We start from the raw sequence: 68,642 nt of genomic DNA, 5'->3' as shown, positions 1-68,642 counted from the left end.
ACAGAAGTGGTTTAGAAGAGCAGGGATTTACAAGTAGGGAAGTCGTGAGCGTCTGTGGGACTGGTGGAGTCCGATGGAGTTCTTGACCCCTGCCCCCTGGACCCTGTTCACTGAGCCGCGGGGCACTCATGGACCCACTCGCAGAAAGCCCCAGGGCTCGCTGAGCACCCAGCAGCTGCCTGCCTTCATTGCGAGCTGCTGTGTTGTGCAATAATGTGGGATCGAGCTGTTCTGGGAAGGGAATGTTGCATAAATGGTGCCTGTAAAGGGGCCATTTACACAGCATTACAGGAGTGAATGGAGCATTCACAACTAGGGATGTCAGAGAATTCCGCCCGGATTTTAAATGGGCTCGAATTCTGACAAATCTGGTCCATGGAATCCTCCTCAGAATGGGGCGGCCCAGTCAACCCAGACCGGAGCTCACGCAGACCCAATTTGTTTTTCTCCGCCAAAGGGCGGATTTTTCTAAAATAATTACGAAAATAAAAACGTAAATCTAGGGATGTACAAAATGTACTTACCGTTCCGATCCGGGGCGTCCGCAGTGGAGGTGAGGCGCTCCATCCCTTCCCCCCGGAATCCTCCCCGGCTGGCTCCGCTCCATGGCAACTCCGTGGAGCCGACAGCCACAGCCACCCACAGCTGGACTCCAGCTGCTGCTGGGCTGCTGCGGACACAAATGGCAGCTGCTACGCCAGACGCTACGTAAGTATTTACATAGCCTATCATGGCAAAAGGCAGCCACGCAAAAGGCAGCCTCAGCAGCCTGGCAGTGGCCGGAAGACAAGCCAGAGCCGCCTCCGCTGCATTCAGCGCCGCATCCGCCGCCACCACATCTGCTGCCGCTGCATCTGCCACCAGGTAGGTCTGTCCCAGGAGGGGCTTTCAGGGTGGGGTGGGGAGGCCGTTCCGCCACAGACTCCGGGGGGCCAGATTCCAAAGAATCCGGCCTCACTGGAGTCCGTGGCGAATTTCTCCAACATCCCTATGTAAATTGGAAATGGAGGAAGAAAGACCATGAGTGGCTTTACCCTTTTTAAGAGGCATTTTCCGGAGGCTTTCTTTCACTGGGGCTGAGTCGTCCACGGAAATCCTCCATCTTTTCTGTTTATTATCTGTGGAAGTGAGATGAGATGAGGTCAAGTCAGGTCTGGTGAGGTCAGGACAGCTCCAATGAGGTCAGGTGACTGGAAGTTATGCGGGGAATCCCCGCTAAGGGCTTTACTCTTACGGAGACTGAGGGCGCGCGGAAAGGATTTTTTGGCAGGAATTACGAAAGTTTTTAAGTAAGTTCCGGAGCTGGGGGGGGTAAACGGGGGGGGGAATCCGGGGCAGGCAGATGGCAGAACAGGGTGGCCCTTGGCTCTGCGGCATCCTCGCAGACCAGAGCTGCTCTGCGAGGATTCCAGGGGGGAGGAACAGATCGCCTCCCCCCCTTGCAGATTCCCCACTGGATTCCCCATCGCTGGCTGAAGGGGACATGACTGACTGCGGATGCAAATGGTGTCCTGGACACCATTTGCAGCCGTAAAGGCCTTAGTTTAAGCTAAATGCAGCCATTTACGGCTGCATTTACCTTAAACTAAGGCCCTTATGGCCGCAAATGGTGTCCTGGCCATTTGCATCCGCAGTCAGTCAAGTCTCCTTCAGCCAGCGATACAGCATGGCAGCCATATTGCTGTCTCTTCGGAGCTGGCCAGTGGCTCTGCGGAATTGCTGCGGAGTGGAGCCGGCCGAAGAGGATTCCAGGTGGAGGAATGGATCGCTTCCCCCCCCCCCCCGTGGGTGGATTCCCCACGGACCAGAAGGTAGGGAATTTTGTGCATCCTTTACACGATGCCGTCACCCTCCAAGGCCCGTCCCATGTTTTCTGGCCATTATAGCGGCGTTATTCTCAACAGGAAAAAAATGGTAAGACATGCTGCTTTGACATTTCCAGTGAATCTCCAGAATCCCACTATAACACCGCACCATCTACTGGCTGTATAATGAAACATATAGAATGTTCCCAGAAAGAAAATCCCCAGAAAAAACACATGTAAAGGAGGCAATCTGAATCCCCCAAGGAATTTGGAAGCAGAAGCCATTGTAAGGGTGCTGCATTTTAGCCTCGTGTGGAAAAGCTCTTAATATGGGCACTGACCTCATGATTCCCCAAATGCAGAAGCTGGCACCTCTTGTCTGGATTCCTTACTTTTCAGTAAGGAGTACCAATGAGCCAATCTTCAATTAATAATTGCCTGTTACTTCTGTCTCCGATCTGGGAAGCCTCAAATATAAACGGAATGTAACTACTCTCATGCCAAATATGAAAGAGTAGTCTAATTTGCCACCGCTAAGGGCCAAGGGTTATTTATAGGGATGTCAGAGAAATTCACCACGAATCTCGGGGCAGCTGAATGCCAGCACATTCGGCCCCCCCGAAATCGGTGGTGAAATGGTCTGCCACCCCCCCCCCGGGATGGGACTTACCTTTGGCGAATCTCCCTGGCGGCGGCAGCTCCGGCAGCGGTGCGGCAGTGGCGGCGGCCGGTCTTCCGACCAGCTGCCACTGCCACCATTTCCAGTAAAAAAACAAAAAAACCCCAAAAAACCGTGATAGGCTACGTAAAGATTTACGTAGCCTATCACGGCTAGATTTTAAAAAAATACCGTGATAGGCTATGTAAATGTTTACGTAGCCTATCACGGCTGAGTAAAACAAAACCCAAAAAACCCGTGCGTACGCAAATGGCGTTGCCCATAGGCCCCGCCATTTGCGTTCCTTATTTTGGCACGACTAGTCTACGTAAACATTTACGTAGACTACGGCGAAAATAAGGGGAACACAAATAGCGCAGCATCTACGCTATTTGCGTTCCCCTTATTTTCGCCGTCTTAGTCTACGTAAATGTTGACGTAGACTAAGACGTGCCAAAATAAGGAACACAAATGGCGGCGGCCGTGGCCACCGCCATTTGCGTACGCGCGTTGTTGTTGTTGTTGTTGTTTAAAGTCAGACGTGATAGGCTACGTAAAGATTTACGTAGCCTATCAGGTTTTTTTTTTAAAACCTAGCTGTGATAGGCTACGTAAATCTTTACATAGCCTATCACGTCTTTTTTTTTTTTTTTACTGGAAATGGCGGTGGGAGCAGCCGGTCGGAATACCGGCCGCCGCCGCCACGCCGCCACCGGAGCCGCTGCCGCCAGGAAGATCCGCCCCAGGTAAGTCTCGTCCCGGGGGGGGTGGGGGGGCAGACCGTTCCGCCACCAATACCGGGGGGGCCAAATGCTCTGGCATTTGGCCTCCCCGAGATCCGTGGCGGAATTCTCTGACATCCCTAGTTAGAACCACAGCTCTACACAAAACATACAGGGATCGACCAGAAGAAGCTAAATACAGTGATAGTTTGTTAACTTAAGAATAATACAACTAGGGATGTCAGAGAATTCTGACATGGATCTCGGTGGGGCCGAATGCCAGGGCATTTGGCCCCCCGAAATCTGTGGCGGAACAAAGCCCCCTGCCCCCCCACCCTGCGAAAGGCGCGCAAAACAGAGCACTTGCCTGCTACTGTTCGTGCTGCTTTGCGAATGGCGGCCACAAATGCGGCCGCCATTCGCTTCTTCATTATAGCCGTGATAGGCTACGTAAATAATTACGTAGCCTATCATGGCTAACACAGGGACGCCATTTGCATCCCTGAGGAGGCCGTGATAGGCTACGTAAATATTTACGTAGCCTATAACGGCAAAAAAAAAAGGAACGCAAATGGCGGCTGCCAGCCAGGGCTGCCCGCAGCCGGACATCTGGCCGCTGGGCTGCAAAGGGATGCAAATGGCAGCTGCCATAGCAGCCACCATTTGCGTCTCTATATTTTGCTGTGATAGGCTACGTATATATTTACATAGCCTATCACAGCAAAAAAAAAAAAGGGAACGCAAATGGCAGCAGCTATGTAGCGGCCGCCATTTGTGCCCCTGGCTTTTGCCGTAATAGGCTACATAAATATTTACGTAGCCTATTACGGCAAAAAACAGGAACGCAAATGGTGGCTGCTGTAGCCGCCGCCATTTGCGTTCCCTTTTTTTTTTGCTGTGATATGCTACATAAATATATACATAGCCTATCACGGCAAAATACAGGGACGCAAATGGCGGAGGCTACAGCAGCTGCTATTTGCGTCCCTGTGCAGCCCAGCGGCCGGATGTCCAGCTGCGGGCGGCCCCGGCCGGCGGCTCCACGGAGTCGCTGTGGAATGGACCTGGTCGGGGAGAATTTTGGGAGAAGGGACGGAGCGCCTCCCCTCCACCGCGAATGTCACCCTTCGAAAAGGTAAGTGACTTTCGTACATCCCTAATTAGGGATGTCAGAGAGGACTGTAATGAATCTCGGTGAGGCCAAATGCCAGTGCATTTGGCCCCCTGAAAACCGTCGCGGAAAGAAATACCTGCTGCCCCCACCCCATGAAAGGCGTGCGAAACGGAGCACTTACCTGCTCCCATCAGCGCTGATGTGCGTATGGTGGTCATCCTGTGGCCACCATTCGCGTCTTCCTCTTCAGCCGTGATAGGCTACGTAAATACTTACGTAGCCTATCACGGCTAATGCAGGGACGCCATTTGTGTCCCTGCGGAGGCCGTGATAGGCTACGCAAGTATTTATGTAGCCTATCATGGCGGGGGGGGGAACCCCAGCGTACGCAAATGGCAGCAGCTACCGCCATTTGCGTACGCTGTGGTTTTCCCCCTGCTGTGATAGGCTACATAAATATTTTTATTTATGTAGGTTCACTACAGGGACGCAAATGGCGGCAGCTACGACAGCCGCCATTTGCGTCCCTGCAGGGCTGCCCAGTGGCCGGATGTCCGGCTGTGGGCGGCTGGGCAGGATTCCGGGGGGAAGCACGGAGCTCCTCCCCCCCGTCGAGGATTCCAGGGGGAGGGACGGAGCACCTCCCCCCACCTGCGGAAACTAGCGGAGCCAGGTAAGCAGGGTTTTGTACACCCCTAGTACTAGTTCCCCTGTACTCAGCACTGCTTAGGTCTCATCTTGAGTACTGTGTCCAGTTCTGGGCGCCACACTTTAGGAAGGATGCAGACGAGCTGGAGAGGGTTCAGAGGAGGGCAGCAAAGATGATCAGGGGACTGGAAACAAAGCCCTATGAAGAGAGACTGAAAGCACTGGGCATGTTTAGCCTTGAGAAGAGAAGACTGGGGAGATATGATAGCGCTCTTCAAGTACTTGAAAGGCTGTTGGACTCGACGGTCTTATAGGTCCCTTCCAACCCTACTATTCTATGATTCTATGATTCTAGCTAGTGCTGATATAAGGCACTCTCAGACCCAGCATTCACCTCCTGATAAACAGTCCACTATATCCATCTATGTCTTGTTTGGGCTGAGCTTCAGTTTATTCTCCCTCATCCAATTGTTCATTGATCTGAAGTACTTATTCATGGAATCCCCTGCTGCACCTGGATCAGGTGGAAAGGAGAAATAGAGCTGTGTGTCATCAGCAGACTTAGGATATCACACCCCAAAGCCCGCTGGGTGAGTACACCGACTGGGTTCATGTAGATACTAATCAACAGGACAGACAAAACTGAACCTTGTGGAATATGACAGAAGAAGTCTGAAGGAGCAGAAACAATGTTCTTCCAGAGCCACATTCTGGCACCTACCCATAGGAAGGGAACCCTTTAGAAGGTGGTCTATAAACAAATGAACAAACACAAAAACCACTTTATTTAAGAGTCACCAATCCGCAGACTACACAGGCAGTCCAGAAGGATATCTTGTTTAATAGTATTGAAGACCACCAAAAGGCCTAAGAGAATTAGCATGGCTCCATTCCTTTACCCTTCTCCCAACAGTACTAATCTAATACAGAATCCAAGCAGTTTCAGTCCCCATCTGGTCCAGAAACCAGATAGATAGATAAATAGATAGATTAGATAGATAGATAGATAGATAGATAGATAGATAGATAGATAGATAGATTCACGATAACCTATGGGATAGTCCTATGCCATCCAAAAATACCTATAGCTGGCCCACTGCTACACATTTGACCACTATAACCAAAGAAGTTAGATCAGATTAGTTTATGATCTATAACTTCAAAGGCAAGATGGATGTAGTTTAATGACATAATTACAGCCTCTTTCAAATGGGCGCGAAAAGCCCCACCCCGCAGTGAAGTTGTAATCACAGTTGTGATTGCTGATCCTCAGCTGAACTTCATGCATGTTCCGATTCTTATGATTGCGCCCTGCTTCCTCTGGAACTCAGCTGAGCTCATTGGAAGCAGTGGTAACTTTATGCCTTAGTTTTTAATTAGAGTTTCATCATGTAATCATTTCTATGCTACAGAGCCAACTTATAGTTTCCATTCACATAGAGCACATGTAGATTTCCCTGTTGTTGCTTATTAGATTCTAAGGATGAGATCAGAAACCAAATGACTAATCAAGCTTGGAGTGAGTTATTTTTCTCCGTCTCCCTCTGTCTTTAAATCCACTACAGGTGTTTTGCTCTGGGCTGCATGTACATTCATCAAGTCTATCCATCACCACCACCATCTCCTCAGTTCCAGTCCTTTCAAAAATTAAGTTCTGAAAACAACAAGAAGAAGCAGCAAATTATTATGCATCTGGGACAAGTTAGTGAACACTTTTTAAAAATGTGGGGTAGTTTCATAGCTTATTCCAACTGGGAAATGGGATTTCTAGGAGAAGAAATTGGACCACCATTCATAATGCCCCAAAAATCTCTAATCCTTTACTGTTCGCTTTTGCCTGACCAGTTTGTGACCCACAACTCTTCCTCCTTAATGGGCAGCACATCCTTACCCACTTTCAAGGAGCCAGAGAACCCTCCCTTAACCTCAATCCTAACAAGGTATGAATAGCAAAATGGCAACATCTGCATGGAGAACAAGCATGAAAATATAATGAAAATATATATATATATATATTTGAAAACAAAGGATTTACATTTAACAACGCTGATTCAGAAAAGTTTAGCCATGCCTAAATTGAACTGAAATGCATGCAAATTCATATTGTTGCAACTACCCTTCTCTGGAATTGGGACCTTAACATGTTACAATATCATATTGCAGGAAGTCAGAGCACAAATACTATATTATAGTAAAAACTGAGGTTAAATCAAATTATTTGCTTCCCTCACTTCACAGATGTGCCTTCCTGAACCTTTATTTGGTATTGGTAGGGATGGACGAAAGTCCCTTACCTGATCCCGAAGCTTGCTTCGCGGTGGGGGGGAGGTGCTCCGTCCCTCCCCCCGAAATTCTGGCCGGGGGGGAGGCGCCCCGTCCCTCCGGCTGCGAAACCTCCTCTCCTGCCGGGACGCAAATGGTGGCGGCCATAGCCACCGCCGTTTGCGTCCCTGCAGTCAGCCATGATAGGCTACGTAAATGTTTATGTAGCCCATCATGGCTGACTTTAAAAAAAAAAAAGCGCGTACGCAAATGGCGGCACCCATGGGTGCCGCCATTTGCATTCCTTATTTTGGCACGTGTAGTCTACGTAAACATTTACGTTGACTACGGCGAAAATAAGGGGAACGCAAATAGCGTTCCCCTTATTTTCGCCGTAGTCTACGTAAATGTTTACGTAGACTACATGTGCCAAAATAGGGAATGCAAATGGCGGCGCCCATGGGCGCCGCCATTTGCATATGCACTTTTTTTTTTCAAAGTCAGCCGTGATAGGCTACGTAAATCTTTATGTAGCCTATCACTTTTGTTTGTTTGTTTGTTTTACTTGGAAATGGCGGCAGCGGCAGCCAGTCGGAAGACCGGCCGCTGCCGCCGCCGAACTGCCGCCAGAGCCGCCACCACAAGGGACATTCGAACAAGGTAAGTCCCTCCCGGGGGGGGCGGGGGGGCAGACTATTTCTCCACCAATTTCGGGGGCCGAATGCGCTGGCATTTGGCCTCCCCGAGATTCGTGGAGAAATTCTCTGACATCCCTAGGTATTGGTTCGAAGGCCATGTACCCCTGTTTCTGGGAAATCCATCATCATCTCCCTGGTACACACATACATTCACACTCACCACCATAACTGTGATCACTTCCCATCCACAACTAGTGGAATTAGAGTTAGCTTGGAGCATTTATGGGCAAAGCCTAATGTGCAACGTAAATGAAGAACCAACCCATTTTTTGACGGTGTGACTGGCACTTTCCAGGATGGTCTCTGCCGGGAGCTTTTCTCAACCTCGCTCCTTCAAGCTGTGTTGGACTACAGCTTCCTTAATCCCTAGCCAGTATGGCCACCAACAAATCTAAGGGCACCAGGTTGGAGTAGGCTAGGCTATGCACATCCGCTTGCAAATTTCCTTGGACAGCTGAGAGTGCAGACAGGCAAAAGAGAATAGTCCCAGGAAATAAAAGACATAGGATTCACACATCCATGATGCCACCAACCTAGAAGATTTAGGAGAAATCATAGAGAATATGTCTACCAATGGCTATTTATACTACTCCCTGCATCAGAAACAGCTTGCTTCTGAAAACCTGTTGCTAGAGAGCTGACTGTAGCAGAAGAGGGCTGTTAACTTACTGTCCAGGTTGTGGGCCTCTAAGAGGCATCTGGTTGGCTGCTGTTGGAAACAGGATGCTGAACTGCCTAGGCCTTTTGTCTGATCCAGCAGGGCTTTTCCTATGTTCGTATATATTTCATAGGAGAAGGGGACGGCAGAGGATGAGATGGCTAGATAGCATCACGGATGCAATGAATATGAACTTGAGCACACTCCGGGAGAGAGCGCAGGACAGGAAGGCCTGGCGTGCTATGGTCCATGGGGTCACGAAGAGTCGGACACGACTGAACGACTGAACAACAACAAATATATTTCATGAACATACGATACACTGCTTTTTTCCTATATTTGTGGCCAGAAATCAATCCCATGTTAGCTTTGACCTGGATTATACTGGCATCTCTTATTAAACTCTCCTCCTTCCAATCATTAGAGTGACACATTTCAGAATCAGCTACTGTGACACATGCCTGGAGAACCACATTCCAAGGCTACTTGGATATGATGTCAGACTTGTTGCATATTTGTTTCTTGTAATTGGAGAATATAAATAGATGTGAATAGGGAAAAGGAGAAAGAGAAGTGGCAACGTCTCTGAGGAAAGCAAAAGGCTATCATAGAAGGCGGATTCAACATACCCAGACATATTAGAAGAATAAAAGTGAATGAGAAGGCAGGAGAATGATGGAAATAAGGGCATTTTTGATTGTTATACTGGTGGCTCTTCTGATTCTGCGCTTCCTGAAACAATTCTGGCCTGGCAGACGCTACCCTCCGGGGCCTCTTCCACTCCCTGTCATAGGAAGCATATGGCGGATTGGAATTAGATTTTATGAAGGTATTCTCACTAAGGTACTTCTTTCTAAATAATTAACCAATACCTCATTAAGCTGAGTATGAGGTTTTGTGAAGAGAATTTTGAATTCTTTTTTTTCCCCCCTATGGTAACTGTGGACAAAAGAGTTGTGTTAATAAAATGCCTGGAACAAATGTGATATGGAAAAATATTTTAGTATTCTTCTTAATTCAGGCCTATTTGTACACTACTTTTTGGCCCAAAGGTTCTCAAAGTGATGAACAGCATATTAAGGTACAAAAATAAGAAAATGTATTTAAATATAGGAGATTTTAGGATTGTGATTATCAGAAACTCTTTTAATAATATTCTTTCTCATCTAAACCACTGTTCATTTTATAGATATTATGCTATGTATGTATCCTATGGTATATGTATATACGTGTACACACAATTATCAGATGAGTGGGGATTTTCAGTTCTTATGATTCCACTGAATATATACAGACCCCTCTTCCATTTGGTTTCATTTCCAACAATGCTCAATTCTTCCCCTATATACTAATAACACTCTCAATTCTCTGAGAGCCAGTTCTTGTGCAGCCAAAACAGCCCCATCCATGAATAGGAGGGCGGTATAAGCAGGCATGGGGGAGCTCCAACGTTTGCAGAAGGACAAAAAATGTTTAGCAACAAAGAAAAAGGGGACACAACAAAACAGCCCAATGATGACTGAGTGTTCTCACTGGCCATGGAATGCTTACTGAGTATTATGGGAGAAATGGAAAACTGAATAGGAGGGGGAATGGGATGGATGATCCTAAATAGGAGTACTCCCCACTGCCATATTTTGTTGCAGGTCCTATTTTAATTATAGAATAGGAAAATGGCTGCTTGTATAACTAGCTGTATGTACAGTTTCATGTAAAATAGAATGCTCCCCACTGTGTGAGAGAAAGAAATACCAGGACTTCAGTTGGTAACATCATTAAGGTAGGACTAAAAGCAGCCCTTTCTGGGTCAGGTGAGTTACTTGTGACTGAGCATGTTTCAGTCATCTTGCTATACTTGCCCATCACACCGTTGGAGCAGGTGCAGGGCGTTCCTCCGAGTCCCACACTCAACTGCAACAGTGGCCAGGAGTGCCTTTTTTCAGTTGCAGCCGATACACCAGCTGTGCCCCCTCCTCGAGAGCCAGGATCTTGCTACATTTCTCTTTGCCTTTGTAACCTGAAAGATAGATGCAATGTGCTCCAGATGGCGCTGCTCCTGGAAATGTTTCAAAAGCTGCAGCACATCTTTTCATGGGAGTGAAAAACTGGCACAATCTCATTCAAGCAGACTGACAGCTGGCTTCTGGGCCTGTTTCAGGGCCCTGGTTTTGACCCTATAAAATCTTTCATGGCCTGGGTCCTCTATAGATAGGTTTATGTCTCTTTATGATGAAATATTTCCATATAACATTAAACCTGTTGTCCTAGTTGTTTCATTCCTGTGCCCTCCAGAATATCTTTTAAACCTTTGGGTCTACAGAAAGGGTGGCATTATATCCTCACTATCATAAGTATTTATATTGGCCTGCATGGACTGAGATTTATGTCTGTATGTATGTCTGCACATATCTCTGTATGTATTTATGTATTTATTGCATTTCTATACTGCCCAATAGCTGAAGCTCTCTGGGTAGTTAAAAAAAAAAAAAAACTCTCTGGGAGATTCACAAAAAATATGGAAGCTGCATAAATACTGCGATATTTGAGTGGCTTTCTTCCCCCACTGCCCCACACACTTAAGAGGGCCCAATATATTAAACTGAATTCAGCATATCCATCACCAGATATACTCAGCAGTGCAATCCTGTGCATGTCTACTCAGAAATTGCCCACACTGTGTTCAATGGGGCTTATTCCCACTGAAGTGTTTCAAGGATTGAAGCTTCAGAAATCGACTATTTAACAAAAGGCAATTGTTGTTTGTACAAAACATAGTAAAAGCAATAATAAAGTTAACCATCAGTGCATTAGCTCATTAAACATAGAGTCATATCCTGCAATTAGAAATTGATTTAAACTCTCTTAGTATGGTGGTAAAAAATAATAAAAATTCTAGTAGTTAAATGATCAATTGTGTGTGTGTGTGTGTGTGTGTGAGAATACGCACGCACGCACATATATATATATATATAGAATCATAGAATAGTAGGGTTGGAAGGGGCCTACAAGGCCATCGAGTCCAACCCCCTGCTCAATGCAGGAATCCAAATCAGAGCATCCCTGACAAATGGCTGTCCAGCCTCGTCTTGAAGGCCTCCAGTGTGGGAGAGCCCACCACCTCCCCAGGTAATTGGTTCCATTGCCGTATTGCTCTGACACTCAGGAAGTTTTTCCTGATGTTCAGTCGGAATCTGGCTTCCTGTAACTTGAGCCCATTATTCCGTGTCCTGCACTCTGGGATGATCAAGAAGAGATCCTGGCCTTCTTCTCTGTGACAACCTTTCAAGTACTTGAAGAGTGCTATCATATCTCCCCTCAGTCTTCTCTTCTCAAGGCTAAACATGCCCAGTTCTTTCAGTCTCTCTTCATAGGGCTTTGTTTCCAGTCCCCTGATCATCTTTGTTGCCCTCCTTTGAACCCTCTCCAGCTTGTCTGCATCCTTCTTAAAGTGTGGTGCCCAGAACTGGACACAGTACTCCAGATGAGGCCTAACCAGTGCTGAGTAGAGGGGAACTAGTACTTCCCGGGATTTGGAAGCGATGCTTCTATGAATGCAGCCCAAAATAGCATTTGCCTTTTTTGCAGCCACATCACATTGTTGGCTCATATTCAGCTTGTGATCGACGACAATTCCAAGATCCTTCTCGCTCGTAGTGTGGTTGAGCCACGTATCCCCCATCTTGTAACTGTGCATTTGGTTTCTTTTTCCTAGGTGCAGAACTTGGCATTTGTCCCTATTAAATGCCATTCTGTTGTTTTCTGCCCAGCGCTCCAGTCTATCCAGATCACTTTGAATTTTGTTTCTGTCTTCCAAAGTATTAGCTATCCCTCCCAATTTTGTGTCATCTGCAAATTTGATCAGCATTCCCTGCAGCTCCTCCTCCAAGTCATTAATAAAAATGTTGAAGAGCACTGGGCCCAGGACTGAGCCCTGCGGTACCCCACTCGTTACCTCTCCCCAGCTTGAGAAGGTCCCATTGATAAGCACTCTTTGAGTCCGATTCTGTAGCCAACTGTGGATCCACCGGATCGTTGTTTCATCTAGCCCACTTCGAGCAAGTTTGCTCATCAGGATATCATGGGGCACTTTGTCGAAAGCTTTGCTGAAGTCGAGGTATATGATGTCTACAGCATTCCCATGGTCTACAAGGGAGGTGACTTGATCAAAAAATGAGATCAGATTTGTCTGGCAGGACTTGTTTTTGACAAATCCATGTTGGCTTCGAGTAATCATGGCATTGTTGTCAAGGTGCTTCCAGATGGATTGCTTTATGATCTGCTCCAGAATTTTCCCAGGGATTGATGTCAGACTGACTGGTCTGTAGTTCCCAGGTTCCTCCTTTTTACCCTTTTTGAAGATAGGGACAACGTTAGCCCTCCTCCAGTCATCTGGCACTTCCCCGGTCCTCCATGATTTCTCAAAGAGAATAGACAGCGGTTCTGAGAGTTCTTCTGCCAGTTCCTTTATGACTCTAGGATGCAGTTCATCTGGCCCTGGAGATTTGAACTCATTCAAAGTAATGAGGTGTTCCTTGACCATATGCCTGTCGATCTCAAGCTGCAATCCTGCCCCTTCAGCCTGTACTTCGCCTTTGCCAGGGGGGTCATAGACCCTCTTTTGGGAGAAGACTGAGCCAAAGTAGGAATTGAGCACCTCTGCCTTTTCTTTGTCCTCTGTTATCATTTTGCCATCCTTATTTAATAGCTGAACAACCATTTCTTTCCTCTGCCTTTTACTATGCACGTAGCTGAAGAAAGCCTTTTTGTTGTTTTTAGCATCCCTCGCTAACCTCACCTCGTTCTCCGCTTTAGCCTTCCTGACGCCATCCCTGCAATTCTGTGCTACCTGCCTGTACTCTTCCTTTGTTACTTGGCCTTCTTTCCACTTCCTATATGTGTCCTTTTTTGTTTTCAGGTCATCCCTAAGCTTTTTGTGAAGCCACATTGGCTTCTTCTGTTGTCTTCCACCTTTTCTTCTTGTTGGAATTGTTTGTGATTGTGCCTTGAGAATTTCCTTTTTTAAAAGTTCCCACCCATCTTGGACTCCTTTTCTCACTAGCATTGCTTGCCATGGGACCTTACTGATCATTGTTCTGAGTTTATTAAAATCAGCTTTCCTAAAATCCAGGGTACGCGTTTGAGTACACTCGGCTTTTGCTTCCCTTAGAACCAAGAACTCAAGTACAACATGGTCGCTTTCCCCCAGAGTTCCTGTAACTGCGACTTTATCCACTAAGTCATCTCTGTTGGTTAGGATCAAGTCAAGGATAGCCGATCCTCTAGTTCCTTCCTCTACTTTCTGTAGGAGGAAGTTATCCGCCACACAAGTCAGGAATTTCCTGGAGGGGCCATGTTTTGCAGAATTTGTCTCCCAACAAATATCGGGGAAATTGAAGTCCCCCATTACTACTACATCATGCTTCCTTAAAACATTGGCTATTTGCTTTTCAAAAGTTTCATCCTTGTCTTCTCCTTGATTGGGTGGCCGGTAGTAGACTCCGACCACCAGGTTCCTTTTATTCTTTGCTCCATTTATTTCAACCCAGATGCTCTCGATGGGGCTACCAAGCTCCTCCTCCTGTATTTCTGTGCAGAGATATGTATTTTTCACATACAGTGCAACCCCGCCTCCCTTTCTGTTCCTCCTGTTCTTTTTGAACAAGTTATATCCTTCAACTGCTGTATTCCAGTCATGAGAGTCATCCCACCAAGTCTCAGTTATACCTATCAAGTCATAATTTCCCTCCTGTATTAAGAGTTCAAGTTCGTTCTGTTTGTTTCCCATACTCTGGGCATTAGTATATAGACATCGAAGACCATGTGCTTCATAGTCTGGCTTTCTTCCTACCTGTGTCTGAAGACTATTATTGGGCGCTATCAGCGCTGTTCTCTCCGTTGCAGTGCATGCGCCTACGTCCATTGTTACCCCCAACATTACATCTCCCTTCCCCGTAGGATTCAGTTTAAAGCCCTCCTGATGAAGTTCTTCATGCTGTGGCCAAACACATTCTTCCCAGCCTTTGTGAGGTGCAACCCATCCCTAGCCAACAGCCCATCTTCCAGGATGGAAGATTATATATATATGTTATATATATATATATATATAACATTAATATTATGTTATATTATGTGGGACTAAAACAATTCAGATTCAAACGTACCAAAAGTAGGTACTGGCTTCCTCAATAGGTAAAAAAATGTTGATAATACAAAATTTTATACAAAAAATTGTTAAGCTGTTCCTCCGTGGGCTTAGCTTTTGGAACCATATGCTTGTGTATGAAAGAAGGAAGAAAGAAATGTAACTACTTGTTTAAATGCTAGACAAACTGAGAACAGCGCTTTCCCCAGAGAAGGGCTCTGAAAAACGTGGTTGACCATCTGAATAGGAACTACTGGGAAGAAAAGTACAAATAAAAAACACATCACCTATTGAAATTAGCCCAAATCTTTTATCCAGCTGTACTGCTGAATAAGATCCGATTTTATTTATTTATTTTTTATTAAATTTCTTAATCGCCCATCTGGCTGGTCACCCAGCCACTCTGGGCGATGTACAATGGTACAATTTAAAACAGTAAAATTATACATTAAAACATTATTTAAAAATACCCTAACCCACCCTAAATGCCTGCCTGAATAACCAAGTTTTCAGTGCATGGCGGAAGCTCATTAAAGAGGGGGCATGGCAGAGTTCCCTAGGGAGCGAGTTCCACAGAGTGGGGGCCACCACAGAGAAGGCCCTCTCCCTCGTCCTCACCAGCCTAGCTGTCCTGGCTAATGGGATAGAGAGAAGGCCATCCAAGGCTGATCTTGTTGAGCGGCCTATCTGGTGTTGCTGGAGGTGCTCCCTGAGATAGGCTGGGCCGGAACCGCGTAAGATTTTAAAGGTCAAAACCAACACCTTGAATTTGGCCTGGAAAACAACTGGTAACCAGTGAAACTCCTTCACTGGAGTGATGTGATCACGCTGGCGGCTGCCTTTAATCAGGCGAGCCGCCACGTTTTGCACCAGCTGCAGCTTCCGAACCATCTTCAAGGGTAACCCCACATAGAGCGCATTACAGTAGTCTAGATGAGAGGAGACCTGGGCATACACTACTGATGGGAGCAGGTGGTTGGGAAGGTAGGGGTGCAGCCACCATATCAGATGGAGTTGGTCCAACACTGTCCGGCTCACGGCTGACTCCTGAGCCTCCATAGACACCTGGGAGTCTAAAATGACCCCCAGGCTGCAGACCTGGCCTATCAAGGGTAGCCATACCCCATTCAGCACCAGGTAAATGTCCCCCAATCTACTCTTGTCTCCCACCAAAAGTACCTGGGTCTTGTCAGGGTTCAGTTTCAGCTTATTCCTCCCCAACCAGCCACTCATAATCTCCAGACATTTAGACAGGGATTCCATGGCCAACCCTGCTGAAGATTTGAATGAGAGGTAGAGCTGCGTGTCATCCGCATACTGATGACACTGCACCCCAAACCTCCTGATGATAGCCCCCAGCAGCTTCACATAGATTTTAAATAGCATCGGGGAGAGGATGGAACCCTGTGGCACCCCACAAGTGAGCGGCCATGGGTCCGAGACCTCCTCTCCCAGTGCTACCCTCTGGTACCTGCCGGAGAGGAAGGACTGGAACCACCATAATACTGTGTATCTAATTCCCAACCCCTCCAGGTGTTCCAGGGGATACCGTGGTCAATGGTATCAAAAGCCGCTGAGAGGTCGAGGAGAACAAGGAAGAAGCATTCACCCCTATCCAAAGCCTTCCTCATATCATCCACCAAAGTGACCAAGGCCATTTCTGTCCCATGCCCAGGCCTGAAGCCCGACTGAAATGGATCTAGATAATCGGCTTCTTCCAAGTGTGCCTTTGAACTGCACCACCACCACTCGCTCAATGATCTTGCTAGGGATGTCAGAGAATTCCACGACGGATGTCGGTGAGGCCGAATGCCAGTGCGTTCGGCTCCCCGAAATCCATCGCGGAACGAAGCCCCTGCCCCCCGCAACCCACGAAAGGCACGTGGGACGAAGTCCCTGCCACCCCCACCCCACAAAAGGCATGCAAAACGGAGCACGTACCTGCTCCCATCCGCGCTGCTTTGCGAATGGCGGCCGTCCTGCTTTGCGAATGGCCGCCATTCGCTTCCTCCTCTTCAGCCGTGATAGGCTACGTAAATACTTACGTAGCCTATCATGGCTAACGCAGGGATGCCATTTGCGTCCGGACAGCCAGCCGCTGGGCAGCCCTGCAGGGACGCAAATGGTGGCTGTTGTAGCCGCCACCATTTGCATCCCTGTATTGAGCCATGATAGGCTACGTAAATATTTACGTAGCCTATCATGGCAGGGGGGAAAAAACCACAGCGTACGCAAATGGCGATGCTACGCTATTTGTGTTCCCCTTATTTTCGCCGTCTTAGTCTATGTAAATGTTTACGTAGACTAAGATGTGCCAAAATAAGGAACGCAAATGGCGGCGCCCATGGGCGCCGCCATTTGCGTACGCGCGTTTTTTAAAAAAAATCGGCCATGATAGGCTACGTAAACATTTACGTAGCCTATCACGGCTGACTGCAGGGACGCAAACGGCGGCGGCTACGGCCACCGCCATTTGCGTCCCTGCTAGCCAGTGGCCGGATGTCCAGCCACTGGCAGAGCCAGACGGTGGCTCCACAGAATCCCTGCGGAGTGGAGGCGGCCGGCCAGGATTCAGGGGGGAGGGACGGAGTCCCTCCCCCCCCGGCCAGAATTTCGGGGGGAGTGACAGAGCGCCTCCCCCCCACCGCGAATGTCACCCTTCGAAAAGGTAAGTGACTTTCGTACATCCCTACATGAGCCAAATGCCTGGCCCTCACCAATATGCGGAGAACTATTCTGCAGAAGTTTCAAAACTGTCTTCAAAGTAGGGATATCAGAGAATTCTGCGACGGATCTCGGTGAGGCCGAATGCCAGTGCATTCGGTCCCCCGAAATCCATCACGGAATGAAGCCCCCGCCCCCCCAACCCACAAAAGGTGTGCGGGATGAAGTCCCCGCCGCCCGCACCCCATGAAAGGTGCGCGAAATGGAGCACTTACCTGCTCCCGTCCACACTGCTTTGTGAATGGCGGCCGTCCTGCGGCCGCCATTCGCTTCCTCCTCTTCCGCCATGATAGGCTATGTAAATACTTACATAGTAACGCAGGGACGCCATTTGCATCCCTGAGGAGGCCATGATAGGCTACGTAAGTATTTACGTAGCCTATCACGGCGGGGGGGGGGGAAACCCAGCGTACGCAAATGGCGGCGGCTACCGCCATTTGCGTACGCTGGATTTTTTCCCCCCCTGCCGTGATAGGCTATGTAAATATTTACATACATATATACATAGCCTATCATGGCTCAATACAGGGATGCAAATGGTGGCGGCTACGACAGCCACCATTTGCGTCCCTGCAGGGTTGCCCAGCAGCCAGATGTACGGCTGCGGGCGGCCGGAGCTGGCTGGCGGCTCCGCGGCTTGGCTGCAGAGCGGAGACAGCCGGGCAGGATTCTGGGAGGAGGGACGGAGTGCCTCCCCCCCCCCCGTCGAGGATTCCGGGGGGAAGGACAGAGCGCTGCCTGCCCCCCACCTGCGGAACCCGGCGGAGCCAGGTAAGCGGGCTTTCATACACCCCTACTTCAAAGGCATCCCCACAGACAGTGCATTACAGCAGTCCAGCCTGGATTCTCCAGAGGATGAATAACTGAGGAAAGCCTTTTCTTCTCCAGACAGGGTTTCAACTGGCATACTAGCCATAACTGGTAAAAGGCACTCCTGGCTACTGCCACCACCTGAGCAGTTAGCAGCAAGTCCAGGAGCACAATCAATTTGCTCTCTTCACCCTTCATGGGAGTGGAACCCCATCCAGGACTAGGTGTCATCCCCTATCTAGATTAGGGGGATCTCCCTACCCACAATACTTTTGTTTTTTCAGTAGATCTTATTGTTCTGCATATAATTCAAGAAAATTTCCCAGTATTAATTGGGATTTATTGTCTTTTACTAATTTGGTGGAACATACCGTTTTAAGGATAATGTCATATCTTTTCTCCATAACATCCAGCAAGATAACTTAATAAATCAATAAACGAACCAGTAATCTCTCTTGAAATGTTACTGCTTCAGAATATCCTATGCAGTTTTTAAGGGATGGGCCAAAGACACAAGGCATCTAATAGCAGTGCCCTTATCAAACATACTCCCCTCAGGTATGTCTTACATGTATTTGGCTGGAGAAGGAAAAAATAAAACCGGTTTCTCCGCATGCCCCCTTTCGCTCTGCGTGCACCACACCATAAGCTGGTATATGTTGCACCATGGCCTAGAGCATTGCAGGGGGGGGGGAGAAATCTGGCCCTCAGGCCCCCCAATCTGGAACTCCAGGGTTCCACAGAAGACCATGCCCTCTTTCCCCCAAATACCAGTTCTTCGGGGGTTTCCCAGCTTTTGTCCAGTTTTTTCCCTCATTCTAAAAGGTTGATAAAATAGGCTGATATTTCTTGTTTTTGTGCCCCTTCCCCTTTGGGTTTTGGCAACCCCCCACCACTGGAATGTGGACTCTGAGAAGTAGAATTCAGCTCTCAGGCTAAAAGAGGTTCTGCAGACCTGGCCTAGGTGATGCTCATTATGATCTCTGATGTAGGGATGGGTGAACTCGCCAGACTAGGACCAGTTATGTACAGCGAGTTGCTGGGCAGTCCGCGAGCGCCTGGCTAGTGCTGTGCCGCCACCCAATCCCTTGCCAAGCCATCATTTTTCATAAAATTGCAGCTAGGCCTGTTTGTAAAGGCCGATTTTATGCACTGCAAAGCAGCCATTTTTACAATATTATATTTATGTAAGATTACAGGTGTAATCTTACATCAATATATGGGCAAGCGTGGGTGGGATTCTACTTCAAATACATGGGCAAGCATGGGATTCTACAGACTGGCATCCGGAGGCCGAGCTAGCTAGCAATTTTTTGCCAGGCCTCGAGCCCCAGCCAGCCATCTGCAATATCCCAGTTCCGATCTATTCTGACCTTCATCTTCCCTTGCAGCAGCACCTCTGACAACAAGTGCTTTTAGCAGTGAAACACTCCTCACAACCCATTAACTCACTCCAGTCCAGTAGTCTTCATCCTTTTCAGACTAGGGACTCTCCTTGAGCCCGAACATGCATTTGAAATCTACTTCTTTTCTTTTTTACCATATATTTTGTACAGTGGTACTGCTGCTTTTGAGATCTACCTTAGGTCAGGCTGTAACCCAGTAGTGGGTCCTGACCAACCAATTGGAGACCCTTGCACCTGGTGCTCTCCAGATGTTTTGGATTTCAGTTCCCATCAGTCCCAGCCTGCAAAGCTAATGACGAGGTATCCTAGGAGTTGTAGTCCAAAACACCTGGGGGCATGAGGTTGCAGAAGGTTGCTCCAATGGCCAAAACTTTAACTGTGTGTGTCTATCTGTTATGTCTCATTTTCATTTTTACTCAAGAGTAAGTGCGGGGGCCACCTGATTCAGATCTTAAAATCCCCCCTACACCACCTGGACTTAGCTGCTCGACACGCATTTAAAGGAATGTCTGCTTTGGCCCTCAGCCATCAAAACTGTAATGTGCTAAAGGTTTTGGAGCCGGTGCAGGCTCCTGTGGGACTGAGCACTTTCCTGCCTGTCGCAGGGGGGCTGGGTAGGCAGAAGGCCTCCCTGATGCCCTCATCCTAGGCAGGTGCAATGTAGGCAGGAGGAGGGAGGAGAATGAAGGAAAGGCGAGAAAGGACGATCTGGCAAGCATCTGAGGGAGAAAGGAAAAGTGGGAGAGAGGGCAGAGAGGAGAGGTGCACATGGCCAGAAACTGCAGAGGTGAGGAACTGAGGAAGGCTGATGTTCATGTGTTAACTTGAAGTAATCTGCTTTGTTTGATTGCAACATTTCTGTTCTCTACTTCGACCCAAATGGCAGCTGGCAAAGCAATATGGAAATATTTACACCATGTGGCTAGGATCTCAACCTGTGATAGTTCTGTGTGGATTCCAAGCCGTGAAAGAAGGGCTGATCAACCATGCAGAAGAATTCTCTGAGCGACCACTGACTCCTTTCCTAAAAGCTATAGCAAGAGGAAGGGGTAAGTTGTGAAGAGTAAGAACTTGTACAGCTCTTTTTTCTAGAGAAAATATAAGACAACAAAGGATCTCTCTATGAAAGTTTCAGTCAGCTGGAGAGATCATTAGCAGCTGAACTCTGGAAATAGCAATTGCACTGTGTTTACCAGCTTTTAATGGGATTGCCACCAAATCTGTAAAACAGAGCATCACCCTCACTTGGAAGACAACAAAGGTGACATGAACTGATTGTGATCAAGGTTTTCAAGGGCTTGAAAGGTATACATGGAAAAGCCAATGCTGGGAGTTGTAGGACTTATGTCTGTCTAAGCATGCATAAGATTGCAACCTAAAACAACTTAAAACATAAATAATCTAATACAATAGCATAGGTAAAAGGAACAGCAGTTAACATTATACACCAAGAACTTTTCAGTTGGAAAGTATTCTTTGAAAACAACCTGAGAGGGAGCCAAATATCATACATCTGTTGTGCAGGGAGTTCTTCAGGGATTAGGTCATCACTGAAAAGGCCCTGTGTCTTGGCCTGCTGCCTTGATGGAACTTATTGGCAGGCCTATGAGCAGGACCTGTGTGGCTGATTTGGGGGCCCAGGCAGGTTTAGATAGGTTTCGGTGGTTCTTTTCATGATAGAAAAGAACCACCCAGAGAAAAGAACTACAGTGGTGTCTAAAGATATGAAAATACACATCTGTGATGTCCACAAGTTAAATCTTTGTTGCAGGAATTGCCAGTATTTTCCCCCATAGGAATCATAATCTGTGGAGCTGCCGATAGAAAGCTCTTTGGGGTAACAATGTAAATTGCAGGAATTTCTGAGATCTAGTTCCTGTCTTCCATTAGCCAGCCAATTGGGATGGCCAACACTGCTTATTGGGCATAAAACACTGCGAGTACAAACCATGAGTGTTTCACTGCTCACAGATGGAAAAGAAGGAGGTCTTCTGAGGCAGTTTCTGAAGCTGTGAAGAAACACTGCATTTTTATTCCTTTGTATCCTGTAGTTTTTGAATGCTACGAGCGACCTCTGAGTTGGGTCATAGTGTAACCGAGTAGGCCAGCAGCCTGGCTTCGCTATGGTGTCTTGGGCATAAGACAGTTGTGCTTGCCTTGGTTACAGCTGCTGTGGCGGGCTGGCTTCAAGCTGACAGTTTGAATATTACCTGGAGCAGCGGCATCTGTTAGTATAAGTACCAGACTGATAGTAAATGCACCATTTCAATTGGCCAGGGCAACAAACAATTGTATTGGTGGTGGGAAGGCCCATAAAGAATGTTATTGGCCTGAGGTTCCGGGCAAGGCTTTGAAAAATAAACGGAGGTTGGCTGTTGGTGGCTAGTAGGTGGAGAGGCAGTCGGGAGAGGGCTGAAGGAAGCAGAGCTCAGACCTGGGGGAGACACAAGCCTTCCAGTTGGGGGGGCCCTGTGGAAGAAGCTTTTCAGGGCAGAGACGGTGTCTCAGGAGAGCAGGAAGCAGTGAGGCTGTGGCGAAGCTTCGAGCAGGCAGCAGAGCCCGGCACCAGAAGGCTTTAAGCTAGGGATGTACGAAAGATTATGTTTATGGTTGGGGGGGAGGCGCTCCGTTCCTCCCCCCCGGAATCCTGGCCAGCCGGCTGTGCTCCGCAGGGATTCTGCTGGCATTCGGCCTCCCCGAGATCCGTGGAGGAATTTTCGTACATCCCTACTTTAAGCAGAGGCCTGAGCAGAAGGAATTTCGGGGAAGGTCCTTGAACCGTCGTAGACGACAGAAACAGCAGGAACAGCTGGAGGCAGAAGAAGACTGCTGCACAGCCTCGATTCCCGGCTGTGTGATGTTGGCTAGGGTGGAGTTGAGGCTAGTGTGGTCTTGGGAGAAAGCTGCTGAGAGCTCATTTAGCTGGGAAAGACTGTCTTATGTATTAGAAACTGTAACCAAGCATAGTTGTGCAATCTTAACCTATTATTCATAAAGTGACATATTCCCCAATGTAAATAATTCCTTTATTTCAGTTAATACATTTCTTAATTTTCTTACGTTTTTAAAGTTTCTGTCTTGTGGTAGTGTCAATCACATGTCTACACCATAGAAACTAGGCTACTGAGTGTCTATAAGCTAAAGAGGGTTTATTTTGGTAGCAGGGGTTAAACGTTTTATATTCAACATTCCCTTACTGTGAGATCTACTCTGGATCCCCATGCTGTTCTGCTGTAGAAACATGCAGTGGCAGAAGTGGGATCAGTAACTGCACTAGATGGAGACTGATTCTGCCTCAGCCATACAGTCCTTAGTATCTGAAAGACTGGGTAGCTCTTGATTCATGGGCTTGATCTCCGGTAGATGCTGACTTTGCTAGGCTGACAACCTAACAATTTTAACATGAATTTGAGAGTAACAATATCTCCATGATGGCTTCAGGTATTGTAATCTCAAACGGTCACACCTGGAAGCAGCAGAGACGGTTTGGTCTAGTTGCTCTGCGGAAACTAGGACTGGGGAAGAAAGGGCTGGAGCACCAAATAAAAGAGGAGGCCCATCAGCTGGTGGAGACTTTTGCACGTGCAAAAGGTATGTAATACGAGGAGATGATACAGGCACATGTCCCAGTCTGCAGAAATCTTGGTGTACTCTGTACATTGTGGAGTGCAATTTCATTTATGGTGATTTCTAACACAAAGATAAATTGCCAAAGATCCCAAGTGTTTCTCATGCATCACCATGAAATCCCACTCTGGGTATTAACAGGAGATGTTGGATTAATATTAATATACCTTAATTTTCAGGGCAGCCATTTGACCCTTCCTCGCCCATCACCAATTCAGTCTCCAATGTGATCTGTGCTGTGGCATTTGGACACCGATTTTCTCTTGAGGATGAAAAATTCCAGAAACTGATGGAAGCTGTTGATGTTATCTTAAAATTTTTATGCAGCTTCTTTCATATGGTGAGTAACATTTTTCTTCCTTATTGATTCAGACAGGTCTCTGTCTTAGATCTATTTCCCCTCTCAGCATTATGAAAACCTTTGTGACAGTGGTTATACTGTTAGACTTGGACAAGTGAGACCAGGGCCTTCAAATCCACCCTCACATTTTGTCCAGTTCCTGTCTCAAAACTCACCTATTTCTCACAATTATTGTAAAGATAAAAAGGAGTGAGGAGACCACATATGTCACACTGAACTATTTAGAGTTACAGTTTTATCCCAACTTTTCTCCAATTATTCACATTAATATGGAATCCTTAATTTTTAATATTGGCGTGTATCTAACAGTCTGTTAGAGCAGCATCTAACAGACAAAAGCCTACTAAACCATCTTAAAAGCCCACCTCAATGCAGAAAGAAGATGAGCTCAAAGTTCCCCAACCTTTTTGGGCCAGTGGGCACATTTTGAGGGTGTGTTGTGGCCATCCCATTTTACAGAAGCCAAACCAATGAGGCACAGAGTCAAGTAAGTTGGCCAAGAAACTGAGTACAAGACAGAGGTGGATCTGAGCTCCAAATACTAAATTACGCATTTCCCCAAACAAGCAACCCGAAGTACACAGTTCACAGAAAACCAACTGGTGTCGCTGAGAGAAACACAAACAGGCACAACACACACACAGACCATCGACAAGAAAAGAAAACCAGGCAAAGCCTACACAGACCACATTAAAAACAAAAAGAAAAAGCGAGCAAATCACACATACAAAATCCAGACAAAAACACACCACAACAAAACAGACAAACATACACAATGTAAAAAAACAAAAAGCAGGAAACAACAAACCCCCCCCCCCAACACACACACACAGAGCTCAGGCAAAACAACACCTTGCTCCCAACCACCCTTTTAGCCGAGGGCGTACTCCCAGCCGCTCCCCCCAGTCCCTTGGAAACAACCTCCCACCCCAGCTGATATTTCCTTTTTACTAGGCGACATGTGGGTATGTATGAAATGAAAGCACTGGGTTGCAGCCACCTGTCATTTTCATTTTCAAAAAATGCCTGAGACCCGGCTAGGGATGCGGGAGAATTCCGCCATGGACTCCAATGAGGCCGGATTCTAAAGAATCTGGCCCCCCGGAGTCCGTGGTGGAATGGAAAACTGACCCCGCCTCCAGGAGGAATCCTCTTCAGCCGGATCCTCCGGCTCCGGATTGACAGCGATATGGCCGCCATGCTGTATCGCTGGTTGAAGGGAAGTGACTGTGGATGCAAATGGCGTCCAGGATGCCGTTTGCGGCTGTAAAGGCCTTAGTTTAAGGTAAATGCAGCCATAAATGGCTGCATTTACCTTAAACTAAGGCCTTTACGTCCACAAATGGTGTCCTGGACGCCATTTGCATCCGTGCTTTTCATTAACGTGATAGGCTATGCAAATATTTGCGTAGCCTATCGCGTTAATAAAAAGCATGGAAAAGCATCCATTTGCGGCCGCAGCAGCCTGGCAGCGGCTGGAACTCCGGCTGTGGCCGGCCCCAGCTGGCAGCTCTGCAGAGCTGCTGCGGAGCACAGCCAGCCAGGGAGGATTCCGGGGGGAGGGACGGAGCACCTCCCCCACACCTCAGATGCCCCAGAATGGAGCAAGGTAAGTTTTTTGTACATCCCCAGACGCGGCATTGTAGACGCACTGCTGGATTCAGGGATCCTAAATCATCGCTCCATCTAATAGTGAACTCAGTGAGTTCCAGCAGAATTGTAGCCAAATTGTAGCCACCTTGAGTGCCATTTTTTGGAAGAAAGGCAGGATAAAAATCAAAGAAATAAACAAACCAATAGAGCCACTGAGAAACAAGCATGCTCAGGAGAAGAGGTTTGCAGAAGTAGAAAATAAGGGGGGGAAATCGAAGGGATCAGATCTCCCCCCATGGCCCAATGAGCACGCTCAGTGGGCACAGAATGCAGTAGATTTACTCTTCAGCAAAATTGGTCATTATTTTTAAATTCCAAAATCCATAGTGGGATAATATGTTTATTAGGCCAACCGTAAGGTCAGAAGTAGTGTGCAAGCCTTCCAGATCTTTTTTATAGGGGTGTACAAACCCCACTCACGAGTCCGCTGGAGGGTCCATGGGGGGGAGGCGATCTGTTCCTCCCCCCAGAATCCTCCCAGGCCGGGTCTGCTCCACAGTGAGTCCGTGAAGCTGCCTGCCAGGTCCATCCGCTGCTGGACTTCCATTCGCTGCCGGTCTGCGGACGCAACTGGCGTCCGGCATAGCAGACACCATTTGCATCCCTGCTCTTTGCTGTGATAGGCTACGTAAATCTTTACATAGCCTATCACAGCAAAGAGCAGGGACGCAAATGACATAGTGGACGCAAATAGCATCCGCTATGCTACGTAAAATGGCATCTCCTACACCATTTGCGTCCCTGCTCTTTGCCGTGATAGGCTACGTAAATCTTTATGTAGCCTATCAAGGCAAAGAGCAGGGACACAAATGGCGTAGCGGACGCCATTTGCATCCGCAGACCGGCAGCAGAGTGAGCGAACTTCGCAGGGTGGTGGAGTTGAGTGGTCCGTTCCGCCACGGACATCTATAGAATCCGGCCTCATTGGAGTCCGTGGCAGAATTCTCCACCATCCCTACCTTTTTAACACTATTAACTGAAAACATTTTTACTATTTCTGCATTCTTTTGAGGGAATTAACATGTTGGTAGGCTGCCTGGCATAGGAGCCTGAGAGACACTTCACCCCAGGATTTAAAGATATCCTGTGCCATCATTTTAAGGTGTTTAGCCTGGCCCCCTCTGTGAAGACAAGCCTGAAGGTGAAAAGGGCCACACAAGAACCCACAACCTTCCAAAGCAGTCCGCTTGAGTGGCAAAGAGCTTTTTACAAGCCCCTGTTGATATTCTTGTCAACAAGCCTGTACAATGCAGAACATATGATACTCCTTTTATAGTTGGTTGCTGGCTACTGTTATAGCTGCTTGATGTATCACCCCCTCAAAGAGTGCTCTCCAGGGGCTCCTCATCAACCTGAAGAGAAATGACAAGTGACAAGCCTCAGGGTTCTGTCCTGAGCCCAGATAGTTGTTTCGCCCATATCTTTGGCTAATTCTTTTTGAAAACCATCTAAGAAAGTGGCTCGTACCAAAATGTGTGGCAGCTGTTTCCATAATTTCATTATACACTGTTGTTGTTGTTGTTGTTGTTGTTGTTATTATTATTACATTTATTAATCGCCCATCTGATTGGTCACCCAGCCACTCTGGGCGATGTACAGCGTACAATAAAACAGTTTAAAACAATAAAATTCTACAGTAAAAACATTTTCTAAAATACCCTAACCCACCCCAAATGCCTGCCTGAACAACCACGTTTTTAATGCACGATGGAAGCTCATTAAAGAGGGGGCATGGTGGAGTTCCCTAGGGAGGGAGTTCCACAGAGTGGGGGCCACCACAGAAAAGGCCCTCTCCCTCGTCCCCACCAGTCTAGCTGTCCTGGCTGATGGGACAGAGAGAAGGCCATCCGAGGCTGATCTTGTTAAGTGGCCTGTCTGTTGTTGCTGGAGGCGCTCCTTGAGATGGAAGAGATGTGTGAAGAGATGCTTCCTTATATCTCTTCTGAAGCTACATCCATTTCCACATGAAGAATGGCTGTCTGGGGCTTTTTATTTAGTTGCTTGCTCCATACTATGCACCCCTACATCCCAATAATCTAATCTGGCAATAGTCGGGAATGGATGGATTATATCATTTTAAAAAAACAAAAAAAGACATCCTTGCTGCTGCCCCACCCTGCTCATACAAATTCTTTCCTCCACCCCAAAATCCAGTGACTGTGGGATTCAGACGAAACTGCAAAATCCAGCTCTTCACTAAATGAGAATTACATTAATATGATGAGCTTCAGGAAAAATCCAGAGCATGATACCCAAGTGCTATTACAAGGGGGCTGGCTGATAGAGGACGGTGTTACCCCGCCTCCTCCCTGATGACGTCAGGATTTTGCTTTTGTCTTCCCTATAGTGGTATGAAATGTTCCCATGGATCATGAAACATCTTCCAGGGCCTCACAAAAAGGCACTGTCTGCTGTGGGGATGGTGCTTTCACATGCCAAGGAGGAGAGAGAGAAGCATAAGGAGAAACCATCCTTTCATGAGCCACAGGATTTCACAGATTTCTATCTCCTTCAGATGGAGAAAGTAAGTCTGGAATTTCTATTTGAAAACTACTCATCCAGGTTATCATTATCTTTCCTCCATTGACTGTAATATCTCACAAGTCACCAGTAATTTTCTTGGCCTCAGATAATAGTTGCATTCGGGGCAAACTTCACCCATATTAAATTCACCTGGTGAACTGAGTTATACTCCACACATCCACTAATCCACTTGAGTGCATCCCCTCAAATGTCTGGAAAATAGAACAGCAGATATTTTCATAACCCCAACTGGGAGTGTGATGGGGCGGCTGTTGATGAGTGGAAATTTATGCATCAAGGCATCTTGCCTATGGAACTTTGCTTCTATACTAAAAAAAAGGAGTATGGGTTAGGGCCCATTCCACACAAAACACATACTGGGAAAACCAAAAAGATTGATCTTTTAAATCATCCTGATCATGCAGGATGATTTCTTGATTATATTTTAAAGCCACTGTCTTCCAAGAAGCTTAGGTGTTCGTTGTTTCCACCTTCTTGTTGGGTCATTTTGGAGTCAGTCCACTTCAGCTCAGTACCAAACCCAAGTCATGTTTCAGAAAACTGAGTCTTTGTGCTTCCTGCTGACTATCATGGGAAATTAACAAAACAAAACACTGTAACTTTTTTTTCTCTTGGTCAGAACTGGCAGATAGTTGCAGGCATAGTTTCCCTTATGTGGAGATTACACCTGCCCAATGTCTGAAAAACAGTTGCAGGGGGTTTTGTGCTATGTGCCTTTATATTTTGATTTTATTTTAAAGGGAAATGCCAATAACTTTTTTATTCCTTGGAAGGATTGGATGAAAATTTTAGGATTCATTGCCCCATCAGGGGAGATCATGTCTGCTAAACTGCAGAATGATAGCCCCAGGGTTTTTTGTGCAAGCCTTGACATTTTGGGGGTCTCCAAAAGAGGACATACTTATCTCCCTATATTCCTTGTGGACCATTACTCTGAAAATTGCAGGCAGCCTAGACATGTCCCTAAGTAAAAAACCAGCAATGTTTTAGAGGAATGAGTACAGCAAGTCACGTGGAAAGGGAGTTTTCCAGTTGGGGGAAGGAGTGATTTGGTTTCACTTCCCTTCACCTCACCCCCCCCCCCGGTTTGTGGGTAAATTTCTATGAAAATGCACAGATCATTGGCAGTGTCCCCCAGACAAGAAACCTGCAACATTTCAGCAGGAGAGGAGCAGGTGCTAAGGAACTGTGATGTTTGGTGCTCCATCCTTGCCCTCCCCCAAAGCACAGTGCTGGGTGACCATGGTAAAAATGTGTCCTAGGTTGAGAGATGGATCTGTGACTCATTGAACCACACTCGCCCCTTCTTCCTACAACTCTTAACAAAACTAAACCAAAACTCAATCGACCCTAATTATTTGTTTACATTTATTTACATTTCACCAATGCTAGCAGCAGAGGAACATGGATGGGAGGGTGCTTTTGCACTCATATCCTGCTTGTGGATTTCCCATGGGCAGCTGGTTGGCCACTGTGTGAACAGATGGAGAATGCTAGACTAGATGGACCTTGGTCTGATGCAGCATGGCTCTTCTTATGTTCTTAAATATAGAATGCCTCTGAGTATGTGCAGAATGCTTTTCTTTCACCTCTGAGCACTTACATTCTCCCCCTACCAATTTCATTCCCCTCCATGGAACAGTCCCTCCTCATTCTACCATCTTCCAGCAACTCTTCATAAAAACAGATGTCTTCATGAAAATAGATGTCTCCTCTCCTTCCTCCTTGCGATGCACAAGCTCTCATTCCTTCCCCACAACTTCATTTATGCCAAGACTTCACTGGGATTCAGTCAAGGAGTCTTTTTTCAAAACTAGGGCTCAGTTATGGAGAAACTCTGAGCATATATTAAGTGCCTTTCCCTCAACACTGAAGCTAGAGTTCGTGCAAAATGAACAAAACAAACACCAGCGACAAAACATGCATAGGACTGGGCTCAAAGGGTAGTCAATTCATTATACTGGCATTGAGTGTCTAGTGTATTAAGGCTGCAGTACCCTGCTCACAACTCAGGACTCATTTCTGAGTAAACATGCAGAGGATCAGGCTGCAAACCTCACTGCAAAAATAACTTGTGCTGGAATCCAGTGCACACTTTCCTGGGGGTCAGCCTCAGTAAACATAATGGGGCTTATTTCCAAGTAGGCATACAAAGGATTGTCTGTTTCCTGCTGCAGAGCAGAGGAAGCTTCTCCAGGTGGTCTAGGGGCTATACAAGCAGACAAGTTCCCAGAGAGTGAATGAACAGGGAGAGCAAACAGGAGTTTGGCAGGGGAGTTGCAGTGGAAGAGGAGACAAAGGCAAAGCGGTGAGTGGGCTGGAGTAAGCCCAGGGGACTTTCCATTCTGAGTCACCGTGTGCTCACCATGTGCTCCTAAGAGCAACAATTGAATTGAAGGGGCATGGCCTGAACACTCCCAGTGTGCGGGTGGGGAGTTTCAGTCTGTTTCCCACCTCATAAAAGAGCAGAGCAGAGGAAGCTGCCCCAGCTGGTCTAGGGACTAGAGAAGCAAGCAAGCTCCCAGACAGCGAGCGATCAGAGAGAGCGAACAGAGAGTGCAAACAGTAGTTCAGCAGGGGAGGTCAAGGGGGAGGCCCCTAACAATTCTTTAAACCTTTTTTAATTTTTTTTTTCTTGTAACACACACTTCCATACCAGTGGGACTCTGTTTTTAACCCCCAGTGAATAGACGACAAAGCACAGGCTATTCCAGTACAATCAGAAAGCTAGAAACATAAAGGTAATAGAGACCTTTATCCCTCCCCCCGGAATCCTGCCTGGCCGGCTCTGCTCCATGGCCAAACTGTGGAGCCGCCGGCTGGCTCCAGCCACCCGCAGCCGGACATCCGGCCGCTGGGCAACCCTGCAGGGACGCAAATGGCGGCTGTCGTAGCCATCGCCATTTGCGTCCCTGTAGTGAGCCGTGATAGGCTACGTAAATATTTACATAGCCTATCACGGCAGGGGGGAAAACCCCAGCGTACACAAATGGCAGTAGCCGCTGCAATTTGCGTATGCTGGGGGTTTTTTCCCCTTGCCATGATAGGCTATGTAAATACTTACGTAGCCTATCATGGCAGGGGGGAAAAAAACCCAGCGTATGCAAATGGCGGTAGCCGCCGCCATTTGCGTACACAGGGGTTTCCCCCCCCTTCCATGATAGGCTACATAAATACTTATGTAGCCTACCACAGCCTCCGAAGGGATGCAAATGGCATCCCTGCGTTAGCCATGATAGGCTACGTAAGTATTTATGTAGCCTATCATGGCTGAAGGGGAGGAAGCGAATGGCAGCCGCAGGATGGCTGCCATTCACAAAGCAGCATGGATGGGAGCAGGTAAGTGCTCCGTTTCGCATGCCTTTCGTGGGTTGGGGCAACAGGGACTTCGTCCCGCGCTCCTTTTGTGGGGGGGGCTTCATTCCACGACAGATTTCGGGGGAGTTCGGAACATTTGGCCTCACCAAGATCCGTCGAGGAATTCTCTGACATCCCTATGTCCCTAGTCCTAATTCTCCTTTTGGAATAATCTTGAGGCCTGCAGCTTTTTAGAAGAACTCAAAATGAAGGGGGACAAAGCTGTTTGTGGAGGGTGATTGAATCTTTTGCTGTGCTGAAGCTACTAAATTCCTGCATAAGCCAAAGTTTGCAGTTTGGGGCAGTAAACTTAGATGCTGTGTGAAATACTGCTATGCCGGCCGCCATTTGCATTCCTGCCTTAGGTCGTGATAGGCTATGTAAGTATTTACGTAGCCTATCACGAAAACAGCAGGGACGTAAATGGCATAACGGGTGACATTTGCATCCCTGCTCTTTGCCGTGATAGGCTACGTAAATATTTACGTAGCCAATCATGGCCATGGGCAGGGACGTAAATGGCGGCCGCTATGACGGCTGCCATTTCATTCCGCCGGCTGGCTGCGGAAGGAGGACGACCCGACCCGGAGTATCCGCCACCAGGTAGGGTCCATCCCGGGGGGATTTTGGGGGGTGGCGGTGCGGGGGTAGTTCATTCCACCACAGACTCCAGGGGGCCGGATTCCAAAGAATCCGGCCTCACTGGAGTCCGTGGCGGATTTCTCCAACATCCCTAAGTATCAGAGGCAGTAAGCTCATGTACCCCAGTTGCTGGGGAACATGGGCAGGGGTGTGCTGTTGCATTGGTTTCCTACTTGTGGATTCCCCATGGGCAGCTGGTTGGCCACTGCGTGAACAGAATTTTGGACTAGATGACTCTTAGTCTGATCCAGTATGGCTCTTCTTATGTTCTTATCTTCCTGTAACTTGCAGAAATGATTGCAATATTCCCAACACCCTTTTTCAATATCGAATGCAACAGTCCGGAAGCTTCCTCTTGAGCTGCAAACCCTCAGAGAATTCTCTTGGTAGTGGCTCAGTTAAGATGTCTACTGTCATCTCTGTATTTGAACAATAGTTCATCTCAATAATCTCTTGTTCTGCTAGGTCACGCTCTAAGTGGTACTTTACTCTTATATGTTTGGTGCATCCTTGAATTTTCTCCACTTGAGAAAGTTTGATAAAGTCTGATTGTCCTCCACAATCTGAATCGGTTTTTGTTTGTCTATTTCAAGATCCATCAGCAGCTGTTTCAGCCACGTTAATCCTCTGTGGGCTTCTGCTGCTGCTATGCACTCCAATTCCATTGATGACAGAGCTACTGCTGTTTGTTTTTGGCTGGCCCAGGAGACTGGCCCATTCCTAAACATGAACAAGTATCCACCGGTGAATTTATGGTTGGAGCTGTCTCCGGCCCCGTCTGTATCAGTGTAGCCTACAAGTTCTGGATTGCTACTAGCTGGCAACTTCAGTTTAAAGCCCATAGGCGCGCTGCCTCTGGTTCTGGAGGTTCTGGAGATAGCCTCTTGTGCTTTCTTTGTTCCCTCTGTTTAAAATTTTGGGAGCTACCATTGATCAAGGGGTTGGAGTTTTTGTTGCTAGGTGAAGGGACATACCGGAGGACATTCACCAGTAAAAACAATGCTGTGATTGGTTCTTGAATCTTTCCCTGGGTTGGAAAGATTCAAGAACCACCTCTTCCCACTCACTAGGTAATTTGATCCAGATGCCTGGGAATTAACATGTGGTTCTATGCATTGCTCCCTCAACCACGAAATGGCATCTTTAAAATTTTAGCCCAGGTCTCCCATCCAGGACACAGATCAAATTTCCAGAATTCTCTTTTAGAGATCCAATAAAAAATCCCAGTTTTTGTCCGTTAGGAAATGATAATCCAGGTTTTTGTTTTTACTTTATCAAAATCGTGATCAAAATCTGTTATATGTCTCTCACAATTTCTTATGGAGTCAAGCCCCAATTTATACATTTCTTGCTTAGAATGTGTAAATCCAAATGCAGCTTGGAGGCAGTCTAACATTTATTTGCATGTTTTAGACTCCTTTACATGAATTAGGTGATTGTCATCTAATGCATCATAAATAAAAGCCTTTCCTACTGCATCTTTCTCCAGCCATTTCTGAGATTCTCCTGCATCTCCTGGTTTATCATTTGTAGGGATGTACGAATCCCTTACCTGGCTCCACACAGGGGCATCCGTGGTGGCGGGGAGGCGCTCCGTCCCTCCCCCTGGCTCCGGCTGCCCGCAGCCGGACATCCGGCCACTGGGCAGCCCTGCAGGGATGCAAATGGCGGCTGTCATAGCCGCCGCCATTTGCGTCCCTGTATTGAGCCGTGATAGGCTACGTAAATATTTATATAGCCTATCACGGCCGGGGGAAAAACCCCAGCGTATGCAAATGGCGGTAGCCACCGCCATTTGTGTACGCTGGGGTTTCCCCCCCCCAGCCGTGATAGGCTACGTAAATACTTACATAGTCTATCACGGCCTCCTCAGGGATGCAAATGGCGTCCCTGCATTACCCATGATAGGCTATGTTAGTATTTACGTAGCCTATCATGGCTATGAAGAGGAGGAAGCGAATGGCGGCCGCAGGACGGCCGCCATTCGCAAAGCAGCGCAGACGGGAGCAGGTAAGTGCTCCGTTTCATGCACCTTTCGTGGGGCAGGGGTGGCGGGGACTTCATCCCGCACGCCTTTCGGGGGGTCAAATGCACTGGCATTCGGCCTCACCGAGATCCGTCGCGGAATTCTCTGACATCCCTAATCATTTGTAATGCTCCCTGATCCCTTATTTGCTTCTTTATGTGAGTGAAGGGAGAAAAAATCAGGAAACAATCTGGTAAAACCTGCTCTGTGTGCCTGGGCCCATAACCTGATGGGATTATTTGGTATTTCTGCCTCCTGTTAGAAAGGCAACTAGCAGAGAAAAAACAAGAGGCAAAACAGGATGAGTGCTTACCAGTCCCACATGCAGAAATGGAATTACAGCGTCAGGTTTCAAAAAGAGTTTGTTCAGTCCATTTTGTGTTCCATTACACAAGGAGAAGAGAGAAAGCAAGCCATGTGCTCCCAGCAATGGTAGAAAGTTTGAGAGAGAGGCCCTGTGGTTGGGTTAACCATGGTGCATGGTGGTTACCCCTGATCACTGAAAATGCTACTGCCACATGGGCAGGTAATCATGTTCTGCAATGTTAATAGACTAACCATTCTTTAACCTCCCTCCCTTCCCCAGTCCTCCAGATGGGCAACCATGCATCCCAGTGGCCTTTGCTCCATAGACATTTTGGTGTTTCATGCTGTGCGCCATTTTGGTTCTTGGTGCTGCGGGTCATTTTGGTGCTTGGTGCTGTTGGCCATTTTAGTGCTCAGAGCTACCGGCCATTTTGGTGCATGGCAGTTCAGCAGCGTGCTGCCCCCTGTGCCATGGCACACAGCCCCCATGCATGTCCAGCAGCATGGACTCAACTGGTCTGAGATCCGTCTTTTCCATCCGGAGGCCTATAATCACCAATCTCTGCCATAATCCTCCACCCCAATGTACAGCATGATGTTTGAACAGGGCCAGAGAGAGGAGAAGAAAAAAGAGAAGAGCAAGAAGGCACACTGTAGGCTATAAAGATCCTAAGGTGAGCTATGCCCAAAATTCTGATCCGTGCACTAGCCAACTGCCACACTGTCCCCTTCCTATAACTTGCAGACGAAGCTGCAATATTCCCAACGAAGACTGCATAGGAAATAAATGTTACACTCAGCTTCCATACTCATAATCACAAAAGCGGATTAGAATCTTCACTGCACACATCGGATGTATAGTCAAGAGTCAATGCAGATCAGTTAGTCTTGACATCCTTTAACCACCCTATTGAATTCACAATCAGAGTCATCAAGGAGTGAAAAAAGGGTGTTATTGAGCGTCAGGAATATGAAACTCATGGCATTAGTTATTAGGGATGTGCACAAACACCCCCCCCCCCCGCCATCGCTTTGGAGGCCAATTCTGAATCAACCCTAATTAGCCTCAGACCAATTTTGACCCGATCTGATTTGCTTTGGATTTGGATCCAAATTGAGATTTGGACATCTGAATTATTCAGATTTTGCATTTCTCCCATTGACTTGCATTGGAAAACAGAAATGACCATACTTTTTAAGCATTTATGATAAATACATGAAATTTGATCTGGCAGCCCCAATGGAGGCGACTGAACCTTCCAAATTTCAGACAGTTTAGCCCAATAGTTATTTTGCTAGGTTCAGGTACAAGTTGCTTTTTCCAAGGAAATCTCTCAAAGCAAAGAGCTAAAATTCTTCAGTGCTTCCACAGAAGTGCATGAAATCTGGGCACCTGGCAGCCTCTATGGAGGTAACTGAACCTGCCAAATTTCAGACAGTTTTCAGGAGTTTTTGTGCTAGCCATGCATAAAATTTACTTTTCTCAGAAACTAAAACAAAAGGTAAAAAGCTCTCAGCCACCCAGGGGATTAGAGATCCTAATCAGAAGGAGTTTCAGGTGACAATTAGGAGTTCACTATCCCTCATGTCTGGTGCAGGTTTTTTTTGAAGTGCAAAAGTACTTTCCTTTTGTCTGTCCTGAATCTGCCACTGACCTGAGGCTCTCATTAAGGGAAGAAAGAAAAGTTCAGCATCTCTTTGGCTGCTAACTGCAATACATATTACCTGCAAAAATCACACTGACTAAATAAGTCACTGGGGCTTATTTATTAATTGCTTATGGTGGCCTATGGCTTTAAGCAATAAAGTACCTATCTATTAATTGCACTGCTGCACTTCCTCTACTCCATATAATTTTATAAACCTCCCCTTAGTTGCCTTTCTCCTAAATTAAATAGCTCAAACATTGAAGCCTTTAATTTAGGAGTTGTTCCATCTCCTGATCATTTAGGAAGCCCTTTTTCCCAGGAAGGGTAAGATGACACCAACAGTAAAAAAAAAAAGTGCATATAGCCTAGCCTGATCTAGGGATGTCAGAGAAATCCGTCGTGGAATCAAATGAGACTGGATTCTTTGGAATCCGGCCTCCAGAATCTGCGGCAGAACAGCTCACTTACCTCTGCTTCAGGAGGATTCCGCGCAGAACGGCACACTGGCTCCGGAGCGCTGGTGATACAGTAACGGCAGCCGCCATTACCATTTTTCTGGGAGGAATACAGCCGAAAATGGCATAGTGGATGCCACTTGCGGCCGTAAAGGGCTGAGTTTAACCTAAATAGAGCCATTTACTCAGCGCTTTACAGCCACAAATGGCGTCCACTATGCCATTTGCAGCTGTATTCCTCCCAGCAATATCGTAATGGTGGCTGCCATTACCGTATCGCCAGCGGTACAGAGCCGGAGTGTGGCTCCGTGAAATCCTCCCAACGTGGAGCCACTCCGGAGGATTCCGGTGGGGGGGGAGGAATGGATCACCTCCCCCTCGGGCGGATTCCCCCACCAGACTGGAAGGTAGGGAATCCGTCCCTCCTTAGCCTGATCATATTCTTCATGTGGTCATTTGATGTACACAAGGGAAAACAAGCAACAGGCAAATTGTCTTGGAAAATCAACAAAAGTGAGAACGCTTCGTATTATGTGTATTGTGTGCTGCTTTGCCTCACAGTATATATTGGACAGTATATTAGTGTACTGTTTTGGCCACACACTGTTTGCTTATGCACAGTAATGTGTATGATGCACTCACACAGCGCACACTTACACACACACACGCACACACAGAAAACAGAAAGAAAAGGATTCGGGATTTGGTTCAGGATTCGGACCAAAGTGGTGCACAGTCCTATTAGTTATTCCATATTAATTAATGTGGCGTTCACTGCATATTTGGGACACAGCTAGGGATGTATGGACTGTGTAAAATCCGTTCCGTCTGTGTTTCGTAGATTGTCAGATGCCTTTTGTTCTGTTGTCCACTCACAAGGGGATGTGAATATTTTCTTTTTGTCATGTGGAAAAATACGCAAATAATTATGTAAATATTTACATAAGTATTCACGTAAGTATTTACATAATTTGCCTTAGTACGTAACATTTAGCGTCTTGTCCCCCATTCCATTTAACATTTCCTCAGCAGAAACGTAGGTAGTTTTCTACAAATTTATATGTGTAAATTTCAGGAAAGTAAAAAAAAATCATCCAAAGCCCATGGACTCCACCTAGCCTGAGGGGGTCACTTTGCAGTGGATTCTGCAGGTCGGATTCTTAGAAATCCGAGCTCATTTTAATCCATCTCGAATTTCTCCAGCATGCATACACACAGCATATCACACTAGGAAGTCTTTTTCCCAGGTACAACCACATTCCAGAGATCCTCAAACACAGGAGAACATGTGGTATGCATGTGAGTGCAAGGTTCTTGTCAAAGTCAACTAGGAAACATGAACTTGCAGCTAAGATAATAAGACAGGCACAGAAAGTAAGGAAGTGTTGAAGGGCAGCCTGTAATTAATTGTCAATGAAATTGTACCTTTCCTGTTGTCAACATCAGAGCAGAAATGATCCCAACTCTACCTACGATGAAGAGAACCTGGCTCAGTGTATTTTCGACTTGTTTATCGCGGGAACAGAGACAACCGCCACTTCTCTGCAATGGGCGTTGCTCCTCCTGACAAGTCATCCAGACATCCAAGGTGAGAGAGACGTCCAATGGCCCATTCTTGATCCCTGTCATGTACTTCTTTGAAGAGTTCATACTGATCAAACGATGTGCTAAGATAGGGAAGTTTTTAAAGTTCACATTGAGCTTTAAGTCTGATTGTGCATCCAAGAAGCTTTCTTGAAGAAATGGAACTTACCTATAAGCAAATGAGTTTCTGAATGTCTCTTACAAGGCCAGAACCAGTAGGCCTACAACCATTAGCACAAAATACAAGTATACAAGTATATTAATATATAAGTGAAATAAAACAGCTGCACACAGCCATGAGATTCACTGGGATGACAGTCTGTGTTTGTCCCCCTAACGTACCTCACAGGGTACTTAGGACTAGGAGTATCAATGGCAGGGGACGAATATGTACAGTGTTTTGGTCTCCTTGGAGAAAAAGTGGTATAAAAATGTAATAAACTAATTATAATTATGGATTAATTGAGAGAGTCACATGGAATAATTTCATGTAAACTAAATCTGCATCAACGAGTATTCAAGCTTTCTGAAATGAAAAGTAATATTCAAAATAAAGCTTCCATTTCCATCATTTTCCATAGATAAAGTCCACAAGGAGAATGAAGATGTTTTAGGTTCTTCTTGCTCAATCTGCTATCAAGATGTCAAGAAACTCCCCTACACTAATGCGGTGATTCATGAGATCCAGCGTGCAAAATATGCCTTCTTATTTGGACTCCCAAGACAATGTACAAAGGATGTGAACATGTGTGGTTTTCTCATTCCCAAGGTACGGAATATAGTGATGGCCACAATCCTGTGTCCCAGGAGCGAGGAGCTTCACATATTTACATGTTTTATGGGTTCAAAATTACAAACCTGAAAGTTTTCAAAGTTTCAGTTGTAAAGACCCAGCTTTTATGATAGAAAGGACACGAAAGATCTAGGGCTGAACTGGAACACCCACCCCCAGTTCCTACCCCCATCCCCCCAGGTACAGGTTGCAAACAGGAAAGGGGACTTCTGAATATTTTCCAGGAGGGGGTGAAAGGATTTGAAGTACAGCTGTGGTTACAACTGGTGGCTTAATTCCCCCTCCCTTCCTTTTAAAACACTGCTTGTGCAGGCAGTTGCAAGGATGCAGGCTGACTTCCCACTCCCCCACCCATGAAAAGTAAAACCCCAAAGCAGGAGCTCCGGCCATGATTCCCCACCTGCTAGCAGCACCCCAGGGGAGCGTTGGCATGGGGAAATACTTGTGAATCCGGAGCTCTTGCTCTGAGTCTTTTCTTTTCGTGGGGGAGCGGGGTAGAAGCCGCCTGCCTAGTTGCCATTGGCTCTACGGGACGCGCCTAAAAAGGAAAAGGGTTGGATGAGAGAAGGTGTGGCCACCAGCAAACACCCCCTTGAAACATCCTTTTATTCTTTGGCCCATGGACGATGTAGGCCAGCACCATCTGAGTTGAGAATATGAGTTTAGAATAGCCCATCAGGTAACCAATCCAGAGTGGCCACATTTGGACATCACTTTAAACCATGGTGGCTTAATAGGCTACTCACAGTAGCTTGTATTTTAAATACTCCACAGTGCCCTTCCACATAACCAGGTTAATAAGCTACTGTGCATAGTTTATTAAGATACTATGCCTAATCTGACCCATCCCCCACGCCCCTTGTCCTGCTGCAGCCCTCCCACCTAGGCAGCGGCTCTGTTCCACCTATTCATTGCATCGCGGTAGGGGCTGCAAGGAGCGAAATCCCGGTGTGCACCAAAAATGGGGTGGCAGCTATAACACCTTGGAAGCTTGCAGGATTGGGACAAAACTTCACACACAGCCTCCCCTAGTTGGGGGGCATCAATGCACCATCAAATCCCTGTGCAATTGCCCGAGAGCAGGAGAAATCCTGGGTGCAACAAAAAGGCAGTGGCACAAATTAACCATTGGGGGTTTGCAGGATCAGGACAAAACATCAGCAGCCTCCCCTAGTCGGAAGGCACCCAGTGCACCCACAAAACCCTCAATTGCACCTTGCTGCCCATAGCCGTGGCTTACATGGACACCTTTAGTGTTCCCAGTAGAGCTAAAGCACTATAGCACTGAAGTGGAATTGCACGCACACCCCACGCCCCACCAGACATTGCTGGCAGAGCCCGTTCCGTTCTCAATATCACTATAGCGCTTTGGTGCTAAACCACAATTGTGCGTTTCATCCCATAGACATTGATTGCACAGCCCCCTTAAGTGTTCCCAGCACAGCTGAAGTGCTAAATCAGTAAAGCACAATTGCACAGTTCACCCCATAGACATTCCTGGCATAGTCCCTTTAACTGTTCCCAGTAGAGGGAACAGTTCCCAAAACAGAACTCATGCGAGGAGGAGAGCGGCAGCGATCTCAAACGCTCTTGCCACACAACTCTTTAGGTGATTAAAATAACCCACGGTGACCACCAGATGACACAAGAACTCACGATGGGATAAATAACCCCTACTTCAGACTGTGGGTTATCAGAGTGGGTTATTTTGATCAGATAAGCCAGCATGTGTTAAGATGCCAGCATGTGTTAAGCATGTGTTAAGATGACAGCATCGGAAACGATAACCGACAATAACCACGATAACATCGTGGGTTATTGTGACATCTGAACCCCGTCTGTGAATCCTCAGGTCTGAGAAAAGTATGTGTGGCCACTATGATTAGCACTGGGAAAGTGAGGAACAATCCTGCAGTTAGGGATGGCGGAGAATTTCTCCCCGAAACTTCGGGGGGCCGAGCGCCAACGTGTTCGGCCCCCTGAACAAGTTTCGGGGAGAAATTCTCCACACCCCCGGCCCCCCACACCCCCCCCGGGACGGGACTTACCTTTGCCGAATGTCCCTCCCGGCGGCGGGTCCGGCCGGCGGTTCGGCGGGTGTTCATCCTGGGCGGGAGCGGCAGCCGGTCTTTCGACCGGCTGCCGCCGCCGCCACCATTGCAATCAAAGAAAAAAAAAAAGCCCCCGTGATAGGCTGCGTGACGATTAACGTAGCCTATCATGGCTAGATCTGCAAAGTCAGCCGTGATAGGCTACGTAAATCGTCACGTAGCCTATCACGGGTGACTTTAAAAAAAAAAAGCGCGTACGGATAATGGCGGCCCCCATAGGGAGCCACCATTCGCGTTCCTTATTTGGTCGCTGTAGTCTACGTAAATCTTTACGTAGACTACAGCGAAAATAAGGGCAACGCTATTTGCGTTGCCCTTATTTTCGCCGTAGTCTACATAAATCTTTACGTAGACTACAGCAACCAAATAAGGAACGCGAATGGCGGCTCCCTATGGGGGCCGCCATTTGCGTACGCGCTTTTTTATTTGTTTTTTAAAGTCACCCGTGATAGGCTACGTGACGATTAACGTAGCCTATCACGGCTGACTTTGCAGATCTAGCCGTGATAGGCTATGTTAATCGTCACGTAGCCTATCACGGGGGCGTTTTGTTGTTGTTTTTTTAACTTTTGAGTTCGCGGCCGGGCGAGGTGGGAAGCCTCCCCCCCGGCCTGAATTTCGGCTGGGTGAGGCGGGAAGCCTCCCCCCCACCGGCCTGAACTTTGCGGGGGGAGCTGCGAAGCGCCTCCCCCCCACCGCAAACAAGCTTCGAGGACAGGTAAGTGACTTTCGTCCACCCCTACCTTCAGTGTGATGTTCTGGCTTCATTCTCAGTCGAGCATTTCTTGCTTGCAGGGGGCATATATTGTTCCAGACCTGCGCTCTGTTCTTCTGGATCCTGAACAGTGGGAGACTCCTGAACAGTTCAACCCAAATCATTTTTTGGACAAAGATGGAAATTTTGTGGCTAGAGAAGCATTTCTGCCATTTGGCTCAGGTATAAATGTAAAAATCTAAAACTCCTTGTGATTTATAGACAGGTTTTCTTGGTTATTTCCAAGAGATGCCATATGATCTTCTTTCAGGCAAGCCTGAAACAATCACAGTTCTTTTCATTAGATGTAATTGAGTTTGGCCTGAAATCACAGTCTGAACTTATTTCTCACAAACTTCAACACTGAAGGATAACTGAGGTTTGTCTCAGCTTTTCATTTTCTACAAAGTTATATTTGTTCTGTTTAGGTTGTAATTTTCTAAAAGGTTACCTGAGGGTACTCCCTTACTTCTGAGTAGACAGGCATAGGAATGCATTGTTAGTGTTGGAGTTTGGAAAATGACTGTTTAGTAGCAGTCACTGAATTACGTTTTCTTTTAACATGTAGAATCTCTCAGTGTTCTGTGACTTTGTTAGTGGAAGCGTTGAAAGACAAATGAAATTCATATGAGATTTGGGATGATGAGGTTTCTTCTTTTTCCATAAGAGAATATACAGCTCTTGTATTAAGTAAAACTACTGCCCTAGCATTGTCACCTCTGACTGCCAGCGGCTCATAGAGTTTTTCTATACGAGGCATTTATCATGGACTCATCCTTCCCTACTCAGTTGTTTACAAGTTCTTTAGATGACGACATGATCCTTCACTTTCGCTTCTTTGTCTAAACAGCACTTTCAATGAGGTTTTCCTCATGTCTATTTGTGCTAATCTTCTATTACCACAGTGCCACATTACCACTCTACCATAGTAGAGGCTATGTAGCCGAAAAGCGGGAAAGGAAACACTCTATACGTAGCACTAGGCTCTCAGTTCGATGAAACCAAAAGCAGAACAGCCTCATGTAAGAATAGGGATGTCGCGGGTGCCCAACTGAGTCTGGGAGTCCATCGGACTCCCTCCACTTTCCCCCTCAAACCCAGGTCAGTTAGCCCCTGTCCCCACCCTCCGAGCTGCACAAGCATCCAGGACTTACCGGATCCATCCGCTCACAGCTGGCAGCCTCCCGTCCTCCATGTGAACCACCATTTTTACGGAAGATGGGGGCTCTACATTTTTGTACATCTAATGTTGCTCACAACAGCATCCTTGAAGGTCCATTCCTGCCCTTTTCGTATATCTAATGTTATGGAAATGGCCCTTTGCAACACCTGTGGGAGCTGGGGCATAAAACCCAGGCTTCTGCTGACCTGGGACTCATGCCATCGTTGCTGCAAGGAGAGGAAGCCCTTCAGTATTGCAAGGCAGGTGGGATCTGGCTAGGGATGGACGAAAGTCACTTACCTGATCCCGAAGCTTGCTTCGTGGTGGGGGGGAGGCACTCCCTCCCTTCCCCCGAAATTCTGGCTGGGGAGGAGGCGCTCTGTCCCTCCCCGCTGAAATTCTGGCTGGGGGGGAGGCGCCCCGTCCCTCCCCGCCGAAATTCTGGCCGGGGGGGAGGCGCCCCGTCCCTCCGGCCGCGAATCCTCCTCTCCTGCCGAGACGCAAATGGACTGCAGTCAGCCGTGATAAATGTTTACGTAGCCTATCACAGCTGACTTTAAAAAAAAAAAGAAAAAACACGCGTACGCAAATGGCAGCGCTCATGGGCGCCGCCATTTGCGTTCCTTATTTTGGCACGTATAGTCTACGTAAACATTTATATAGACAATGGCGAAAAAAAGGGCAACGCTATTTGCGTTGCCCTTATTTTTGCCGTAGTCTACGTAAATGTTTATGTAGACTACACGTGCCAAAATAAGGAATGCAAATGGCGGCACCCATGGGCGCCGCCATTTGCATACGCGCTTTTTTTTTTTTTTTTTCAAAGTCAGCCGTGATAGGCTACATAAACATTTACATAGCCTATCACGGTGTTTTTTAAAAATCTAGCCGTGATAGGCTACGTAAATCTTTACGTAGCCTATCACGTTTGTTTGTTGTTGTTGTTTTTTTACTTGGAAATGGCGGTGGTGGCAGCCGGTCGGAAGACCGGCCGCCGCTGCTGCCACCACCGAACCACTGCCGAACCGCCACCACTGCCGCCAGGGACATTCGAGCAAGGTAAGTCCCGTCCTGGGGGGGGTGAGGGGGGCAGACCGTTTCTCCACCAATTTCGGGGGGCCGAATGCGCTGGCCTTCGGCCTCCCTGAGATTTGTGGAGAAATTCTCTGACATCCCTAGATCTGGCGCTCTTGCTGCTGCTGCCTTGCTGGAGCTGTACCTCCACCTGGGGGACTTCTACTCTGCCTCCTTGCAGACCCAGATCCAGCCAAGCACCACCTCACTCCCAGCTGCAACACCTGTGGGAGCTGGGGCATAAAACCTAGGCCCGGTGGGGGCGGGACCTCCGCTGGCGGGTGTCGCTGCTGAAGGGGGCGACACCAAAGGGGGTTGCCCCTTTGGGGGAGCCACTTTGGGGGAGCACGAGGGCGAGGGCCTGTCCCCCTGCTTGAAAGGAAGGAAGGGGACTGTTTGCCTCAGTGTGACCTGCTTGACTGCCTGCATTAAATATGTGTTTTCCAATGAAGGGTGGAGGTGTTGGGAGCCACGGAATGGCCATTACAGTTCTACAGGGCAAAGGGAGATACGGAGGGGGCAGACAGTCACACTCTAAAGGCAGAGTGTGTAACAATAGGGCGCTGACTGTCCCTAAACTGTTCCCCAATTCAAATAGCCTGGATGGCCCTGGCAACAGACCCCTGGGTTGAAACTGCTGCTGTTGAATGCCAGGTCAGTGAATGGTAAAACAACTGCTATCCAGGACTTGATCCTGGATGAGCGCACTGACCTGGCTTGTATTACAGAGACCTGGCTGGACAAGGCTAGGGGGGCTAATCTCTCTCAGCTCTGCCCTCCTGGGTTCTCTGTTCAGCAGCAGGCAAGACCTGGGGGGCGGGGAGGTGGAGTGGCAGTGGTCTATCGGGATTTGATCCCCCTCACCAGGTGCCCTATCCTGCAGTCTGCTGGGTTCGAGTGTGTGTATTTGAAGGTGGGTGCCTGGGACAGAATAGGGATTCAGTTGGTGTACCGTCCACCCCGCTGCTCAACAGTCTCTCTTCCTGAGCCAGCCGGGGTAGTCCTGGGTTTGGTGTTGGAGACCCCTCACCTTGTTGTGCTGGGGGATTTCAACATCCATGCTGAGGCTGCCCTTTTGGGAGCGGCTCAGGACTTCATGTCCGCCATGACAACCCTGGGTCTGGCCCAGAAGGTATCTGGCCCCACCCATGCTGCTGGGCACACTCTGGACCTCGTTTTCTGTGCTGGATGGGGTGATTGTGATCTGAGAGTGGAGGAACTCTCTATAGTTCCGTTGTCATGGACAGATCACTACCTGGTGGGGTTTAGACTTGCTGGCACTTGGAACCTCTGCAGGGGTGGAGGGCCGATTAAGATAGTACGCCCCAGGAGGCTGATGGATCCGAATGGTTTCCTGACGGCTCTTGGGGATTTTCCTGTTGCCTCGGCAGGCGATTCTGTCGAAGCCCTGGCCGATCTCTGGAATGGAGAAATGACCAGGGCCATGGACACAATCGCTCCTGAGCGTCCTCTCTCATGAAGTGGAGCTGCACCAGCACCCTGGTTTTCTAGGGAGCTGGCAGTGATGAAACAAGTGAGAAGATGACTGGAGCGACGTTGGCAGAAAACTCGGAGTGAATCCGATCAAACACGGGCTAGAGCCTATTTGAAGGCCTACTCTGTGGCAATACCGGCAGCAAAGAAAGTATTTTTTTCGGCCACTATTGCGTCTGCAAAGAGCCATCCAGTGGAACTGTTTCAAGTGGTTAGGGGTCTTTCACACGCTAGCCCACAAGAGGATAATTTAAACCCCTCGACAGCCCGCTGTGAACAATTTGCTCAGCACTTTGCAGGCAATATCACTCGGATCCGCTCTGACTTGGACGCTATAGTTGCTACAGACCCAGAGGATGTAACTTTGGACCCTGCTTGTCCAGTCTTGTTGGATACTTTTCAATTTGTACAGCCTGAGGATGTGGACAGGATTCTTGGAGAGGTGAGAGCCACCATATGTGTTCTAGATCCTTGCCCTTCCTGGCTCATAAAAGCAGCCAGAGATGGACTGGCTGAGTGGGTAAGGGGAGTGGTTAATGCCTCCCTTAGGCAAGGCAGAATTCCAGCCTGCTTGAAGGAGGCGGTGGTGAGACCTTTGTTAAAAAAGCCCTCCCTGAACCCCACTATATTGGATAATTATTGGCCAGTCTCCAATATTCCATTTCTGGGCAAGATATTGGAGCGCGTGGTGGCCTCCCAACTCCGGAGATTCCTGGATGAGACAGATTATCTAGATCCATTTCAATCTGGCTTCAGACCCGGTTATGGGACAGAAACAGCTTTGGTTGCCTTGGTGGATGACCTCTGCCGGGAACTAGACAGGGGGAGTGTGTCCCTGTTGGTTCTGCTGGACCTCTCAGCGGCTTTCGATACCATCGACCATGGTATCCTTCTGGGCTGACTCGCTGGGATGGGACTTGGAGGCACTGTTTTACAGTGGCTCCATTCCTTCTTGGAGGGGCGGACCCAGAAGGTGGTGCTGGGGGACTCCTGTTCGACTCCCTGGCCATTGGCTTGTGGGGTCCCTCAGGGTTCTGTTTTGTCCCCATGCTATTTAACGTATACATGAAACCACTGGGGGAGGTTGTCTGGAGTTTTGGGGTTCGGTGTCACCAGTACGCTGATGACACCCAACTCTACTTTTCCTTTCCATCTAATTCCAAGGAAGCTGATGGGGTGCTGAACCGGTGTCTGTCCACAGTAATGGACTGGATGAGGGCAAACAAATTGAAGCTTAATCCAGACAAGACAGAGGTGCTCCTGGTCAGTCAAAAGGTAGATCAGGGAATAGGGATACAGCTTGTACTGGATGGGGATACACTCCCCCTGAAGACACAGGTTCGCAGCTTGGGTGTACTTCTGGATTCAGCCCTGAGCCTGGATGCCCAGGTTTCAGCAGTGGCCAGGAGTGCATTTGCACAGTTGAAGCTAGTGCACCAGCTGTGCCCGTTCGTTCCTTGAGATGTCTGACTTGGCCACAGTGACACATGCCTTAGTTACATCCTGTTTGGATTACTGTAACGCGCTCTACGTGGGCTGCTTCAGAAGAGTGTTTGGAAACTTCAGCTAGTTCAAAGAACTGCAGCCAGACTGCTGACTGGGGCTGGTTACAGGGAGCATACAACTCCCCTGTTAAAACAGCTTCACTGGCTCCCAGTCTGTTTCTGGGCACAATTCAAAGTGCTGGTTATGTCCTATAAAGCCCTATATGGCTCGGGTCCAGGTTATCTGAAAGACCGTATTCTCCGTTATGAGCCTACTCGTGCCCTGAGATCTTCAGGGGAAGCCCTTCTCGCCATCCCACCATCATCACAGGCACGCCTGGTGGGAACGTGAGTGAGAGCCTTCTTGGTGGCTGCCCCAAGGCTCTGGAACTCCCTTCCCAGGGAGCCGAGAGTGGCACCCTCCTTGATATGTTTTCACAGGCATGCAAAAACTTTTTTGTTCCAGCAGGCCTTTGGGGATAACTAGTCTGGACCTGGGAAAAATCAAATGCGATGTATGGATACCATTTTTATTGTTCTGGTTGTCTTTCAATGTTCTAATATATTTATAATTTTAATATTGATGATTTAATTATATTTTTAACTTTTATACAGTTGTATTTATATTTCTCCCCTTCATGGATCACTGCCTTGTTGTGGCGAAGGGGCTTGCGTAACTCAGTGAAGCCATAAGCTATGCCGTGCAGGGCCACCCAAGACGGACAGGTCATGGCAGAGAGTTCTGACAAAATGTGGTCCACTGGAGAAGGAAATGGCAACCCACTCCAGTATTCTTGCCAAGAAAACCCCATGGAACGTATCACAAGGCTAAAAGAGATGACGCCGGAAGATGAGCCCCTCAGGTCGGAAGGTGTCCAATATACTACTGGGGAAGAGCAGAGGGTATTTCCAAGTAGCGCCAGAAAGAGTGAAGCGGCTGGGCCAAAGCCGAAAGGACACTCAGCTGTGGATGTGTCTGGTGGTGAAAAGAAAATCCGATGCTGTAAAGAACAATATTGTTTAGGAACCTGGAATGTCAGATCAATGAATCAAGGTAAGCTGGAGGTGGTCAAACATGAGATGGCAAGATTGAACATCGACATCTTGGGAATCAGCGAACTAAAATGGACAGGCATGGGCGAATTTAATTCAGGTGACCATCATATCTACTATTGTGGGCAAGAATCCCTTAGAAGAAATGGAGTAGCACTCATAGTCAACAAAAGGGTGGGAAAAGCAGTACTGGGGTACAATCTTAAAAATGATAGAATGATCTCAGTACGAATCCAAGGCAAACCATTCAACATCACAGTAATTCAAGTCTATGCCCCAACCACTGATGCCAAAGAAGCTGAGGTTGATAGGTTCTATGAAGACCTACAACACCTTCTAGAACTAACACCAAAAAAAGATGTCCTCTTCATCATAGGGGATTGGAATGCTAAAGTAGGAAGTCAAGAAATCACCGGGATAACAGGCAGGCATGGCCTTGGTGTACAAAATGAAGCAGGACAAAAGCTAATAGAGTTTTGCCAAGAGAACATGCTGATCATAGCAAACACTCTTTTCCAACAGCACAAGAGGCGACTCTACACATGGACGTCACCAGATGGTCAATATCGAAATCAGATTGATTATGTCCTTTGCAGCCAAAGATGGAGAAGCTCCATACAGTCAGTCAAAACAAGACCTGGAGCTGACTGTGGCTCAGATCATGAGCTGCTTCTTGCAAAATTTCGGCTTAAATTGAAGAACGTCGGGAAAACCACTAAACCGTTCAGGTATGACCTAAATCATATCCCTGATGAATATACAGTGGAGGTGAGGAATAGATTTCAGGGATTAGACCTGATAGACAGAGTGCCTGAGGAACTATGGACGGAGGTCCGTAACATTGTTCAGGAGGCAGCAACGAAATCCATCCCAAAGAAAAAGAGATGCAAGAAAGCCAAGTGGCTTTCTGATGAGGCTTTACAAGTAGCTCACGAAAGAAGGGAAGCGAAAAGCAAGGGAGAAAGGGGAAGATATAGCCAACTGAATGCAGAGTTCCAGAGAATAGCAAGGAGAGACAAGAAGGCTTTCTTAAATGAACAATGCAAAGAAATCGAGGAAAACAATAGAATGGGAAAGACTAGAGATCTCTTCAAGAAAATCGGAGATCTCAAGGGAACGTTTTGTGCAAAGACGGGCATGATAAAGGACAAAGAAGGCAGGGACCTAACAGAAGCAGATGAGATTAAGAAGAGGTGGCAAGAATACACAGAAGAACTATACAGGAAAGATCTGAATGTCCCTGATAGCCATGATAGTGCGCTCACTGAACTTGAGCCGGACATCCTCGAGAGTGAAGTCAAGTGGGCCTTAGGAAGCATTAGTAACAACAAAGCTAGCGGAGATGACAGTATTCCAGCCGAGCTATTTCAAATCCTAAAAGATGATGCTGTTAAAGTGCTGCATTCAATATGCCAACAAATCTGGAACACTCAACAGTGGCCACAAGACTGGAAAAGGTCAGTTTACATTCCAATTCCAAAGAAGGGCAACGCCAAAGAGTGTTCAAACTACCGCACCATTGCGCTCATTTCACATGCCAGCAAGGTGATGCTCAAAATCCTACAAGCTCGGCTTCAGCAGTATGCGAACCGAGAACTACCGGAAGTACAAGCTGGATTTAGAAGAGGCAGAGGAACTAGAGATCAAATCGCCAACATTCGCTGCATCATGGAGAAAGCAAGAGAATTCCAGAAAAATGTCTATTTCTGCTTCATTGACTACGCTAAAGCCTTTGATTGTGTGGATCACAACAAACTGTGGCAAATTCTTAAAGTGATGGGAGTACCAGACCACCTTACCTGTCTCCTGAGAAACCTGTACGAGGGTCAAGAAGCAACAGTAAGAACCAGACATGGAACAACCGATTGGTTCAAAATTGGGAAAGGAGTACGACAAGGCTGCATATTGTCACCCTGCTTATTTAACTTATATGCAGAGTACATCATGAGAAATGCTGGGTTGGATGAATCAGAGGTCGGAATTAAGATTGCTGGGAGAATTATCAACAACCTCCGATATGCAGACGATACCACCGTAATGGCAGAAAGCGAAGAGGATCTCAAGAGCCTCTTGTTGAGGGTGAAAGAGGAGAGTGCAAAAGCTGGTTTGAAACTCAACATTAAAAAAACGAAGATCATGGCATCTGGCCCCATCACTTCCTGGCATATAGAAGGGGAAGAAATGGAAGCAGTGACAGATTTTACTTTCTTGGGCTCCAAGATCACCGCAGATGGTGACTGTAGCCATGAAATTAAAAGACGCTTGCTCCTTGGGAGGAAAGCTATGGCAAACCTAGACAGCATAGTAAGAAGCAGAGACATCACCTTGCCGACAAAGGTCCGTCTAATCAAAGTGATGGTTTTCCCAGTAGTAATGTATGGCTGTGAGAGCTGGACTCTAAGGAAGGCTGAGCGCCGAAGAATTGATGCTTTCGAACTGTGGTGCTGGAGAAGACTCTTACGAGTCCCCTGGACTGCAAGAAGGTCAAATCAGTCCATCCTAAAGGAAATCAACCCTGAGTGCTCATTGGAAGGACAGATAATGAAGCTGAAGCTCCAATATTTTGGCCACCTAATGCGAAGAGAAAACTCCCTGGAAAAGACCCTGATGCTGGGAAAGACTGAAGGCAAAAGGAGAAGGGGACGGCAGAGGATGAGATGGCTAGATAGCATCACGGATGCAATGAATATGAACTTGAGCACGCTCCGGGAGAGAGCACAGGACAGGAAGGCCTGGCGTGCTATGGTCCATGGGGTCACGAAGAGTCGGACACGACTGAACGACTGAACAACAACAACAATTTATATTTCTATTTATAGGTTTTAATTGCAGCAGTTTTAACGTTGTAAGGCCACCTTGAGTCCCAGTATTGGGAAAAAGGCGGGATATAAATATAATAATAATAATAATAATAATAATAATAATAATAATAATAATAATAATAATATAATTTATAGCCACCATTGCGTGCAACATTAGATCTACGAAAATCACGAGCCCCCCTCTTCCATGAAATGGTGGCTCGCATGGAGCAGCGGGCAGCTGTGTGTCGCTCCTGGACTGCTCAGCGAGTGGCAGCAGTGGCTCCTCTAACATCCGCCAAGCGTGGAACTGGGGAGTCCGCCCATCCCTATGTAGAAAAGCTCTTAGACTCTTTCTCAGTTCTGTTCCCGGTGATGCCCATCCTTTAATTGGAGATGCTGTATATGGACCCTGGAACATTCAGCATGCTAAACTGTATGGCTCTCATTCTGTCCCTCTCCCTTCCAAAGCAGAGTCCTAAAATATTTAAAACATTTACATATTTTAAGCCACTTGAAATATTTCAGCATGGGGGGTTGTCGGGGGGACGGATGGCGGAGAACGATTTCAGATTACAAAGAGAGACCAGATGCCATCCTGATTGCATGCAACCTCTGATGTTTGGTGAGCACTGGAATTCATCCTCGTGAATTGTGCATAGCACTACAGAGCAACTGAGGATGAAATAAAACTCTGTAACCCCCTTTCGATCCAACATCAACTGCAGTGAATGTGTATGTGTGGCAGAACAGTCAGCAACTGCAGGCCCTTCTCCCTCCCTTTCCATCCCTCACAAGTCTTCCTTTGTGAATTTGTAACATATGCCCACGATTCCTGGGTTGGCCAGTTGCTGGAACTGACAAAGGGTTATCTTTCATGATCAACTATGAGATCTGGGCCCAGCTCCATGTAACAAGAAGCCACTGTGGGTGAGTTCCCCCATGGGGTTATTGCCACGGTGGCAGTCGCTATTTTGAATATTTGGGGCATGGTCGGGTCTCAGCTGTAGCTTCTCATTCCGTGCGAACTCAGCAAGGGTGGGTTGTTGGGGTGACTGACAAGCCATCAGCAACCCTAAAGCAGCCCATTGGTTCTGGGTGGCTTGTCAACCACCGCAACAACCTACACTCGAAACTGTATGCAAGCATGTCAGCTACTGGTGTTCCCTGGGCCAAAGCCCCTCCTCTCAGAGGGTCGCCAGCCAATAGAGTAAAAGAGGCTTATGGAGGGGGCAGTTGCACCAGCTCCTGGTGGGTTGCTTTGGGGGAGTGGGCTGGGGAAGAGCCTACCAGCACCTGTCCCTTTCTCAAATCCGCACTTTATTCCTGACTGGGATATATGGTCTAGAGAGCAGTTTATACTCATTTGCTGCCCTTCCCCTGCTTTCTCCCAGGGGCTCGCGTGTGTCCAGGGGAGCAGCTGGCGAGGATCGAGCTCTTCGTCTTCTTGACCAGCCTGCTGAGGGCCTTCAGGTTCCAGCTGCCGGAAGGAGTGAAGGAGCTCAATCAAGAACCCATCATAGGGTTGACAACACATCCCCGCCCTTATAAAATCTGTGCTGTTCCCCGCTGCAGCTCATCGTAAACCATATCCATGTAGTTCAGTGGCATGTTTATTACTGTAAATATCTCACTTCTTACTTTTTACTTAAGTGATCCTCTCCCCATCCCTACCCTGAATTCACTGTTTACGCACAAAGGCTCAGGGCTGGATTCTTTCTGCCTGTGGCTGGAGTGGGCCGCCAGGGCTAACCAGGGCACCCCCACCTCCCCTGGTGCAGCAGGAGCTCCGTCTGGGCAGCCACAGTTGCCAGCACTCGCTTGCCGGGCTGCCCGGAAGCAGCTTGAGCCATGATTGCAGCTAACTGGGGGAGAGCAGATGGGGCCTTCCTGGAGCGGAGAGCCACTGAGACACCCGAAGTTGAAGGAGGCAGAAGGAGAGCTAGAGAAGGAGAGGGCAGGGGAAGAAGCCAAGGAGCCTGGGCAGACAGTGAGGGGAGGGAGAGGAGACACACTTGCACACACACACCTGCAAAATGAGTTCTGCCGTGAGTGGCATTTGGGGGCAGGACGGTAGGGTATAAATCAAATAAATGAATAAATATGTTAAAAACCGCCAGTTTAAGACCTGTGTTAAGGTTCTCTTGTACTCGTTCAAGCTCCACAAGGCTGGAAATTGGAGAGCCGAGTGCCCGGGACCAGCAAATATGCCCCACGCTGTCCTGGTCCTGTATTGCCTCATGCAGCATCTGAGCCTGACTGCTGCTAGAGGAATCCTGTGTGTTGACTTGTGCCTCCCTCCTCCCTTCTATGTTCTGTCTGAAGGCATGAAGTCAACACGTGCTATTGGCCACCTCTTCTGTTATATAAACGTCTTCTGATCTTCCTTCTCACAAAGTATGTTTTTCTTACAAAGCCCATGAAATATAAACCCTCTTGTACAAAGGTCGCCACCCACACTCTGCTTCACTGTGAAGATCCCTCAAAGGAAGGCATCAGTGTTCTCTCCTGAGAGCTGCATCAGCCCCTCCTTTGCCTCTCTCCTGCATTTGCCTAGGGATGAGGGAGAAATCCTCCATGGACCCCAGAGTCCTTGGAGGATCAGAAGACTTACCTCCGCCTCCTGGAGGAATCCTCGCCGGCTGGATCCTCCCCGCTGGCCAGCTCCGGAGTGCCAGCAATACGGCCGCCATTGCTGTATCGCTGTTTGGGCGGATTGACTGCAGACGCAAATGGCGTCCACTACTTATTAAGCTAAATGCAGCCATTTACAGCTGCATTTAGTTTAAGACCTTTACGGCCACAAATGGCATAGTGGACGCCATTTGCATCTGCAGTCAATCCGCCCAAACAGCAATACAGCAATCAATGGCGGCCGTATCGCTGGTGCTCTGGAGATGGCCGGTGGCTCTGCGGAATTGCCACGGAGCGGAGCTGGCCAACTAGGATTCCGGGGGGGGGGGAGAGACAGATCACCTCCCCCCCGCGGACACCCCCCGGACCCGGAGGTAAGTGTTCTGCCCATGCCTACATTTGCCACAGCGGGAGAGATGCTGATGCAACTCACCAGAGCAGCCACCCATCCTGTGCCTCACACTGAGAGGTCCTCGGCGTGAAGCATAGAGAGGGCAGCAACAGCCACTCAGGAGAGCCTTGCTAGCTGCCCTTCCACAGCAGAGAGTTCCCAGGGGGCTCTCTGGAGTAGCCACCTGCCCCGTGCCTTGCTCTGAGAAGTCCTCAGTGGGATACGAAGCTGTCCTGGTAGAGGGGGGCAAATGGGATCCACCACCCTGCGGGATCTGCCACCTGAGGCGAGGGACTCACTCTGCTGCATGGAATGCCGGCCCTGCAGGAGGGAAAGGGAGTCTGTCTGCCACATTGAAGTGAGGCATGATTGTTCCCCACTATGGTGTCCGTGTGTGATGGGGGAAGGAGCAAGAAAGCCACCAAGGCATTTGGCCTGTGCCTCAAGAGCTGCATATTCCGCAACATGACCATAAATGATGGCTGACTTGCTGCCACAATTTGCATGCATGGGAGAAGAGGTAGCCACTTGGCACTGGGTTTGTACCTCAGGAATGCAGTTCCCATTTTCAAGTGAGAGCACCAACTCTGTGTGTGTGTTTGGAGGTGGGGGGATGGCAGGGCCATGAAACAAATTCTGCTGCTTCTCTTTCCTGTGGGGATTCTTTTCTTCCTGAAGCCTCTTGGAAGTAAGGGAAGGCCAGAGGATAGAAATGGCTGGGCTTCTTTTTTGCAAGCTCCGCTATGACTTCCAAGGGCCCTGTGCTACCTGGGTGGGAAGCTGAGAAGGCCCTGCTCTTGGTGTCCTCTTCACTTGATGGTAGGTTGACAAGATGAGGTGGGAGCCCAGGAGTGTCATGAGTGCCTCCCTTGGGCATCATGAGAGAGTTACTTATGAAGAACACTGTCCCAAAGTATGTGCAAAGTAAGTTTTCCTCATCACTTCCAGAGCTCACCTCAGTCTCCTAAGTTCTAACATGTAGCGATTTGGGCTTCCATGTCATTTCCTGGCAGCTATGGGGCCTGTGGCTGGAACTGCTCTTACTGGAGTAAATCAGCTTGGAGCTCGAGCAGACTGTAGCTTCTGACATTGCCAGTCGGGGACAGCTGATCCCAGAAAGTTGTGCTGAAGAATTGTTGTACTGTGCCTTGGCAGTTATGCTATGGGGATCCACAGGGCTCTATTTTATCCTCCATGCATACATGAATCTCCTTTATGTAAATTTTGGAGGCTATCAAATATGTTTAGATTGTTACTGAATTTATTTATGTCCCATTATGGTACATTCCATATTCTTAAATTTCTCTACATTTCTATTCTTAAATTACTTATGTCTAAATAATATCACCTCTTATAAAGATAAATGACTATAGGAACATACATCTAAAAACATTTCAGAACCTCATGACATGTCACAGATGCATTTGTAACACAAAAATTATTTCTTCGACTCCATCCTGTCTCATCAGTATGTGTTCTCACATAGATGTCTTTTATATTTTTGATTTGAGGAGATCCCTCTTGTTATCTTATCTGATTACATTCCTGGTTTTATTATCAATCTACTTGGTTTTATGGTTCACCTAATTGTTGATATGGTCCTTTTTATGATTCTGTGAGGGTGATGTCACTATAAATCTAGGGAATTCGTACACAAGGCTTTTATTGTGTGTTTGTGATTCGTCACTCTTTTGTGGATCCTTTACATAATGTCGTCAACCTTCAGGGCCCCTCCCATGCTTTCTGGCCAGAATAGTGGCATTATTCCAAATGGGAAAAACTGATAAGAGATCTTATCCTACTTTGAAATTTCTGGTGAATTTCTAGAATCCTATGGTATCACTGCACCATCTAGTGGCTGTATAATGAAACATACAGAACTTGCCCAGAAAGAAAATCCCCAGAAAAAAACATGTGTAAAGGAGGCAACCTATATTCATCAACTATAAGATGAATTTAACTACTCTCATGCCAAATATGAAAGAGTAGCCTGATTTGCCACAGAGTCAAGGGTTAATTGAGGAGTGAAGAGTGTTGGATGGTAAAACAAAATTACTTTATTGCTTAAGGTCAAAGGTGCACTTACAGTTTGCTAATCAGTTAATGGTAGACAATTAATAGTGAATGAATATTGCAATAGTATACATTATCAAATCTGAAATGCTGATGTTTACAGAAGTTTATACAATGAGATTTGAAGTAGTCAGTTTTGAGATGGAAGCTGTTTTCTCAAAGAGGGGATTTAAAATCAGCCTTTCTAGCATGAAAGATATCCCCATATTATCCTCACATCTCACAGGTTAGGCTGAGATATAATGATTTGCTCTAGGTCACCCAGGGAGTCCTTTGGATGAGTAGTGAACCATATTCAAGACTCTGCTGAAAACAGAACATTATCCACTTCATAATACCAGTTCTCTGTAAATTCGGTCCCGTTTAACCTCAGAACCCGCACCAAATGGGTCCGAAGCACCCGAGTGGATGCTTTATCCCAACAGGTAAACATCACCACAGAACATCACTACAGATGAGATTGTAAAGTGAAACCATATTTATGGCTTTATTGTAAAAAAAAATCAGGGAAAATACAAAACAAAGAAAATGGCATGGTACTTATATGAGCATTAGAAACTTTCCAATTACAGGGAAAGAGAATGCAACAAAAACAGAAGATAAATCAAAAGAATTGCAATGGCCAAAGCTGGTACTATGAACTTGGCCAATAAGATAATGGCTTGAGCTTCTAACATTGTTATGACTCCTCTTTCCAACTTACTCCTGTTTACTACTTGTGGTTCAAAGCTAAACGAAAACAATTCAACCTATGTGTTAACCCTCCCGTGGCCTCCTCCTGCTTCTTACTTGAATACAAAAACTTATGCTGAAGCATTACTAAGTTCCTCTAGGCATAGGAAGAGTAGAGGAAGGAGTTGGAGTGAACAGAAAACTCAAGACTTGGGAATAATTCCAGTTATCACCTCTGAATATGGGATTCCAAAACCCCTCCTCAGATATAACCTCCAAGTCCCAAGCTTAGAAAACACTCTAAGTGCCACTCCCAGAAATCACGCTAAGTCCCAGACTCAGAAATCATTCTAAGTCCCAAAGTCTAAGAGTCTAAAGAGGCCCATAGTTACCTAAATCCGTGGGTCTGGTGGCATGGCAGAAAGAAGGAAGTGGAGCAGCAGCAGGAACAAAAAGCTCCTGGAGCTCCCATTCCCTGGGCTTTTATACTACTGCTCTGTCAAAGATGGGGCCTAAGGAGCAATGAGACAATCAGCCTCCAATAGAAAATGGGGTGCAGGTTAGAGCATTTGCTTACCAATCAGAACCAAGATGTTCCATCTGTCTCCCATAATTTCATGTGTCTGGGGAACGTGTCTGGCACCATTACAAATGGGCTACTTTGAAATGTCCCAACATATGACCCAAAGTCTACCATCTGGGCATGCTATCTTGATTGACCCATTTCTCTTTGGTATATCTTCTTTGAACTCCCGGTCATCTTTGGCCATTTTTGGTCATATCCAACTAAACGCCTCCTCCTAGTTGTTGCTCGTGCTCAGGGCTACACTTCCACGCCCAACAAGCATTGAGTAAGGACAGTCTCTTATCAGCAGGTATACACCACGAGAAGTCAAAACAGTACTTTTCCTCCTCTCAGTAGGCACCTGAGCATGCTCAGTTCTGCTGTTCATCTCACTTAGACACTCTGCCAGCATGTCGTGGCCTTGAGCAAGCTCTGTGGAGCCGCTTGTAAAGACAGCTGCATTTTTTTCCCCTTCTTCAAAGACCGCTGCATTTTTTTCCCCTTCTGCAAAATCTCAGAGTCTTAGTTAGTGAAATAACATCATTTCTTATAGAATCAAACTTCACAGTCTTCTCGCCCAGGGGTCAAGAGTCTGGAATGTAAAGCTGATTACAAGTCTGGGCTCTTCTTCTAGGCCTCTCCCAGATTAAATCAGCCATCTTTACTCTTTGTTAACCCTTTTTAGTGCCAGATTAACACTCTCTATGGAGATGCAATATTGCATCTGGTATTACAGAGATGCAATATTGCATAGATGATATTGCATCTCTACAGAGATGGAATATCAGGGATGCAATATTAGGTTGGACCAAATACAGGGGGAATCCATCGCTCAGCCAAAATCCTGTCAGACTTCTATTGAGCTTGAAAGAGTATCCTCCTTTAATTACACTTCTGAGGAGAAGTGGACAGAAAGATTCTCTTGTACGGTTTTTGTGCAGGAAATTTTACAGAACAAATTTGCTCTCTTTTTCAAGCTGTTAGATAAAAAGTTCTTGCTTCCGGTTTAGAAGAAAAGGATGCCAGGCAGGCAGCAGTGGATCCAACACTATTTTATTGAAACGTTTTGCAAAACGGGTGCAGAGCAGTCTGGACCCCGAGACACGTGTGCAAAAGCCTTTTATACCATATCACTTCTATTGCTCTTGCCAGTAACCAATGAAACAGTCAGTACATCAGCTTACCAAGTCAATAGCCAATAAACAGTCAGCATCAGCTTACCAAGCCGTTAGTCAGGAGCGCGTCATTATGGTTCTCCTTTTGGCTCTGCCCACATTTTTCCCGCCACTCGGGCTCCTACGTAACTGAGGCACCAACGGTTATGGAGTCTCTTTTTCTAACAATTCCCTCCTTTAAGTCTTTACTCACGTCTTAAAGCGTTTAAAACGGAGCCTCTTTATTGGTACAATAAAGCAAGAGCATCTGTTTTGACAGAGCAGTTTCTATCAATCGCTGGGATAAGCCTCTAACACAGGGGATAATGCAGCAACCAAATAATACCAGAACTCCTACTACCACTACAAGCGAGATAAGGATTGAGGCTGCTAGGTGTTTCCATTTTCCAAACCACTTTTCTAACCAGGCGGTCACAGGGTTGTTAATTTCTGAATTCTCAGCTAACTCCTCGGATAAGGCGGTGAGGCCCCGCAAGGCCCTTGTTACTGTGCCGTCTGGAGCAGTGTTGTTAGGGATGAAGGTGCAACATCGCCCACCTAGCATAACACATACCCCTCCTTTTTCTGCTAACATCATATCAAGAACACGCCGATTTTCCTAGGCCATTTGGTTAGTGGCATCTAGTTGCTCAGCCAATCCCTTTACAGCATCACGGGTATAGTTTATTGAGAGTCTGGCACTCCTCTTCTCCCCATGCGTTAGGGTGCTGGAACAAACGGATCACACAGGTGAGGAGGGAGGGAGTGTCCCATCCCAGAGGAAAAGGCAGTACCCTTGCTACCGATCTTCCTGCAGCACAAATAAAACAGTCAGACTTATTTAAGGAATTTGCGGTGTACTTTACCCATTCTAGCCACACATTATCAGGTTCTTCTGTTATTGGGACCCCTAATCTGGCTTTCCAGGGACGCTTTTCCACCTCAGGAATTTGCACCAAAGGTAGTTTGGGAGACGCAGCTGGTCAAGGGTCTCTTTTGACGGGGATTAGTTTACCTTCTTTTTCTTTTGCCTTCCGTAGCTGATTGACGGTTTGGTGAACCTGTGATGGACTCCACTCACCTAACCCCCATTGAGGAATAGTCCTCACACTCCGTGGTTCTGGTAGCTCCCCTCTGCGGAGGCAAACTGTGCTACTTACTGGTAGAGTGCCTCTCTTTTCACCAGTGTAAAGTGGCTTAATCAATTGTACTTCATAAACCCCTATCCCATTACAAGTGGTGGATTTCTTGGACTTATAGTACTCTGCTCCCAAAGAGGACCTATAGAATGCCTCTCCCCAGTGCCCATTTTCTTGGCAACAGGTCCTTGTTGCCCCGGCTGTTATGCAGGAGAGCAACATCAGGATCCATAGCCACTTTATTTTAACAGTAGTGGTTATGTTACCAAGCCCGATTGAGTCGGATCCTGGCCTTTCTTAGGTGCTGAGATTTATAAACAAGAGGCGATTGTGGCTCCTGGATGGCTTCTTTGCCTGTGTCCCTGGCAGCTTCCGGTGGGGTGCCAGGGAGCAGAGGACCGTTGCCCATGTCCTCCTGTTCTCTCCGGGTGACAGGAGGAGGCAGGGGTCGTCCAAATGGCTCCAATCGACTGCAATGTGTCTATTTGCTAGAACCTACAAGTTTTATACATGAATGGATGGTTGGTCCCACTAGGTAGGGCCCTTCCTATGGTTCTCCTTTTGGCTCCGCCCACATTTTTCCTGCCACTCGGGTTCCTACGTAACTGAGGCGCCAACGGTTATGGAGTCTCTTTTTCTAACAAAGCCTATATAAGGTCTAACGTTCACTGGTATAAAAACCATGCTTATGCTATATTAATATAAAAAAGAAAATGTGATTAGTCAAACAATCTTCTCTAATTGAAAAATTTGGCTTTGACAATAGTTGTGAATTGTCCAGTTAAGAATGAGCTTTTTAAAATAAAATCTATCTTTTTCAAATTAATGCTGCTACTGCCAACAAACTGTAGCTGATAACAAGCTGTAGCTTATAACTCAACTGTACTACATTATATATTAAACTATCTATAAAACAAAGCATTAATTTCTAAAATGCATGACAGGCAAAATAACTTGAAACCATTTTCGTGCTATATTATCTTTAAGTACCAAACCACAATTTACCTCTTGGTCAAGCTTGCTTTTATTTCCGTGGGAACTAGTCTGTTCTATTGGCTGTGAAGGGTCTGGTTGACTGACCTTCTTATGCTTCTGCTTTCTGTAAACTGCAGCTTCTTCTTTTCCTTAAAGCAGTATCCAGCCCATTCAATCTTAAAGTAGTTCCTCCCCATATGTGATAGAACAGATTGCCTAGCAGTTATGTATTCGTTTATTTGATAACCCTCAATCTTTTACTGCCTTTCTTCTTATTCTTATTCTTATTCATTTAATGTATATCGATTATTATTATCTATTGTTGTTAGAGCATTCTTGTTATGCAAAGAGGAAAATTGTTTTTTGACATCTTTTTTTTAACAGCAAAGCGGCAAGTCCCAGTTCCTCATTCAGCCCATTAGGGTTCAGTGTATTCAGTTCCAAAATCCAGAAAAATTCTCTCTTTAATAAAAGATGTTCATTGGAAGACTGTACCTAATCCAAACAAAAAAAGAACAAATCTGAAATGGAATGACCATGCCCTACATAATGAGTAACTAGTGGGGGGGGGGGGCATGTTTTTACTTTGAATGTTACTTAGATGTTCCTCCACTCAATTCCTTATGGGTCTGATGGTTTTTCTCATGTATATTTTCTTACAGGGACACTGTATCATGTATAGCAGAAAAGAACTGTTGCAGGTAGAAAAGTGTTTAAGGCAGCAATCCTATGGCCGCTAGTCAGCTGCTAGACAGCCATAGGATATCTGGTTTTCCAGGAACCAACCTCGGAGCCCACTCTCCTAGGTCGGTTCCTGGAGAACTGACCTTCCTCCTCTATCTGTTGGCTTCCGATTGGGGGTGGGGGAGTAAAAGCTGGGCAGCAATAAATAAACACCTTGTCTTAATTTCTAGAAGAAAACATTTCATAATCCAAAACTGTTCAATGTTTTCAATCTTTTGGAAAAAATAAAAATGGTCCTAGGAAAAAAGCCATTTTTCCACACAGATTTTCCAGTTTTCATCTCGGCTTTCAAATCTCTAGTTGGAACAAGCTTCAAGATGGAATTTCGAGAACTTCGGCAAGTGTGGGTTTTGCTGATTTGCTTGTGGAGTATTGTTCTGAAACTGACAAATAGCCTAGAGGTGCCCCTAAGTAATACACCTGCAAAGTTTCAGAGGGATGGATGCTGTGGAAGGGGAGTCCTCAATCATTGGTTGGGGGAAACTGATTCACTCCCCCTTCCCTCCCCCTGTATTTTTGGGGCATTGTGTATGAAAATGGCATACATCATAGAGGCATGAAATCTGGAAAGTTCCTGAAGGACTGGTACAGGAGTTAATAAGTTATGATGTTCGAAAATTGCTTTAACGCTCTTTTCATAGTGAAGTTTGGTAATGTTTGCAGAAAAGAACCTTCTTATCTTGCCATTTGGGATATGATATTTGACAAACAACCCATCTGTTTTTGTTTCTCCTCTTTATAACCAAATATTTTTAAGCGTTTGCAGAATGTCCATCTCATGATCCCATCCTTGCCCTCTCCCAAAGAACAGTGACTGTAGAGCGCCAACACCAAAGTACAACACCAACTACATGATTCAAGTCTACCGGTAGTAAAGATCCCACCTCTGACATTCAAGTTACTATCCGGATCATAGTTGTTGTTGTTCAGTCGTTCAGTCGTGTCCGACTCTTCGTGACCCCATGGACCATAGCACGCCAGGCCTTCCTGTCCTGCGCTCTCTCCCAGAGCGTGCTCAAGTTCATATTCATTGCATCCGTGATGCTATCTAGCCATCTCATCCTCTGCCGTCCCCTTCTCCTTTTGCCTTCAGTCTTTCCCAGCATCAGGGTCTTTTCCAGGGAGTTTTCTCTTCGCATTAGGTGGCCAAAATATTGGAGCTTCAGCTTCATTATCTGTCCTTCCAATGAGCACTCAGGGTTGATTTCCTTTAGGATGGACTGATTTGACCTTCTTGCAGTCCAGGGGACTCGTAAGAGTCTTCTCCAGCACCACAGTTCGAAAGCATCGATTCTTCGGCGCTCAGCCTTCCTTATAGTCCAGCTCTCACAGCCATACATTACTACTGGGAAAACCATAGCTTTGATTAGACGGACCTTTGTCGGCAAGGTGATGTCTCTGCTTCTTACTATGCTGTCTAGGTTTGTCATAGCTTTCCTCCCAAGGAGCAAGCGTCTTTTAATTTTATGGCTACAGTCACCATCTGCGGTGATCTTGGAGCCCAAGCAAGTAAAATCTGTCACTGCTTCCATTTCTTCCCCTTCAATATGCCAGGAAGTGATAGGGCCAGATGCCATGATCTTAGTTTTTTTAATGTTGAGTTTCAAACCAACTTTTGCACTCTCCTCTTTCACCCTCAACGAGAGGCTCTTGAGATCCTCTTCGCTTTCTGCCATTAGGGTGGTATCGTCTGCATATCGGAGGTTGTTGATAATTCTCCCAGCAATCTTAATTCCGACCTGTGATTCATCCAACCCGGCATTTCTCATGATGTACTCTGCATATAATTAAATAAGCAGGGTGACAATATGCAGCCTTGTCGTACTCCTTTCCCAATTTTGAACCAATCGGTTGTTCCATCTCTGGTTCTTACTGTTGCTTCTTGACCCTCGTACAGGTTTCTCAGGAGACAGGTAAGGTGGTCTGGTACTCCCATCCCTTTAAGAATTTGCCAGAGTTTGTTGTGATCCACACAATCAAAGGCTTTAGCATAGTCAATGAAGCAGAAATAGACGTTTTTCTGGAATTCTCTTGCTTTCTCCATGATGCAGCGAATGTTTGCGATTTGATCTCTAGTTCCTCTGCCTCTTCGAAACCCAGCTTGTACTTCCGGTAGTTCTCGGTTCGCATACTGCTGAAGCCTAGCTTGTAGGATTTTGAGCATCACCTTGCTGGCATGTGAAATGAGCGCAATGGTGCGGTAGTTTGAACACTCTTTGGCGTTGCCCTTCTTTGGAATTGGAATGTAAACTGACCTTTTCCAGTCTTGTGGCCACTGTTGAGTGTTCCAGATTTGTTGGCATATTGAATGCAGCACTTTAACAGCATCATCTTTTAGGATTTTAAATAGCTTGGCTGGAATACTGTCATCTCTGCTAGCTTTGTTGTTACTAATGCTTCCTAAGGCCCACTTGACTTCACTCTCTAGGATGTCCGGCTCAACTTCAGTGACCGCACTATCATGGCTATCAGGGACATTCAGATCTTTCCTGTATAGTTCTTCTGTGTATTCTTGCCACCTCTTCTTAATCTCATCTGCTTCTGTTAGGTCCCTGCCTTCTTTGTCCTTTATCATGCCCGTCTTTGCACAAAATGTTCCCTTGAGATCTCCAATTTTCTTGAAGAGATCTCTAGTCTTTCCCATTCTGTTGTTTTCCTCGATTTCTTTGCATTGTTCATTTAAGAAGGCCTTCTTGTCTCTCCTTGCTATTCTCTGGAACTCTTCAATTCAGTTGGATATATCTTCCCCTTTCTCCCTTGCTTTTCGCTTCCCTCCTTTCGTCAGCTACTTGTAAAGCCTCATCAGACAGCCACTTGACTTTCTTGCATTTCTTTTTCTTTGGTATGGATTGAGTTGCTGCCCCCTGAACAATGTTACGGACCTCCGTCCATAGTTCCTCAGGCACTCTGTCTATCAGGTCTAATCCCTGAAATCTATTCCTCACCTCCACTGTATATTCATCAGGGATGTGATTTAGGTCATACCTGAACAGTTTAGTGGTTTTCCCTACGTTCTTCAATTTAAGCCAAAATTTTGCAAGAAGCAGCTCATGATCTGAGCCACAGTCAGCTCCAGGTCTTGTTTTTACTGACTGTATGGAGCTTCTCCATCTTTGGCTGCAAAGGACATAATCAATCTGATTTCGATATTGACCATCTGGTGATGTCCATGTGTAGAGTCGTCTCTTGTGCTGTTGGAAAAGAGTGTTTGCTATGATCAGCATGTTCTCTTGGCAAAACTCTATTAGCTTTTGTCCTGCTTCATTTTGTACACCAAGGCCATGCCTGCCTGTTATCCCCATGATTTCTTGACTTCCTACTTTAGCATTCCAATCCCCTATGATGAAGAGGACATCTTTTTTTGGTGTTAATTCTAGAAGGTGTTGTAGGTCTTCATAGAACCTATCAACCTCAGCTTCTTCGGCATCAGTGGTTGGGGCATAGACTTGAATTACTGTGATGTTGAATGGTTTGCCTTGGATTCGTACTGAGATCATTCTATCGTTTTTAAGATTGTACCCCAGTACTGCTTTCCCCACCCTTTTGTTGATTATGAGTGCTACTCCATTTCTTCTAAGGGATTCTTGCCCACAATAGTAGATATGATGGTCACCTGAATTAAATTCGCCCATGCCTGTCCATTTGAGTTCGCTGATTCCCAAGATGTCGACGTTCAATCTTGCCATCTCATGTTTGACCACCTGCAGCTTACCTTGATTCATTGATCTGACATTCCAGGTTCCTAAACAATATTGTTCTTTACAGCATTGGATTTTCTTTTCACCACCAGACACATCCACAGCTGAGTGTCCTTTCGGCTTTGGCCCAGCCACTTCACTCTTTCTGGCGCTACTTGGAAATACCCTCTGCTCTTCCCCAGTAGTATATTGGACACCTTCCGACCTGAGGGGCTCATCTTCCGGCGTCATCTCTTTTAGCCTTGTGATACGTTCCATGGGGTTTTCTTGGCAAGAATACTGGAGTGGGTTGCCATTTCCTTCTCCAGTGGACCACATTTTGTCAGAACTCTCTGCCATGACCTGTCCGTCTTGGGTGGCCCTGCACAGCATAGCTTATGGCTTCACTGAGTTACGCAAGATAATACCTAAAATACTAAAATTAGATAATACCTAAAATTATTTAATAATATTTTATTAATTTAATAAAATATTTAATAATAAAATTATTATTATTAGGTATTTAAATTATTTTAAAAATTATTTAAAATTATTTACCTAAAATACCTAAAATTAGATAATACCTAAGCCTAAAGATAATACCGGAGGCATTATCTTTAGGCTATATTGATCGCAGCATTGCCACTTTTCTTCTGAAAGAATCACCTAGAGCACCTGTGTTTTATGTTCTTCCCCAAATCCACAGAACAGGTTTTCTGCCTCCTGGTAGACCAATTATTTCTGGTTCGGGTTCTGTGTTCGAACCGCTAATGCAGTATTTAGTTTCTTTTCTTTTGCTGGTGGTGAAATCTACAATGTCATACATTAAAGAAACAAGACATTTCATCCAACAAAGTGAGGGTCTCAGCATGGACACCAATTTGGGCCTGATCACTATACATGTATATTCATTATATACTTCTGTTCTACATGGGGGTGCTAAATCTATAGTGCAAGAGATATTGAACTCCTGCTCGATGGATCATGCTCTCACTCATTTTCTCATGGACGTACTTGATATTATCTTAAAATTTACTTGCCATAAGGATCTTGTCCAGTTTCTCTTCTTGGATATTAGGACTTATGTGGTTAAGGGCAGTATCTGTGTTGAGTGTTTTGTGAAACCCACTGTCAAAAACTCCATCATACATTTCTCAAGTAATCATCCTAGATTAGGATGGCAACATCTAGATCCAGAGAAAACATGATCAGTAGACAGACTTTGTTTGAGCCCCGCATTAAAGCAAGGACCCAAAGATCATTCTGGTCTCTAGAATTTATCACACGTCACAGAGAATCAAATCTATTATTTACGAACACTGCCATTTGGTCCAGGAGATACCAGGTTGCAGCAATCTTCCAACTGAGGATTTCTGCAGGACCTCAAATTTGGACAATGAATTAGTTCACACAGATGTTTTTCACAGTATTTCTCGTGCTCATCATGTCCGTGGCCATTATAAGTGTGGTCACAGTATGTGTTGTCCTCAATCTCTGCAGATCAAGGAATTCTATAATCCTGTGGACAACAAGAAATACACTTTGAGAACATTTACTACTTGTGGCTCAGATCAGACCATCTATGTCATTCTGTGTTCCTGTCCCAAAATATGTGTCCCTGTCCCAAACGTCCAGGCTGCTCAGGCACGGAGCAGAAAAGCAAACTATGTACCCACAATATGGAAGCTCCACTGACCACTCATTTCATACAATCATTCACCTGATTGGTTCAGATTTTTTGCTTTGGAACATATACAAAAGATTTCATTTAAATGTACTGTACTGACAGAGACATCAGCCAAAAGAGAAGCCTTTTGGATATACAAACTTAACTCTATGGCCCCTATGGGCCTCAATGACAAAGTAGTGTTTCTATTAATTTTTGTGGCCATTGCAAACCCCCTTTTTGGCTGTTACATTTACACTTCCCTCATATCATTTGGACGTTGATATGTACATCAACATCAACTCAGTGACATCTACAATGTTGTACATTAAAGATATGAGACATCTCATCCAACAAATTGAGGGTCTCAGTATAAACACTACTTCATGCCTGATCACCATGCATATAAATTCATTACATAATGAAATTCATTCCATGTGAGGGAGCCAGATCTATAGTACAAGAAACATTGAACTCCTACTTGATGGCTCATCCTCCCACTCCTTTTCTCATGGATTTACTTGAAGTTATCTTAAAATTTACTTGCCATAAGGATCTTGCCCTACTTGTAGGGATGTCAGAGAATTTCGCCACGATCTCGGGGAGGCCGAATGCCAGCGCATTCGGCCCCCCGAAATTGGTGACGAAACGGTCTGCCCCCCCGCTCCCCACCCGGGACGAGACTTATCTTGGGCTAATCCTCCTGGCAGCGGCGGCTCTGGCGGCGGGGCAGCGGCAGGGCGGCGGCGGCGGCAGCGGCAGCCGGTCTTCTGACCGGCTGCCACCACCACCATTTCCAGTAAAAAAAAAAAAACAACGTGATAGGGTACATAAAGATTTACGCAGCCTATCACGGCTAGATTTTTTAAAAATACCATGATAGGCTATGTAAATGTTTACGTAGCCTATCACGGCTGATTTAAAGGGGAAAAGAAAACGCGCGTACACAAATGGCTGCGCCCATGGGCGCCGCCATTTGTGTTCCTTCTTTTGACATGTCTTAGTCTACGTAAACATTTACGTTGACTAAGACGGCGAAAATAAGGGGAACGCAAATAGCGTAGACGCTACGCTATTTGCGTTCCCCTTATTTTCACCGGAGTCGACATAAATGTTTACGTAGACTAAGACGTGTCAAAATAAGGAATGCAAATGGCGGCGCCCATGGGCGCCGCCATTTGCGTACGCGCGGGGTTTTTTTTTCTTTTAAATCAGCCGTGATAGGCTACGTAAACATTTACATAGCCTATCATGGCTGACTGCAGGGATGCAAACGGCTGCGGCTATGGCTACCGCCATTTGCACACCCGGCCGGCCAGGATTCGGGGGGGAGGGACGGAGCCCCTCCCCCCCTGCCAGAATTTCGGGGGGAGGGACAGAGCGCCTCCCCCCCACCTCAAATTAATTTCGTGAGAAGGTAAGTGGCTTTGGTACATCCCTACCTACTTGCCTTCCTGGATGTTATGCCTTCTGTGGTTAAGGGCAATATCTGTGTTAGGGAATATACGAAACCTGCTGACAAAAACTCCACTTTATGTTTCTCAAGTGATCATCCTAGACATGTGAAAATCAATCTTCCTTATGGAATTCCTTATTCTGATAAGAAATTATCAAACAATTTCTATGTCTGATAGGGATGTCAGAGAATTCCCCCCGAATTTTAAATGGGATCGAATTCTGACAAATACAGTCCGTGGGATCCTCCTCAGAATGGGGCGGTCCAGTTGACCCAGACCAGAGCTAATGTGGACCCTTTTTTTTTTGTCCACCGAACGGTAGGGATATATGAAAGTCACTTACCTTTCCGCCAATTCTGTTTGTGGGGGGGAGGTGCTCTGTCCCTCCCCCTGGAATCCTCGACGGGGGGGAGGCGATCCGGTCCTCCCCCCCGGAATCCTCGATGGCCGGCTCTGCTCCATGGCGGCTCTGCGGAGCAGCCGGCCAGGGCCATCCACAGTCGGATTTCTGGCCATGGACTGGCTGGTGCGGACACAAATGGTGGCCGCTGTAGCGGCCGCCATTTGTGTCCAGCCAGGTAGCCATAATAGGCTATGTAGGAATGTACGTAGCCTATCACGGCTCACCCCCCCAAAAAAAACCCAGCGTACACAAATGGCAGCGGCTACGGTGGCCGCCATTTGCGTTCCCTATTTTTCACTGATTTATCTTATGTAAATATTTACGTAAGATAAAACGGCGAAAAAAAGGGGAACGCAAATAACGTCGTGGGCGCTATTTGCGTTCCTTTATTTTTCGCCGTTCTACCCTACGTAAATATTTACATAAATATTTACGTAGGCTAGAACGGCGAAAAATAAAGGAATGCAAATAGCGCCCACTACGCTATTTGCATTCCCCCTTTTTTCGCCATTTTA

The 68,642-nt window shown here is 46.7% G+C and overlaps 1 protein-coding gene across 2 annotated transcripts; it reads left to right on the top strand.

Annotated features, from left to right (window-relative positions):
• Positions 1 to 9,132: 9,132 nt before the first annotated feature.
• Positions 9,133 to 52,700, top strand: LOC146351705 (cytochrome P450 2C39-like). 2 transcript variants are annotated; one of them, XM_084842089.1, is made up of 9 exons: positions 9,133 to 9,408; positions 20,534 to 20,696; positions 23,089 to 23,238; positions 23,454 to 23,614; positions 27,636 to 27,812; positions 37,714 to 37,855; positions 38,433 to 38,620; positions 41,551 to 41,692; positions 51,972 to 52,695. In XM_084842089.1, the coding sequence occupies exons 1-9, from the start codon at positions 9,238 to 9,240 to the stop codon at positions 52,160 to 52,162; spliced, it is 1,485 nt and encodes a 494-aa protein (XP_084698215.1). In that variant the 5' UTR covers positions 9,133 to 9,237; the 3' UTR covers positions 52,163 to 52,695. The 2 variants fall into 2 exon arrangements, with proteins under 2 accessions (XP_084698215.1, XP_084698216.1); XM_084842090.1 differs by lacking the exons at positions 9,133 to 9,408; positions 23,089 to 23,238 and adding an exon at positions 20,215 to 20,434 and having other exon boundaries at positions 51,972 to 52,700.
• The last annotated feature ends 15,942 nt before the right edge of the window (positions 52,701 to 68,642 follow it).

This window comes from Heloderma suspectum, chromosome 3 (genome assembly GCF_057233095.1).
Source record: "Heloderma suspectum isolate Gila_16-S chromosome 3, 16-S_ref, whole genome shotgun sequence".
Lineage (NCBI taxonomy): Eukaryota > Metazoa > Chordata > Lepidosauria > Squamata > Helodermatidae > Heloderma > Heloderma suspectum.
The sequence above is the reverse complement of the archived record's forward strand: the minus strand, read 5'-3'. Positions and strand labels throughout refer to the sequence as shown.

Excerpts from the sequence above, each read along its gene's own strand:
- LOC146351705 (XM_084842089.1), top strand. The coding sequence starts at position 9,238 with ATGATGGAAATAAGGGCATTTTTGATTGTTATACTGGTGGCTCTTCTG. Across the intron at positions 37,856-38,432 it reads AAGTCATCCAGACATCCAAG|ATAAAGTCCACAAGGAGAAT; the intron begins GTGAGAGAGACG and ends CATTTTCCATAG. Across the intron at positions 38,621-41,550 it reads GTGGTTTTCTCATTCCCAAG|GGGGCATATATTGTTCCAGA; the intron begins GTACGGAATATA and ends TCTTGCTTGCAG.